Source organism: Capra hircus, chromosome 17, assembly GCF_001704415.2.
Source record: "Capra hircus breed San Clemente chromosome 17, ASM170441v1, whole genome shotgun sequence".
NCBI classification, from domain to species: domain Eukaryota; kingdom Metazoa; phylum Chordata; class Mammalia; order Artiodactyla; family Bovidae; genus Capra; species Capra hircus.
Genome location: NC_030824.1, coordinates 26837962 through 26898923, shown reverse-complemented (window position 1 = coordinate 26898923; position 60962 = coordinate 26837962). Strand labels below are relative to the sequence as shown.

Genomic DNA, 60962 nt, shown 5'->3' with positions numbered 1-60962 from the left:
GACCAGTGACTTAACCTTCTAATCGGTATCTTGTCATTTGGAAATGACGGCAAAATACCCACCTCACAGAGTCACATATGCTCAGTAAACAGTTCCTGGGCTCCAGGACCCTGTCCCCACCTCATCCCTGACCGAACACCAGCAGGAGACAAGGGTTGCAGTAGGTGAAGTGGGTCTTATTTGGGCACAGCACCACTGCCCAGCCACCTCTGAGCATGAAGCAAAAGCAAAAATCAGTAGTACTCATCTCATCTTTAAATTTTTTGTGTTCATTGTGAATTCTCTGGCCAAAAAAAAAAAAGTGTTTTTTAAATGCAAATCAAAACCACAATGAGGTACCATTTCACGCCAGTCAGAATGGCTGCTATCCAAAAGTCTACAAGCAATAAATGCTGGAGAGGGTGTGGAGAAAAGGGAACCCTCCTACACTGTTGGTGGGAATGCAAACTAGTATAGCCACTGTGGAGAACAGTGTGGAGATTCCTTAAAAAACTGGAAATAGAACTGCCATATGACCCAGCAATCCCACTGCTGGGCATACACACCGAGGAAACCAGAATTGAAAGAGACACGTGTACCCCAATGTTCATCGCAGCACTGTTTATAATAGCCAGGACATGGAAACAACCTAGATGTCCATCAGCAGACAAATGGAAAAGAAAGCAGTGGTACATATACACAATGGAGTATTACTCAGCCATTAAAAAGAATACATTTGAATCACTTCTAATGAGGTGGATAAAATGAGCCTATTATACAGAGTGAAGTAACCCAGAAAGAAAAACACCAGTACAGTATACTAACACATATATATGGAATTTAGAAAGCTGGTAACGATAACCCTGTATGCAAGACAGCAAAAGAGACACAGATGTATAGAACAGACTTTTGGACTCTGTGGGGGAGGGCGAGGGTGGGATGATTTGGGAGAATGGCATTGAAACATGTATAATATCATATGTGAAATGAATAGCCAGTCCAGGTTCAATGCATGATACAGGATACTCAGGGCTGGTGCACTGGGATGACCCAGAGGGATGGTACGGGGAGGGAGGTGGAAGGGAGGTTCAGGATGGGGAACACGTGTACACCCATGGTGGATTCATGTTGATGTATGGCAAAACCAATACAACATTGTAAAGTAATTAGCCTCTAATTAAAATAAATAAATTTATATTTTTAAAAAAATACTGTGTTAAAATACTATTTATCTTGATGACTGAGTTGTTTGGTTCCTCACTTGCCTCCCCCTGCTGCAGGCCTTATTTGGACAGTAAAGTTCTCCAGCCTGGGCCTTACAGATCCAGACTCCAGGGAGTGTCGGGCACCCGCATGCTGGTCATGACCCTGAGTGGTGATGCTGGCACCCAGGGTGATGAAGGAGATGTGCTACAGAGGACCTGCACAGGACCCAGAGGAGGGGGCTGTACAGCTTTTTTCCCTTGAAAGACCTGTAACTGGAATGCAACTCATCTGAGCTTGAAGGAGAACAGGATCTAATCCTCTAGCGGGGCTGGCAGCCTCAACTGCCTCTGGGTCAGTGTGTGCGGAGGGTTTTCCTGTTCCCTGCCCCCATCTACCACCTGCCTTCTTCCAAGAGAGGAAGGGCAGCTCAGTCACTCTTTGAAGCTCTTGCTTACACTTCCTTTGTCCTTCACAGCATTCTACCTGGGATGTAACGTATCCCCTCTTTTTCTGTCCAGCATTGCTTTCCCAAGGTGTTCCCCAGACGGCCTGCTCCCTGGAATTCTGTGAACCCAAGGAGGGGCCAAAGAACTGGTCTCCAACAGCTACAAGCACCCAATATGCAGACAGACATTCAACAAATCTGATACCTCCACCCCACCCCCCAGAGGTACTTACCCTGGGGGCTTCAAGAAGGCATCCTGGGGCAGTGAGGGTGGGGCAGGAACTCCCTCAGGGAGACCCTGGGGATGAAGGTAATTCCCTGGATGGAAGAGAGGGGTTTAGGGTGAAAAGGGGGTGCTTAAGAGGCCCTATCCAGATAAGCTTAAAGTCTTTTGTGCATCAGGGATTTTTTTAAATGTGTTCAGGTAATCATTATGGGGGAAAGTACATTAATGGCCAGAAAATTTCTGTACAGAAGTCATAAAGGAGAAGTTACCTTACCAAATTTTGAATGTGTTAAAAATGAAGAATGTAGGTAAGAAACAAAATGATGAAAAAGAAGATAGCACATGAAGAGTTATGATTCATTTAATGATCTCAGTCCAGTTGAGGTAGGAGATAGATGGGCTCCAGGTTAGACATTTACAACTGGCCTCCTGTTTGCCTGTCGTGGGGCAGGAAGAAGTGGGCTTCAGGTTGGATACTTATAACTGTTAGCATTTTCTGAGACAAGAGATGGGTGGGCTCCAGTTGAATTTACAATCAGCCTCCTGCTTGCCCTCCAAAATGGAAGTAACAAGAGAAACAGGGTAAATAGCCAGTCTTTGTCTCTTGTAAACACCTTAAGGTAATAGTCATGGCAACAGTCAAGGTAATAACCATGGCAAGGACAAAGAGGTGCAAAACCCTGTTTTGAGTAAAGGATTAAGGAATCTGCACACACACTCCCAACTCTTTTTTGGGACAAGGGAGACACTACACATAGGCAGAAAAGCTCCTTGGGGTCAAAAGTCAGGGGATAATTCCAGGCCATAATGAGTCTTGCTCCTCCCAGAAAATTTCACTTCGAGATCCATCTTGGCTGACAGGTGTGTGTGCACATGAGGGGGAGGGTCCTGAGACAAATTAACTGGAGCGAGGGGGGACAAAGCAAGATGACTGGCCTGAAGGAAGACAAAAACCAGGAAAAGTGCCCCCTTATGAGGGATTTGAGGTGAGGTGAAGGTGAGGTGAAGTCGCTTAGTCGTGTCTGACTTTTTGCGACCCCGTGGACTATAACCTACTAGGCTTCTCCATCCATGGGATTCTCCAGGCAAGAATACTGGAGTGGACTGCCATTTCCTTCTCCAGGGGATCTTCCCGACCCAGGGATCGAACCCGGGTCTCCCGTATTGGAGGCAGACGCTTTAACCTCTGAGCCACCAGGGAAGCCCAACTTCCCAAATTCAAGATTCTCTCTCTGAGCTCACCCGTGTACCTTTCCACATGTATTTTTCTTTTCAGTAAACTTTCTACTTTGCAATTTAACTTCTGCCTTCTTGTCTGAATTCATTCTTGACTAGTCAGGCAAGGACTAGGGACTCTGACCCTAACTGCTGTAGCCCAGTGGTTAGGACTCCTGGTCCAGAAAACTAAGATCTTGCTTCCAGCCACTGCTTGTTGCAAGCAGCTGCTTACTGCTGGATGCATCTGAAATCACAATGAGGAAAGGCCTGTTTTTACAAATAATAAACTTCACCAAAGAGAAGAGAAGGTACAGAGAGGGTCAAAGTCACAGAGCTATTAAACAGTTGAACTGGGAGTCCACACCAGGTACCCTGGGTCCAGAAGAGAACAGGAAACCTGGAAACAGCAGGTCAGTATGCTTTAGAATGCATTATGTGGTGATGACTGCATTTCAGACTAGAGAGCATGGAAGAAAGGAGACAGCATCTGTTTACAGTGGGTGTTGGATACTTAAATTTTGGCCTACCTTTTGTTGGAAGGTTAGACCTCGATCAAAAATGAAGTTTATGAAGAGTTTGCCCCGATTTAGAATACTTAAAATTATTATGTGCTTAAGTTAAGAATGTAAGCTTTTGAATCTGACAGGTACAGAAGCCACTTACTAGTGGAAAGTTTTAAAATTCACTAGATCTATTCCCTTATTAGTAACAAGGAAACATAACACTCACTCAGAGGAGGCTAGCTGCTGCTGCTAAGTCGCTTCAGTCGTGTCCGACTCTGTGCGACCCCACAGACAACAGCCTACTAGGCTCCCCCGTCCCTGGGATTCTCCAGGCAAGAACACTGGAGTGGGTTGCCATGTCCTTCTCCAATGCATGAAAGTGAAAAGCGAAAGTGAAGTCGCTCAGTTGTGCCCAACTCTTAGCGACCCCATGGACTGCAGCCTACCAGGCTCCTCCATCAATGGGATTTTCCAGGCAAGAGAACTGGAGTGGGGTGCCATTGCCTTCTCCCAGAGGAGGCTTGGGAGGCTCAAATAAGACGTTTGTAAACAGTAACTTTTTACCTGGCAGCCAGAAATAGTCATTGATTTTATAGCAACAAATTAGAATCATGGCATTTGTTAAATTAAATTTAATTTTATAATATGGGTACTTGGACATTTGGGGTTCCATTGAGGTTTTAACTTCACTGGTGCTTAATGGGTGAGAGCAACCAGAAAAGTTGTCACTGAACTCCCAGCTGGCCCTGGAGAAAGGGCCTGAGATAGCATTCCCACAGCGGCAGGGTTTCCCACAGCAAACCTCATTTCCTCTCTGTTCACCCACATCCCCTGTGTATACTGAGTCGGTGTGGGAGAGGGGGTGTGTGCTTCCTCCAACCCCATGGTCTATGGTTTGTTTTTTTCACTTCTTGAACCTTAAAACAAGAAAAACTGATTATCTTTTTATAAAAATTAGAAAACATGGATAAGCAAAAAAAAAAAAAAAGAAAATTTAAAAGCCAAATAAAAATGATAAATAAAAACAAAATAACAATGTGGTATATATCATTTTATGTCTTATCTTTTCAAATGGGCTCTGTACCACTCACCCTGTTTTTGTAACAGGCTGTTTTCATGGTACAATGTATTACAAGTTGAGTCAGGAAGCATCTTCCTGGGCACAACTACTAATTATCTTCCAGGAGCTCATCCTCTTTCTGCAGTGTGATCTACTTAGCAAATCTCCCACCAGATCTTTGGACTGTTTCCAGATTGTTCTGTAAACAGACAGTGAAATGTTTCTCTTTTGCCCAAAGTGTTGCATAAGCTTAGGCATGAGCTTTGACCTCAAGAGAATTTTTACCTAGACCATCATTTAAAAACCAATGTGGGGCATACACACTGAGGAAACCAGAATTGAAAGAGACACATGTACCCCAATGTTCATCGCAGCACTGTTTATAATAGCCAGGACATGGAAACAACCTAGATGTCCATCAGCAGATGAATGGATAAGAAAGCTGTGGTACATATACACAATGGAGTATTACTCAGCCGTTAAAAAGAATTCATTTGAATCAGTTCTGATGAGATGGATGAAACTGGAGCCAATTATACAGAGTGAAGTAAGCCAGAAAGAAAAACACCAATACAGTATACTAACACATATATATGGAATTTAGAAAGATGGCAATGATGACCCTGTATGCAAGACAGGAAAAAAGACACAGATGTGTATAATGGACTTTTGGACTCAGAGGGAGAGGGAGAGGGTGGGATGATTTGGGAGAATGGGAATTCTAACATGTATACTGTCATGTAAGAATTGAATCGCCAGTCCATGTCTGACGTAGGGTACAGCTTGCTTGGGGCTGGTGCATGGGGATGACCCAGAGAGATGTTGTGGGGAGGGAGGTGGGAGGGGGGTTCATGTTTGGGAATGCATGTAAGAATTAAAGATTTTAAAATTTAAAAAATAAAATAAAATTAAATAAAAATAATAAAAATAATAATAAAAAAAAAACCAATGTGAAGGGGCTTCTCTGGTGGCTCAGTGGTTAAGAATCCTCCTATCAGTGCAGGAAAGGTGGGTTCAATCCCTGATCAGGGAAGAGCCTACATGCCATGAAGCAGCTAAGCCCTTGTGCCTCAGCTGAGCACTGAGCCCACTCTCTGGAGTTCCCAGAGCCCTAACTACTGAAGCCCCTGCACCTAGAGCATGTGCTCTGCAGCAAGAGAAATCACTGCAATGAGAAGCCAGGGAACTGCACCTAGAGACTAGTGCCACACACACCTCCCCCCCCCCCCACCCCGCAGCCCCAGCCTTCCCCTCCTCTCCCACTAAAGAAAGGCCCCAGCATCAAGACAGACACAAACAGAGACAAAAATGAATGTATATATAGGGCTTTCCCAAGTGGCTCAGATGGTAAAGAATCCTTCTGCAATGCAGGAGACCTGGGTTTGATTCCTGATTGGGGAAGATCCCCTGCAGAAGGGAATGGCAACCCACTCCAGTATTCTTGCCTGGAGAATCCCATGAACAGAGGAGCCTGGCAGGCTACAGTCCATGGGATCACAAAGAGTCCCTGAGCAACTAACACTCCTCCTGGTTTCATCTCTAGGGCACCTTCCACTTGCTGTGCAAAACTCACAGGACTGTAACCTGCACAGGGGAGACCTCAGAATTGTCCAAGCAGGTGACGGCAGTTCTATGGTTTCCCCTGCATGTGAAGCAGGGGCTTGGAGAACTCAGGTCCCCAGGCCCACACCATCACAAAGGCTTCTCCACCCCGCGGAGCTGAGCACCCAGGATCACATGGGGGTGAGATCCACGGGGGCGTCTGCTGCGACTGGAGCTCCTTGAAGGCGCTCCCTCCCGCACAGTGCGGCGGGTGCGCATCTACCCAGGCACAAGAGAGATCAGAGTGTCTGCCCCACAGGCTGCCACCCCAGCAGGGCTTCAGCTCTACAGAGCTCCAGGGCAGTGTTGTGGGGTCAGTCCAGGATTACAGCTTCCTCCTGCTGCAGGGTGGGGATCATGGGACCCTCTTCTCCACCCCAGCCCATGACTCTCAGGCTCCCTTGCTTCTGAGGCCCAAGGATACGCAGACCCAGGCTGGATGGCACTGCCGACTCACCGCCAACCTCTCGGTTCTCGGTTCTTGGGCAGCCCTCCTGAATTCCACGCACGTTCCCTGGAGAACTTCTCGGCTCACCAAGAAACACCAGAACCCCCTGAACCCAAGTGGGCCCCCAAAGGCCCCGGATTTAGGGGTCACAGGCCAGCGTTGTCCAGCCGAGCTGACACACTGATTGACTGAGGCCTCGATACTTTGTAGTGACTGCACCTCCCCAACTCCTCTCCGGAGGTGCAACGGGAGCACGCGCAGAGCATGGAGGGGTGGGGGGAGCATAGCAAGTTCCAGGGCAGGTTCCTGACAGTGAAGGCCTTCCTCAGAGAAGAGGGTATTGCACTGCCCCACCCTCTGTGCCTGTCCTGGGACAAGGCCAGACTTCTCCTCCCAATAGATGTGAGTGAGGTGTGGGCAGCCTCTGGCCTTTCTGAGTCTGGGGCTTGCACAGAGGCACGTGAGCTGCAGAAGAGCCTCCTGGCTTCGGGGTGCCTTCCCCTGGATTGCAATTGATTGTGCTTGCCCAACAAATGTTCTGTTAAAGTTTAATGTTCTGAGCCATGCCGCCCCTCCATTTACTTAACTATCCTGGACACCTTCCCTTCTCAAACTGGGCCCACATTTCACTGCCCGAGGGCACTAATCCACACATCAGGACCCTGATGATCAACACTCAAATCCTTTCTAATGGCTCTGTTTTATCAGAAGCGTCCTGTGGGCATCTCTGCCCTCTGCTCCTCACTTGGTCGTTTTGCCCCAGAATTAAGGAATTTCCCTGGAGATGGAAGCAGCAGTGTCAAGCACACAGGCCCTGGGGCTGAGTGGGCTGCAGCTCCCAGCACCCCTAACCCCCTTTGGTGAGGACTTTGACACCCAGGACTGTCTCCTCTGGGAATGGGCCCTTGACCCTAGCCTCCCAATCGTGTTGGTCAACAGAGGTGATACAGCGGGAAACTAAGCCAGGTTTGCGCCCTCAGGGCTCACAGGATAGTGGGAGAGGCAGAGGAATAACGGGGCACTTCCAGGTAATTGCTGGAAGGTGAGGTGAAGTAGGGAGCTGCTGAGAACCTAAGACCCCTTTAGAGACCCTGGCAACTTTCCCCAGAGGGGTCATCTAAGCTAAGACCACCTTACTCTGCCCCCACAGCCCAAGGGTCCCCAGGCTCACTCCTTCCCCCTACCCCCCAACACCATCCCCCGGCAGCCCCATCCCATCCCATCTTCATCCCCAGAACCTCAAGGCCGAGCGTCAGGAGCGACAGACGTGCCACTCATGGCCACTCACCTTCTAGGGTCCCTAAAACTCAGACCTTTCAGTTTTAAAGTGTTTCTTTGTTTTGAAAAGATAGAAAATTTACACAAAGTTGAAAATGGAAAACAAAGATCTTTTTGTCTTTGAATCATTTGAGAATAAGTTAATGACCAGATACCACATCATCCCTTCACTCTGGGTGAGAGGAGGAGATACCACCTGAACCAGCAGGAGGGTGGAGACTTGGAGCTCAGCCAGGAGGCCCCGCCCCTAAGGGGCGTGGTCAGGAGGAGTGACAGGAGCACATGCACTGGAAAAGGTTGTGGCCTTTACAGGGACCATTTGGATTTGGTGGGGACAGAGAAGGGTGATACAATGACTGCAGTCTAGGCACCTTGTTATCTGAGGAACAACAGGCCTCCCTGCGTTAATAGCACTAAAACCGTTATCCCAATGAATTCTCAACAGCCCCACTGAGCTGAGAAAACAGAGGCTTGGTATGTCAGCTGGCTGCTCAGGGCCATGAGGTCAGAGCTGAGGACCCTCCGGAGTGTGGACTGCTTGCCTTGCCCTCTGAGCTTCCTGAGGCTTGATCTGCCCTGAAGTGGAGGGAGAGGGCTGGGTGAAGCTCCTCCCTTCCCAGTTAGGAGACAGTGAACAGGGCAGATGAAATCAGTGGGGATCCTGCTGATTTCAAATAAAGACTTGGGTTTTCTTTCATATTGTAGGGAATTTTGAGACTTCCCTTATATAGATCCCAGGTTCAGCAAAGGGACAAAAAAGCAAAGATACATATGGCACAGTGCTAAGTGAAAACAATATTTTTTTTCTCTACTAACCAACAAATTTGTGCAGAATGACTTTCTACCCTCTGACATTGCTAGTGAGGGAGGATTGGACGTCAATTCCCTTGGGAGTGGGGTTGAGAGGCACTCTAGTTGGAAAACCCTGGCAGGGCTCCGGGGGGCTTCAGATTCCAGATGGGGTTCCAGGCCCGCCCTGGTCATCTCAGGCCCTCCACAACCACTCTCAGATCAGGCTGGCCCCAGTGGTTGGTGGCCTGGGACACCTGCCCCATTACCAGGGCAATGGAGTAGCTGAAGCATCCACTGGCTCCTCCAGGATCTCCTGGGCTAGGTAGCCAGGCTGGGAGGCATCAGGAGTAAGCCTGGCTATCACTACAGGGCGCCTCCACCGCAGTTTTGTTCCCCAGGTCAGGCAGAGGACCATCTGCACAAAATCGAGCCAGAAAGGGAACAAGATGACACCTCAACGGTGCATGGATAATATGGGGGGCGAGGAACTTGGTTCCCAGCGCTGACCTTCCCAGCCTGCCAGCCTTGGCCTGGGATGCTAGTGACAGATGAACAGACTTCCAACACCTAACAACCTGCTCCTGCCCACTCATCTCCTACCTTCCCCACCTCTCTCAAACACACACAGGAACTGACCAGATATGTTGGGATGCCCATATGGAGTTACAGCTGTGGCCTGGGAGGCCTGGCCAGGGCTGCCCTGTGTTACCTTCGGGGGCCTCTTGTCAAATGACCAGAGGTGTCGGAAGAGAGGGCTGACCTTATGTCTGAAATGGCCCCCACTCTCAGCTTTCCAGAAGCTGGGGCCCCAGAATGTCTGGCCACAATATGAGAACAGGTCACTGCATTGAGCACCTCTGGTCACGTGAGTAGGATAGCCAGTTGGCTCTAGAATGTGGCTGCTGGGTTACCACATTTCAAGTTCTGTTTTGCTGTGTCACTGAGGAAGTGAGGTCACTTCTTCCTTCAAACCCACTCAGAGCCCCATCTTGACTACACAGCTCTCCCCACCACTTCTTGGAAATGGAACCAGGATCCTGCCTTGAGAAGGCAGTTCTCTATCCTGGAAAAGCCTCCCAGACTGGGTCCTCCCCAGTCTCCAGACCTGCACAGTGGGGACCAGACTGGTGTCTACTTCCTGGGGACACCATTGGTGAATGTGAAACAATGCCTTCAACATCTGTGTGCTGGTGTCACGTGTATCTGAGGCACAGATCATTATTACAAGAAGGGTTGGACACTGCAAGGAATACCTCTCGCAGCAGGTCTGGGTTCCAGCCAAGTGATCTTGGGAAAGTCACTGCCCACTGTTCTCATTTTCAGGTCTGCACCTTCAAAGGGTGCAGAAGAAATCAGAGGAGATTCAGATGTTGTCATCCACTGGCATAAATTTTCCAACCTTCCCTGCTTAGATTCAGGTCCTTGTGCCTCTTGGTCCATTTGCTGGGCAGGCTCCACAAGGACTCTCAGTGAGAGCTCCCTCCAGGTGTGTACATCCCTATGTGACACTGACATCCTCGTGTGAGCAACAGAATGCAGCCCAGGTGATAGGATGTCACATCCATTACAATAAAAACCACCACTACCCTCTTACTTGCTCTCTTGAGTTCTCCCTCTCTCCCTCTGTTCCTCAGTTAGCATCTCTCTCCTTCTCTGTCTCTCTCTGTGTCTCTCTCACTTGGTCTTTCTGGAACTGGGAGAACAACCACAGGTGCTTTGAGCTGCCCTGTGTGGAGGCCCCATTGGGGAAAATTGAGGGAAAGTTGCATCCAACAGACAGATAGGCTGTCAGTTCAAACAGAATCCTGACAACACCCGTGTGAGTGAACTTGGGAGCAAATCCCCCCAGAAGAGCCTCAGTTAACATGGCTGCCCCAGCCTGTGAGGCACTGCAGGTCAGTCAAAAGCACCCAGCTAAACTGCGTCAAGATTCCTGAGTCACAGAAACGATGAGGTGTTGAGCATGTGTCATCTGAAGATACAAGGTTTGGGAGCAATGTTGTTTATGCCTCAGTTTTTCTCTCCGATACTTGGCAATACTAACTCTACCTCCTGCAATATCAGGGAAAGTATTAAAGAGTGAATGTCTGAAAAATGCTTGAACACCTGGTACATCTCAAGCTCTGTGTCTATATGTTATAAATATGTGTTTATCATTATCTAACAGTTTGCATGCTCTGGAGGGTGGGGACTAATGCCTGGATGAACGTAGAAAGAACCGCGTAGCACATGATGGATACTTGAACGATCAATATGTTGAAGTTATGCCTCACTAGCCTCTCAACGCACATGTGATGAGCTGAGTCAGACTCCAGATCTGGAGGGAGAAGGGGCTTTTCATGGTTTGTAGCCATAAGTCAGTCTTCCTGGGATCTTCTGGGGTAGGGAGGGGACTCCCTGGGTGGAACTGGAGGTGGTTTTCTGGGTCATCTGAGCCTCTTCTAGGGGATGGACAGAATCAATGAGCCAAGGACAGACCCTTGCCACAGCCCAAGGCCTGGAAGTCAAAAGGAGGAAGGAGACATCAACTACTCGGACAGAACAGCAGGGTCTGGGAGGAGAATCTTAGGGTCTGTTCATGTCTATGTGTGGATTGGAAAAGAATTTCCAGACACGGAGTATTTTAGAAGGGAGTGAGTTTATTAAGAACAAAGGGCAGAGATAATGAGAGGCACAGCATATATGAGAAAGAATGAGAGGAGAATAGAATTTGTTAGAGCAGAAAATACTGTTAGAACAACAGACCAGCTCAAGGAGAGCTGAACCCTCTTGTGGGCTAATAGCCAATTTCTATAGCCTCAAGACAAAGAAAATTCCTGCTGGAAGTGTAGCATTAGGTGACTGGTCAGGATGCTATAGGGTGGATATTTTACCTAATATGAAGTTGAAGAAGGCCAGTTTAGGTTAGAGAAGCTCATGGAAACAGTTGCTATGGGACTCAGTCAGTTCTGGATAATTTTGTCCTGTGACCTTGGTACAGGGTTCAACACCTGTGACCTTGGTAGAGGACTCCACAGGGTCCTTTTCGCCAACTGCTTGGAAGGCTATAGACTCAGAACTTTGAATGATTCCTTTTGACTTTGGAAGTTCACCTTTCATCTTTTTCTGAATTATCTGTGTACATATGTCTTAAAAGAGTAAACCTTCTTGTGGAGTGTGAGCTGTAGGCCTCAACAGGACCAGGAGAAGGACCTCATCTCCCAGGTGCAGCTGGAGGGCTGTTCCTGGTTCCAAGACCACCACGGTCCTTGAATTCTGGGAATCAGCTGCCCCTAGGGGAGAGAGGCTCAGACTGAGGGAGGTGAGGAAAGGGAGGGAAGGAGCTGCCAGCCACTCTCCTATCAGCTACACCAACTACCTACTGCCAGAATATTTTTCAGCCTTAAAGAGGAAGGAATTTTTGACATACATTAAAATATGGATGAACTTGAAGACATTATGCTCAGTGAAATAAGTCAGACATGAAAGGATAAATACTGTATGATTCCACTTATATGAGGTCCCTCAGTCAGTCAGTCAGTTCAGTCACTCAGTCGCGTCCAACTCTTTGTGACCCCAGGAATCGCAGCACACCAGGCCTCCCTGTCCATCATCAACTCCTGGAGTTCACCCAAACTCATGTCCATCGAGTCAGTGATGCCATCCAGCCATCTCATCCTCTGTCGTCCCTTTCTGCTCTTGCCCCCAATCCCTCCCAGCACGAGAGTCTTTTCCAATGAGTCAACTTTTCACATGAGGTGGCCAAAGTATTGGAGTTTCGGCTTCAGCTAGAGGAGTGAAGTCAAGTGGGCCTTAGAAAGCATCACTACGAACAAAGCTAGTGGAGGTGATGGAATTCCAGTTGAGCTATTTCAACTCCTCAGAGATGATGCTGTGAAAGTGCTGCACTCAATATGCCAGAAAATTTGGAAAACTCAGCAGTGGTCACAGGACTGGAAAAGGTCAGTTTTCATTCCAATCCCAAACAAAGGCAATGCCAAGGAATGCTCAAACTACCGCACAATTGCACTCATCTCACACACTAACAAAGCAATGCTCAAAACTCTCCAAGCCAGGCTTCAGCAATACATGAACCATGAACTTCAGGATGTTCAAGCTGGTTTGAGAAAAGGCAGAGGAACCAGAGATCAAATTGCCAACATCCACTGGATCATCAAAAAAGCAAGAGAGTTCCAGAAAAAGATCTATTTCTGCTTTATTGACAATGCCAAAGCCTTTGACCATGTCGATCACAATAAACTGTGGAAAAGTCTGAAAGAGATGGGACTATCAGACCACATGACCTGCCTCTTGAGAAATTTATATGCAGAGCAGGAAGCAACAGTTTGAACTGGACATGGAACAACAGACTGGTTCCAAATAGGAACAGGAGTACATCAAGGCTGTATATTGTCACCCTGCTTATTTAACGCCTATGCAGAGTACATCATGAGAAACGCTGGGCTGTAAGAAACACAAGCTGGAATCAAGATTGCTGGGAGAAGTATCAATAACCTGATATACAGATGACACCACCCTTATGGCAGAAAGTGAAGAGGAACTAAAATGCCTCCTGATGAAAGTAAAAGAGGAGAGTGAAAAAGTTGGCTTAAAGCTCAACATTCAGAAAACGAAGATCATGGCATCTGGTCCCATCACTTTATGGGAAATAGATGGGGAAACAGTGGAAACAGCATCAGACTTTATTTTTAGGGCTCCAAAATCACTGCAGATGGTGATTGCAGCCATAAAATTAAAAGACGCTTACTCCTTGGAAGAAAAGTTATGATCAACCTAGATAGCATATTGAAAAGCAGAGACATTACTTTGCCAACAAAGGTCTGTCTAGGCTTTTTCCAGTGGTCATGTATGGATGTGAGAGTTGGACTGTGAAGAAAGTTGAGCACCAAAATTGATGCTTTTGAACTGTGGTGTTGGAGAAGACTCCTGAGAGTCCCTTGAACTGCAAGGAGATCCAACCAGTCCATTCTGAAGGAGATCAGTCTTGGGTGTTCATTGGAAGGAATGATGCTGAAGCTAAAACTCCAGTACTTTGGCCACCTCATGCGAAGAGCTAACTCATTGGAAAAGACTCTAATGCTGGGAGGGATTGGGGGCAGGAGGAAAAGGGACGACAGAGGATGAGATGGCTGGATGGCATCACCGACTTGATGGACATGAGTTTGGGTGAACTCCGGGAGTTGGTGATGGACAGGGAGGCCTGGCGTGCTGTGATTCCTGGGGTTGCAAACAGTCAGACACGACTGAGTGAATGAACTGAACTGAACTGAGAGGAGTGAAATTCCTAAAGAAATGGTATAATGGTGGGTGGCAGGGGTTGGGGGAGGGGGAACCGATGATGAATGTTTAATGAGGACACCATCTCAGTTCTGCAAGATGAAAAGAGTTCTGGAGATGGTGGTCATCAAGGTTGCGAAACAATCTGAGTATGCCGAATACCACTGAACAGTACACTTAAAAATTATTAAAGTAGGACTTTCCTGGTGGTGCAGTGAATAAGAATCCACCTGCCACTGCAGGGTTTGATCCCTGGTGCAGGAAGATTCTGCAGGCCTCGGAGCAACTAAGTCCATGTACCGCAACTTCTGAGCTCATGCTCTAGGGCTACATGCTACAGCTACTGAAGCTCTGGTGTCTAGAGACCATGCTTCTCAACAAGAGAAGCCACAATGAGAAGCCTGCACACTGCAACTAGAGAGTGGCCTCCTCTTCCCACAACTAGAGAAAAACCTGCACAGCAACGAAATCCAGCACAACCTAAATAAATAAAATTTTTAAATATTAAAAAAAAGAATCCCACCCACCGAAATATTGCTGCTCTGTCCTGCACCATCTTCTTCAAGTCTGTTCAGGACTCACTGGGGCTTCTTTGTCCCTGGGTACGTACCCAGCACATTAAAGATTTTCTCCTCTTCTGTGAGCATATCCCAGTCTTTGTCCTATTTCCTGCAGCTCACAGAGTCTGCATCCTGTCCTTTCTTTTACCTGAGGGACAACTGGGCAGACACAGAGAATGAACCATGGAGAAAATATTTCCCTGGCCTGTGGCAGGAAGGAGAGAGACGTGACAGAGTGTGACGCTGGGAAAATTCTCCAGGTGCTATCAGAGGGTGGAGCCAGGGGATTTGTCAGCAAGGATTAGTCTGGTTGTTGGGCTTGGTGGTTAACTAGGAGGAGGGCCAGCATAATACAATTGATGTGTTGGTCATCCAATCAGAATCAACCTAATGAGGCCCAAATTAACGCCATCTGTCCTCTGACTGATTCAGTAATAGTAATGTTTGTATCCTATCATCCTGATTTCATTTATTGGCTACAGTTATTATTCTTTACATATCTTGTATATTCTACATAGTAAAGATGAAGCAATTTTTTAAAATGACCCTCCTTGAAAAGTTTCTCAAGAGTATTGAATTAATAACAGAAGTCAATGAGCAGGAAATTCCCCCTAAAATTATCCTTAGTCTCTGGTTTTGACTCATCATAATTGATAAACTATCTTGACTTTTGACTTCTTAAGATTATTCTGGTTAAGACTGTAGGAGTGCAGCCTCAAGGCATTTGAGACATAGTGGTGGGAATAATATTTGGTTTAGAAAGTGTGTGTGTGGGTGTATGAGACAGTCTGCCACATCTTGGGGTGAGGTTGAGGTAGATAGACTCTTTCCCATGGAAACAGCTTTGCTGAGCTCTTTCTGTGGACTTCATTTTTTTCTCATGGCTTGAACCAGCACTGTACAACAATAGCTTTAAGCACGTTATATTTTTAGTAGCCACATCTTAAAAAGTAGAAACAAACAAGTGAAATTATTTTAATTGTATATTTTAACCCATTACAGCTAAAGATATTTTCATTTGTGAATGCAATCAATGTAAAAATTAATAATGACATAATTTACTTTTTCAGTATTGAGTTCCTGAAATTTATTTTGTGCTTTTCACTTGCAGCACAATTCCAATTTGTGAGACAATTTATCCAACATACCTATTCCATATTTAGATTGTAAGGTTCACAGCTATAAAATGAGATTCACGTGTTTAAATTGATCCAAAGATGCTTAAACATTTTACACTTAAGGACCATGTTGGATGAATAATGAAAAGCTCCATGCTTGTCCTAGTAACAAAGTGGTCATTGTGACCTGACCAAGGGAAGCCCCCATAGAATGGTGAAGTCAGACAGTAGTGTGAGGAGGTCTGAGGACTTGGTTGGAGGTGAGGCTGCAGAGACACGTGATATAGATCACCCTTCTCAATGGTTCACAACTAAGGGGCAGTAGTAGAAAGACTGTGGTTCAGGAAGTTCCGGGAAGACTAGGTGAAGGCTTCCTGTGTAGTTTAGAGAGATTTGTAGGTACTTAAATGCTGAAGGAAGGATTCGGTGGAAAAGGAGAGGCTGAAAGTAAAGAGGGATATATTGGGATGGCGAACTTACTGAGAAGGAAGAAGAAATGAGGATCAGCATTGGAAGATAAAAAGATGCTTCTTTAATTAAAGGAACTTTGAAAATAATGGAATCTTAGAGATATTTACAGATTTGGGGACTACTACGGTAAAATTTCATTGTAGTAGTTAACAGCTTCTCTGTGAAATATCAGGCAAGTTAAGGGACATGGGATGTGTGTGAAAGAGAGAGGAAAGTGGAGAAAACCTGAAACAGACTTTGGGGAAAATCCAAAAGTAAATATGCCAACACATAAAAAGAAAACAAAATTTCCAGGCATTATGGATGCTTTTCAATGGATGCAGATGATTTCGGACTTGCAGTGGTAGTAAAACATCACGTTGTGTGTTTTCTTAGCAGTTTCCATAAGACCAGCAGTAGCTATGGTATGTAAGGCAGTCAAGTGCCAGGTTTGAAGTTTTGTTTCTTTCTTTTTTTTTTTTTTTGCAAGACAGATGTGATAAGCAGGAAGGAATTTTGGATTATTCCAAGAGAATTACTGAGATCATAGTCCATGGAACCCAGGACTGATATGAGTAGAAGGCAAGAAATTAAGATGAAGATATGGTGATCTGGTATAACAGGATCTCGAGGAGCAAGTATCTGTTGCAGGAGTCTTGGAAAAAATCACAGATCAGAAATTAGTAGTGAGTTAGTAAGTTTTCTGAAATATTTATTTAGAAAATGACCAACTGGGTGGATGTAAACATCAGGGATATGGGTGAGTTGCTAAGGGTGGGACAATTGTTAATGTCACTATCTTCTTAAGCTCTAAAGCAGCTATGAAGAAGTCAGTGGGTTAACCAAATGAAGTCACATGACACTGAAGCATTTGGGATTTAGAAAAAGACTGAAGACCATGTGACATAAACTACCTGAACTTGTGCAGTTGAGAGTGATGAGGACAAAAAAGAATATAGTCATATTCATAAAGGAAGGGGTGTTACAAACTGGTGAAGGAGGAATGAGCTGGGGTAACCTTGAGTTTGACCTTGAGCTTTCTGTTCTTGACTCAGATCTGCTTGATGATGTTCGATCTAACCCTGGCGGGACAAAGAGAGGCTGAGAGTACAAAGGAGCCAAAATAATGGTCCGAGAAGGCAGATTTCGTTTATCATTTGGATCCAATTTCATGGTTTATTTTCATAGGGTACAAGGACAAGAAGTATGATGGTGAAGACTTCACAGAGGAAGCACTGTGACTGTGGAAAACTATCCAAACCAAAGCCTGGTTTAAACATCTCAATCCCTTTGAGGATGTCCAGTTATATATTCAAGAGACCAGTGACTAGAATCACATCCCATCCCAGCAATGAGGTCAGATGTTATCCCTGGGAGGAAACCTTGGACAATCCCCAACAGCTATACTGGCAGAAGAGACTGCAAGGACTCCAGGCTTGCAGCAGTGCAGGAGAACTGTTAAGTCCTCTGGATCTAGCCAAAGCCTTGCAAAAATTTGCACCACATTGCCCAGGTGAGTCCCTGCCAGGGGTACATACAGGTGGTCCAAACTCCACCCCCATGGCCACCCCTGTGTGGTCTTCAGATTTGTCACAGACCATCCCAGGAGCTGGTTCTGGCACCCCACAGCTCCTCTGCAAACAGTGTCTGGTAACTGAGGAGGATATCAGGAATCAGGAAAGGAGAGTGAAGACAGCAAGAGAGAGACTGGCAATAGCAATGGTCGCTGACAGACTGGCTGGCGAGGCAGAGAAAGTGTAGGGCCAAGAAGGATGCCCTGGGCCAATGCTGTGAAGAAGAGAAGATGATGCGCATGAAATTTCACACAACACTTTACTAACATCTCTTTGCAGTGTTCTTGCTTTGAGTTCTTGAAACTTAAGATCTACTAATACTTTCCTTTGTTGTAAATTCTGTGTGACAGAAAATATAGACAAGGATTTCCTTTTGAAGTGGGAAATTGAGTTCTCTCATTTTTAATTACTAAGTATGTTATTTGTATTTTAAAGATAACAGAGTCATCAAAGTCATAAGATTACTCAAAGTTTTGCTCTCACAGTTACAAACTCCCTAGTCTGGATTACATTTTTTGTGTGTATTTGTAATATTTCCCAATAGATTCCCAAACATCTCATTAAAAGAATTTTACATCTATATTCTCAAATAAGATATCTCTTTCCATTTTTCTGAGTTTTGTTGCATATGAATTCAGAAGCGCAAGTAATGAAATACCAGACTTTCCCTTGTTTTCTAGACCTACTTGTGTTTGAAATTTCATTCATGAAAATTGACATGTCATTTGGGAAAATGATGCTATCAAGAGGGACTGTTTTCAGCATCATTAATAAGAAGCCTGGACTTGTATATATATATATGTCTATTTGCCTGAACACGTGTGCTGTACTATTCAAATTCTTTTCATCATTACTTATTTTTTCCTGGTGGATTTATCAATTTCTGAGAGAGATTTTTTTTAAGAGTATCTCTATTTATATCGTCCCCCAAAAATGAGACATTTTAAAATTGAATCTTCTCTAGCATGTGGCAATCATCTGGGACTTTAGTTAGAATGCCTTATTTTAAAACCAGTAATTATTTAGATACACTAATTTTTTTCTCTTCCTCATGACTCCTTTTATGTTTTGGGGGGTTCACATTTCATCATCATGATGTACATTCTTTACTGGTTCTTTCACAGGTGGCCCTAGGGAGATCAACTTTGGGTCTGCCAGTATGTTGGAAAACACCTTTATTTTTTCTCTGACAGTTTGACTGAGTGTTTAATTCAGGTTCTAAGTAATATTTTTCCTTCCTCATCAAGTTACTTAATATCTGATCTTCCATATCTCTAGCTATAAACTGGAAATAAAACGCAACCAAATGATGCAGGCAGAGTTTGCCCATCATGCTGCTCAGCAGGTACGAGGCATCAGCAGACAGCTCTTATCATCATTGTTGCCATCTTCAGAGAATGACTGCTTAAGAATGAGCAGCAGAAGCTCATGCCTGAAAAGGCAGAATGGGTGACATCAGTGTAATTTTAATTGTTAGTCCTTGGGCATCTTCAGCTTTGGTTGTCTGCATAAGGTGTAAAGATAGTGCCGTCTCTTCAGTTAAACTCAAGGCAAAACAGTACAGCTTGCTTTATGTCTGGCATGTTTGTACTACTTGTAGAGGAGCCTCTGCTTTAACTGTCTAAATGGATTCTGTGTGGAAAAAATGAAAAAAGACTGCTTTGTTTTTCCCTCAAATTTTCCTCCCTGAGTTTATTCATCTTTACATCCAAAACAGACACTGTTTTTATAGCCTTGGTGTTACCCCAGGACTCGTGCTTCCCAGAGACCTAGCCATTCCAGTTTCAAGTCCCAGTAAGTAGGGCGATTGCCTCCATATTCATGACTCGCTCCTCCTGTCTTGGCCTGTTTCCCATCTTGAAGGACCCAGGAGGGGAGAGGAGGCATCAAGGCAGATGGATCTGGAATCTCTCTTAGGCAGCTTGAGACTGTCGGGGCTTTGGGGTGGAGGTGTGGAGGAACAGTGATGCAGGTCACGGCTGGCATAGAGTCCAGGGACACATATGCCCCAAGGTTTCCTGGGATAGGAGATGATCTTGCCTTGAGGTCACGTTTCAATTTCATTTGAGGCCATGTCTGTGCCTGTTTCTCCAATCCTGATATCCCTGAGGGATGACATGGCATGAATCCACAAGACCCAAGTCACAGTTTCCTTGAAGATTTAATGGAGAGAATAATGTTTATATGGATCCCTGTGAACTAGACAGGAGCCAGGTCAAGAAAGACCAAGAAACGGTGTCCAACTCTGCTTTATTCTGTTCCAGCCAAGCCCTGTGAACCCTGGATGGGAGGAAAGAGGACTCGGGGAGATCTCTTCTAGGTAACAGACCCAGGTGTTTTGGCTGAGCCTCCTACATGTGGCCCTTGCTCTTAAGGGTGTTTCCAGGAGGTGATGTTCAAAATGCTAGATGGGGTGGGTATTCAGGTAAGCTTGGAGCAGTGTTTACCACCCATATTGGAAGCGTTCTGTATTTCTAATCATCAATGCTCTGTCTATGCATGTCTGTGGATCATCAGTTTGGTGGCATTTCCCCCACTGGACCTTCACATGCTTCCCTCTCATGCTTCTACTTTCAAAGGTCCAATAAGAAAGGTCCACACTACACAGCACAAGACTGTGGAAAAGCACACAGTCATCCCAGGGATGGGGGGGAAGGGTGTGTTGGGGGCGGGGGGGTGGGGTTACTATAAGCTCATGGGCTTGGGCCTAGCTTCCCCATTAGGACCAGTTAGTAACAACATAACTAAGTATGTAAAGTAGCGATTGTCCAAGATCATAGGCCTCAGAACAACAGGGGCCCAGAAGTCCCACTGGACAGCAAGGAAAGTATGGGGTCATACACTGGCCAGGATTACAGTCAGTTATCCTTATGAAGCAGAGCTCAACAGGAGCCATCAAGACCAGCCAAGGAGACGTGACTGTGACATAGCTGATCGGCTGGCAAACCTTCAGGGAATTCCTGCCCTGAAGGGGATTGTAGAACAGAAGTGCAAGGATGCTGGAAATCCTTGGTCACAGGGAACAGTGATATTTATGTAACGAGATCCAGCTGTAGCATCAAAATCTGCATCACAAATCTTTACCCCAGAAGAGAAAATCATTGGGAAAAGGAAATCTGAGGTCATGGACAGGATCTCAGGAGGACTCGAATCTAGGCCTAGTGGGGCCTGAGGATGGAGCGTTCTATTGCCCTTAGTTTTTCTACAAATGGCCTTCCTCTGGCCTCATCCTATCTACCTGCACATCTTGATTTCTTTGCATGTTTACCTCACTTAGAGCTAATGCAATTCAAGATATTAAAACAGAAAACTATCAATTCTTCATATTTGATCAAAAGAAACCTCCACAAGAGAAGCAGGAAGTGTCTCCTCTTCCCACAGAGCTGTCGGATGGCAGCCACTGTCCAGGTGCAGGACCCGGTCCCAGGAGGTGTTATTTAAATACACAAACATTTCAGGGGTTCTTGTTCGATCTGTGAAAGTTTGAGGGGCAGCCTCTGCTCTTGGCCCAGCTGAATGACATGAAATGAACCAGCCTTCTGAGGAGGGAGACTTGGAGCTTCCTTCACCAGCCAGAGAGCTGGCCCTTCTCCCTTCACCCACAACAAGCTGATGAACCTGCAAGACTTCTTAATTAAAAGAAGAATGTCAAAGTCTGCATGTCATTTCAATGAGCGCAGAATGGTCAAAGAACCAAATCACAACTCTAGGCTGTGAAAGAAACAGGATGTTAATATAATATTCAAACCTAGTACATACTATTTACAACAAATAATATTATCCTTCCCCAGTCAGTAAGTAGGTGCAGGGGTAGAAACGTCAGGAAGGTGGGGTGCGAAGTTCTCCTCCCTCCTGGTCTTCAAGGATCCTCATCCGTGTGGGAGGTCTGGTCTGGTGCACCCCAAGTAACCAGCTCTGTCCCCACCACTGACAATGCTGCTCCACTTGAACTGGTTTTGGGAGTGTGATTTGCCAGTGGAACTGGGCTGTGTGCTGGGGACTGTTGCTGAGTAGACATATAACTTGTGGGGGCCTCCCCAGAACCACAGCTCCCCTGCCTACTCTGCACTCTGTGCTCCAAGCCCTTGCTGAATGCTCAGCCAGCATCACCCCAGTTGCTCCTGCCATCCAGCATCCAGCCACCATCACTTGTTTCAAAGGAGAAAACCAAGTCCCAGAAAGCTGAGCAAGTCTCCCCATGGCAGGACTGATCAGCAGTGGAGTTGGGACCAGAGTGCTGGCTGCTGAACTCCCCAGGCCCACACTCAGCCTGAAGCTTTACCAAGGCCCTGGATGCAGCTGCTGCCAGCCCAGATGCTCACTCCCCACTGAGATGTTCAGCTCAGTTCAGTTGCTTAGTCGCGTCCAGCTCTTTGCAACACCATGAACTGCAGCACACCAGGCTTCCCTGTCCATCACCAACTCTCAGAGCTTGCTCAAACTCAGGTCCATCAAGTTGGTGATGCCATTCAACCATCTCATCTGTTGTCCCCTTCTCTTCCTGCCTTCAATCTCTCCCAGCATAAGGGTCTTTTCAAATGAGTCAGTTCTTCACATCAGGTAGCCAAAGTATTGGCGTTTCAGCTTTAGCATCAGTCCTTTCAATGAATATTCACGACTGATTTCCTTTAGGATGGACTGGCTGAAGCTCCTTGCTGTCCAAGGGACTCTCAAAAGTGTTCTGCAACACCGCAGTTCAAAAGCATCAATTCTTTGGCACTCAGCTTTCTTTATAGTCTAACTCTCACATCCATATATGACTACTGGGAAAACCATAGCTTTGACTAGATGGACCTTTGTTGGCAAAGTAATGTGTCTGCTTTTTAATATGCTGTCTAGGTTGGTCATAACTTTTCTCCCAAGGAGCAAGCGTCTTTTAATTTCATGGCTGCAGTCACCATCTGCACTGATTTTGGAGCCCCCAAAATTAAAGTCTGTCACTGTTTCCACTGTTTTCCCATCTATTTCCCATGACGTGATGGGACCAGATGCCATGATCTTAGTTTTTTGAAAGCTGAGTTTTAAGTCAATTTTTTCACTCTCCTCTTTCACTTTCATCAAGAGGCTCTTTAGTTCTTCTCACTTTCTGCCATAAGGATGGTGTCATCTGCATATCTGAGGTTATTGATATTTCTCCCATAAATCTTGATTCCAGCTTGTGCTTCATTCAGCCCAGGATTTCTGCATATAAGTTTAAAAAGGGTGACAATACACAGCCTTGACATACTCCTTTCCCTATTTGGAACCAGTCTGTTGTTCCATGTCTGGTTCTAACTGTTGCTTCTTGACCTGCATACAGATTTCTCAGGAGGCAGGTCAGGTGGTCTGGTATTCCCATCTCTTGAAGAAGTTTCCACAGATTGTTGTGATCCACACAGTCAAAGGCTTTGGCATAGTCAATAAAGCAGAAGTAGATGTTTTTGTGGAACTCTCTTGCTTTTTCAGTGACCCAGTGGATGTTGGCAATTTGATCTCTGGTTCCTCTGCCTTTTCTAAATCCAGCTTGAACATCTGGAAGTTCATGGTTCACGTACTATTGAAGCCTGGCTTGGAGAATTTTGAGCATTGCTTTGTTAGTGTGTGAGATGAGTGCAACTGTGCGGTAGTTTGAACATTCTTTAGCATTGCCTTTCTTTGGGTTTGGAATGAAAATTGACCCTTTCCAGTCCTGTGGCTCCTTCTGAGTTTCTCAAATTTGCTGGCATATTGAGCGCAGCACTTTCACAGCATCATCTTTTAGAATTTGAAATAGCTCAGCTGGAATTCCATCACCTCCACTAGCTTTGTTCCACTGAGATGATGATGGCACTATTTTAAAATAGAAACACTTCAGGGGATGCTGTGCAGTCTGTGAAAGCTCTGAGTGGCTGCCTCTGCTCTTGTCCCAGCTGAAAGACATGAGATGAACCAGCAAGGGTCTGCAGCACACAGAGCAGTGGCGGGTAGAGAGCCAGAGGGGCCCCTGATTCTAGGGGAGGCCCCCAAGATAATCCATCTCTTCTATTCAGCCCCCCATTTCCCCACACGGAGCTCAGTACCAATGGCAGATCAGACACCTGGGGCCAGCTCAAGGTGTAACAGCAGGACCCTCTGGGGCCTACCCAGGACAGGCCTTCCCCCTTATCCTCTGCTTTAGCTATTCTCTGAAGTTCTCAGATAATAGTACTTGATGCAAATTTCCTGAGTTCTTTTGCAGATGTGAACCACCCCCCACCCCCCCCACCCCCCCCACCCCCCGCCACCACCAAATGGAAGAACTACTTGATGACCACGAGCACACAGCCCCAGGCCTCCTGGAGCCTAAAGACTCATAATCTGAACCACTGTGACACCATCCTGCTGCCTCACCATCAGCCAATCAGAAAATTTTGCACAAGCTGATCATATACCTTGCAACACCAACCCCCCCTTCACCTACCCTTTAAAAGTGCCTTGCTGACTCTGATGCTGGGAGGGATTGGGGGCAGGAGGAGAAGGGGACGACAGAGGATGAGATGGCTGGGTGACATCACCGACTCAATGGACATGAGTTTGAGTGAACTCCGGGAGTTGGTGATGGACAGGGAGGCCTTGCATGCTGCGATTCATGGGGTCGCAAAGAGTTGGACATGACTGAGCGACTAAACTGAACTGAACTGAACTGAATACATGGATGCATGAAGGAATAATAAGCTTTCCATACCCTGAATGATAATTCTTTCTGAAATTTGTCTCTCAGATGAACTTTGATCATAAGAGAACCAGCATCTATTAGTTACTTAAATGCATGATAGCTCTAAGATAGTAATAAAAACATTGACACTTACAAAAATAAAAAATAAAAATAAAATTGCCTTGCCAAAACCCTCAGGGAGCTGGGGGCTTTTCAGAGCATGAGCCACTTAGTCTCCTTGCATGGCCCTGCAATAAGGCTTTCACTGCTCCAAATGTTACCACCAAAATCTTGGCTTTCTCTGCCCACTTGGTCACTGCCTCTTGTATGATGTTATGAACCTCCATACATAGTTCTTCAGGTATTCTGCTTAGCAGACCTAATCCCCTGAATCTATTTATCACCTCCACTGTGTAAATTATATGGGATTTGAATGGCTTAGTGGTTTCCCTATTTTCTTTAATTTAAGCCTGAATTTTTCAATAAAGAGTTCATGATCTGAGCCATAGTCAGTACCAGATCTTGTTTTTGCTGACTGTATAGAGCTTTTCCATCTTTGACTACAAAGAACAGAATCAAATGGGTTGTAGTATTAACCATCTGGTGATGTCCATGCGTAGAGTTGTCTCTTGGGTTGTTGGAAACGGGTGATTGTATGACCAGCGTGTTCTCTTAACAAAATTCTGTTAGATTTTGCCCTGCTTCATTTTGTATTCCAAGGCCAAACTTTCCTGTTATCCCAGGTATCTCTTGAATTCCTTCTTTTGCAGTCCAATCCCCTATAGTGAAAAGGACATCTTTTTTGGTGTTAGTTCTAGAAGGTGTTGTAAGTCTTCATAGAACCTAGTCAACTGTAGATTCTTCAATATTAGTGGTTGGGGCATAAACTTGGATTACTGTGATGATGGGTGGTTTGCCTTTAAAAACAAACCAAGATCATTCTGTTGTTTTTGAGGTTACCTCCAAGTATTGCATTTTGGATTCTTTCATTGATTATGAAGACTACTCCATTTCTTATAAGGGATTCTGGCCCACAGTAGTAGATATAATAATGGTCATCTCAACTACATTCGTCCATTCCTGTCCATTTTAATTTATTGATTTTTAAGATGTTGATGTTCAATCTTGATGTGTCCTGCTTGACCACATCCTATTTACCTTGATTCATGGACCTAACAATCCTGGTTCCTCTTTAAGATTGTTCTTTACACCACTGGACTTTACTTTTACCACCAGACACACACACAACTAAGTGTCATTTCTGCTTTGGACCAGCCACTTCATTCTTTCTGGTTGTTGTTACTCAGTCTCTAAGCCATGTCAAACTCTTTGCAATGTCATAGACTACAACACTTCAGGATCCTCTGTCCTCCACTATCTCCTGGAGTTTGCTCTAATTCATGTCCATTGAGTTGGTGATGGTATCTAACCATCTCTTCCTCTGCCACTCCCTTCTCCTTTTGCCTTCAATCTTTCCCAGCATCAGGGTCTTTTCCAATGAGCTCTTCACATCAGATAGCCAAAGTATTGCAGTTCCAACTTCAGCAACAGTCTTTCTAATGAATATTCAGGGTTGATTTCCTTTATGATTGACTGGAGGAGGAAAAGGCAACACACTTCAATATTCTTGCCTGGAGAACTCCATGGACAGTAGAAAAGGCAAAAAGATTTTTTCTGGAGCTATTAGTAATTGTCTTCTTATCTTCTCCTGTAGCACACTGGACATCTTCTGGCCTGGGAGGCTGATCTTCCAGTGTCATAGCTTTTTGCTTTTCATACTGTCCATGGGGTTCTCAAAGCAAGAATACTGGAGTGGGTTGTCATTTCCTCCTCTGGTGTACCACGTTTTATCAGAACTCTTCACTATGACTCATCCATTTTGGGTGTCCCTGCACAGCGTGGCTCATAGCTTCATTGAGTTATGCAAGCCCCTTCAGCATAACAAGGCTGTAATCCATGAAGGGGACCAATCCTTTTACCACTCCCCAAACCTTTTCATGGGCTCCAAAATCACTGCAGATGGTGACTGCAGCCATGAAATTAAAGGATGCTTGCTCCTTGGAAGAAAAGCTATGACAAACCTAGACAGCATATTAAAAAGCAGAGACATTACTTTGCCAACAAAAGTCCACATAGTCAGAGCTATGGTTTTTCCAGTATGTACAGATGTGAGACCCAAACAATAAAAAAAAGGCTGAGTGCCAAAGAATTGATGCCTTAGAACTGTAGTGCTGGAGAAGACTCTTAAGACTCCCTTGGACAGCAAGGATATCATACCAGTCAATCCTAAAGGAAATCAATACTGAATATTCATTGGAAGTAGCCGTGCGTTCTGGGAAACAAACTCACTCAGAAGGACAATGCAGATAGTGGAGTGCAATTTATTACACCGGCAGGCCCAAGGCAGAGTCTCTTCTAAGCCAAGGTCCCTGACCAGTTTTTGTGAAAACCTTATATACCCTAAGTGTACGTGCTCAAACCCACCTCCCCAAATTCCTTGAAACTAGTCTGGACAAGGAAAAGAGAGATACCATCAAAGTTAACCCATGATTCATGTGTCATAAGCCCAGATAGTTAAACAGTGGACATTTATCAATAGGCCTGTGGTCATACCCCGATAAACATAATGGGATTTACAACTTCGTTCTGTTACAGAGATAATTAGCATATTATTTTAGGCATCGAAGAGTCTAGGTACAAGTCCTGAGGCTCCTTAATCCAGGGGGTCTGGTTTTCCATTGGTATGTCATTTCCATAGATACTAAGCATATAGCTCAAAGTCCACAGTCCAGCCCAAGATCAAGTACTGCTTTCAAGATGGAGCCTGTTCTGTTTGTTTCCTCCTTCAAAAGGACTGATGCTGAAGCTGAAGTTCCAATACTTTGGCCACCTGGTGGGAAGTGCCAACTCTTGGAAAAGACCCTGATGCTGGGAAAGATAGAAGGCAAGAGGAGAAGGGGATGACAGAGGATGAGATGGTTGGATGGCATCACCAACTCAATGGACATGAATTTGAGCAAACTCCAGGAAATGGTGAAGGACAGGGAAGCCTGGCATGCTGCAGTCCATGGTATCACAAAGAGCTGGACATGACTGAGCAACTGAACAGCAAACCTTCCCTATTTATCTTAAGAGGCTTGTAAATATTAAACAAAGGGGAAGCAAAGTCATCTTAGGGGGAACTTGCTTGTGCCTTTGAGATGCAAATGTCCCACCTGGCCTTCTCAGGAACTCTTACTTCTGTCATCTTTTTAAAATGCAAATTTTGAAAAGAGGGTGAAGTAATTTAGAAATTGACTCATCAAAGTTAAATAGAAATCTTAAGTATATATTTATCTATCTAGACAAGTGAGTTTTATTTGTTCTATCTGCCAGAAACCTAATTTTAATCCAACTTCTTTTGTAAACTGATGGGTTTTACATTGCTTTACCTGACTATAAGGCTGAAATTTTAAAACAAGAACTATGAGGTCTGTTTGTATGTTTATGTATGTCCTTGTCTTTGGATAACATTGCTGAAGTTAATTTGTAAATTAGCCATATTTAACTGACCTAAAGAAAAGTAAGCATTTATAAAGCAGACAATTCTAAATACAAGAGAAATTAAGCTAAATGAAGTTTCAGTTCAGTTCAGTTCAGTTCAGTCGCTCAGTCGTGTCCGACTCTTTGCGACCCCATGAATCGCAGCACGCAAGGCCTCCCTGTCCATCACCAACTCCCGGAGTTCACCCAGACTCACATCCATCGAGTCAGTGATGCCATCCAGCCATCTCATCCTCTGTCGTCCCCTTCTCCTCCTGCCCCCAATCCCTCCCAGCATCAGAGTCTTTTCCAATGAGTCAACTCTTCGCATGAGGTGGCCAAAGTATGTAAACTGGGAAATGTATATTATTAAATTAATACATGGTATTAATGTTCAAGTTTGTTGATCTAATTAATAAAGACATGTCTTCAGAGTTATCAACATTAAGTATAATACTTTTTTTTTCTACTTTTGCATCTAACTTTTATTTTTTATTTTTAGTTTTTTATTTTTTTAATTTTAAAATCTTTAATTCTTACATGCGTTCCCAAACATGAACCCCCCTCCCACCTCCCTCCCCAAGGTATAATACTTTTACTGCACCTAGGTTTAATAAAAATTAAATGAAATCTTATTATATCTTTTGCAAATTTGTCAGAGAGAAAAATAACCTGATATGGTAAAACTTTATTTTTTATTTTTTTTTTTCAATATTTTGAGACAAGATTCTTTTAGAATGTGCCATGATCACTCCCTTCCTAATATTAGGTTAGGGATTTTATTATTTTTTTTTAATTTTATTTATTTTTTTATTTTTTAAATTTTAAAATCTTTAATTCTTACATGCGTTCCCAAACATGAACCCCCCTCCCACCTCCCTCCCCATAACATCTCTCTGGGTCATCCCCATGCACCAGCTCCAAGCATGCTGTATCCTGCATCAGACATAGACTGGCGATTCAATTCTTACATGATAGTATACGTGTTAGAATGTCATTCTCCCAAATCATCCCACCCTCTCCCTCCCTCTGAGTCCAAAAGTCCATTATACACATCTGTGTCTCTTTCCCTGTCTTGCATACAGGGTCGTCATTGCCATCTTCCTAAATTCCATATATATGTGTTAGTATACTGTATTGGTGTTTTTCTTTCTGGCTTACTTCACTCTGTATAATCGGCTCCAGTTTCATCCATCTCATCAGAACTGATTCAAATGAATTCTTTTTTACGGCTGAGTAATACTCCATTGTGTATATGTACCACAGCTTTCTTATCCATTCATCTGCTGATGGACATCTAGGTTGTTTCCATGTCCTAGCTATTATAAACAGTGCTGCGATGAACATTGGGGTACATGTGTCTCTTTCAATTCTGGTTTCCTCGGTGTGTATGCCCAGAAGTGGGATTGCTGGGTCATAAGGTAGTTCTATTTGCAATTTTTTAAGGAATCTCCACACTGTTCTCCATAGTGGCTGTACTAGTTTGCATTCCCACCAACAGTGTAGGAGGGTTCCCTTTTCTCCACACCCTCTCCAGCATTTATTGCTTGCAGATTTTTGGATTGCAGACATTCTGACTGGTGTGAAGTGGTACCTCATTGTGGTTTTGATTTGCATTTCTCTAATAATGAGTGATGTTGAGCATCTTTTCATGTGTTTGTTAGCCATCCGTATGTCTTCTTTGGAGAAATGTCTATTTAGTTCTTTGGCCCATTTTTTGATTGGGTCGTTTATTTTTCTGGAATTGAGCTGCAGAAGTTGTTTGTATATTTTTGAGATTAGTTGTTTGTCAGTTGCTTCATTTGCTATTATTTTCTCCCATTCAGAAGGCTGTCTTTTCACCTTGCTTATATTTTCCTTTGTTGTGCAGAAGCTTTTAATTTTAATTAGATCCCATTTGTTTATTTTTGCTTTTATTTCCAGAATTCTGGGAGGTGGATCATAGAGGATCCTGCTGTGATTTATGTCGGAGAGTGTTTTGCCTATGTTCTCCTCTAGGAGTTTTATAGTTTCTGGTCTTACATTTAGATCTTTAATCCATTTTGAGTTTATTTTTGTGTGGGGTGTTAGAAAGTGATCTAGTTTCATTCTTTTACAAGTGGTTGACCAGTTTTCCCAGCACCACTTGTTAAAGAGATTGTCTTTACTCCATTGTATATTCTCGCCTCCTTTGTCAAAGATAAGGTGTCCATATGTGTGTGGATTTATCTCTGGGCTTTCTATTTTGTTCCATTGATCTATATGTCTGTCTTTGTGCCAGTACCATACTGTCTTGATGACTGTGGCTTTGTAGTAGAGCCTGAAGTCAGGCAAGTTGATTCCTCCAGTTCCATTCTTCTTTCTCAAGATTGCTTTGGCTATTCGAGGTTTTTTGTATTTCCATACAAATCTTGAAATTATTTGTTCTAATGGTAAAACTTTAAAAGTGAACAAGATAAGAGCTTTTAGGTAAATTCCATAGGAATAATTGTGTTCTCAAAAAATCTAAAACAGTCTCTCCAGATTTTGTTAACTATTACTTGCCTCTTGGTTTTCACTAGAAATTAAAGTTTTTAAGAGTTGGGGATTCTAGTTTAAATATGTAACTAAAGCTACTAATAATAAAGCATTTCACTATACAGTAGGAAAATGGGATATGTTTTGGGTAAAAAAGGAATTTTATACATAGGCTAAGATTAGATTACACTCAACTTGGTAAATAGATTTTGTTATTAATAGTAGACTGATGCAGGACCAGACTTGGTCCCTCTTTGCTAAGAGAACAAGTAATGCTGTGTCTGATAACAGATTGTTTGAACTATATTGCCTTTAACTGATTTATATTTGTTCTTAAATACTCTATATGACCAAATTTTTTAAAAAACATTTTTTTTAATATTTCTTACAAACTGCTATCAAATTCTAATTAAAGACATGTTGGGGGAGAGTATAATTTCCTCAGTTCTGTCTCGCCACAGCAAAGATTTGAAACAGTGGGCCAGTGTCACAGCTTGGTTACAGCTCAGAGTTTTATTTGGCAAGCAAAATTTCACCCCCGAGGCGTGAAAGCGGACTGACCCCATAGGAGTGGCCCCAATCCATCTTGGCTTCCTCCTTTTAGATGTTTGTCTCCTCCCCCTTGAGCCTGCCCTATGAAAATTGGGCTAGCCAAGAAGGGGGTGTGTTTGTTTCACCTGAGGTTCTCACGCCAGTCTGCAGATTTTCTTTTGTTCCACTTTCACAGGTTTTTCAGTCTGTCTTTTAGTCACCGCTATTTTGAACTCATTTTTCCTATACTAACTACCTGACAGTTCTTTTGACTTCAGCTAGCTTTGGGATGCTTCAGAGAGCTCCTGAGGCATCTCAGGGGGAAAAAAAAATTATATATATAGATATAGATATGAAATTGACTATAATTTCTTGGTATGTTAAGTTGCACAGAAAGCATTGTCAAATGAATGATAAGCCTCTTCAGATTATGCAATATGAATAAATGTTATTAATATGTACACTAGAAATTATTTAAAGTTCCTGAAATTTGTATATGTCCTGGTATAATGTTATAATTTTAGTTGTTATCTTAAAATGTTGCATTTCACAACTTGGATAAGCTTCTTTGCCAAGAAGAATTGTAATCAGATCTTAACCTTTGCCTTTTAAAGACTTTTATCATCCACAGGCAGCTAAGCTGATGCTTTGCAAAACTGCCATATCTTCAAAAAGAGTCACAGAGGACTTCATTGCCTGTCCAGTAAATAAGAATCCACTTACTAATGTAGGGCCATAGGTTTGATTCCTGGTTCAAGAAGATTCCACATAAGGTAGACCAACTAAGCCCTTGTGCCCCAGCTTCTCAGCCCACACACCTAGAACCTGTGCTCTGCAACAAGAGAAGTCACCAGAACCAGAGAAAGCACAGCAATTAAAACCCAGAGCAATAAACAAGCAAATAAATTTTTAAAAAAGAAGGGTCATTGAAAGGATGTTTCTGATAACTTTTAAATCATACTGCTAAACTAGGCAAGGTATTTTAAAAGTCTAATGGAATCTCTGATTTCATAAAACTGTCCAAAAAAAAAAAAAAAAAACTATATAGGACTAAGTAAGCTGATAAATATAGTTGAAAAACAATTTTTTTTTTCCTAAAATATTACTGGTTTTTAATCTGTGCTTATCAAGACTTGTTGACAAACTCGGCCTCTGTCACTGGTGCCGAATAGAAACAAGAGAGAGTTTTGGGTGAAGTAGAAAAAGTAGCTTTTATTGCTTTAAGCCAGGCAAAGGTTCACAACAGGCTAATGACCTCAAGACTGTGTGATCGACCTGGAGGAGGGGCTAGTGAGGAGTTTTATAGTGTTCACAGAGCAGGGCATAAGCAACCCATGTTCAACCCTCGATTGGTTGGCATCAAGGTAAAGTTTGAAGGATCATCAACCTTCCGATTTCAACCTGTCTAGGTTTACAGTGTTGCAGTCAGGAGAGAGTCTGCTTCCTGTAAAAACAACTTGGGCCTTTGTGTCAGGCCTTTATCTGTATCTTTTAGGGAACTTGGAGTTGGGTAATTCTTCTATGTTTCGGAATTATAGTCTAAATTGTTACCAGTTCCACAGCTCAACAGTTATTCTTTGTTTCCACATCTTCACATTTCCTACTTGTTAACTCTTGAATCAGCCTTAACTCCAAAAAACAAGAAAATGGGGCTTACACACGGTTTCACTCCTCCTGGATAGGGAAGACTGCTGCGCTGTCCTGCTTGCCTTCTACCGCACATGGTGGGGTGTCGCTCAAGGGCTTCACTTCACACATGTAAGATCCCCCATCCATTAAACCACTGATGTCTCTGCGGCCATCTCTGACTCCAGGCTTTTTCTCTTGTCTTGAGGCTGGGCAAGCACAGGGCAGGTGCAGCCCAACAATTTGTTTACCAAACATTTGCTTTTCCATCTGCATGTGAATTGCCTTCCTCCCCTTTGAGGTCCCAAACCACTATCCCCTACACCTCCTCTTTTGTCTTTAGCTGAAGGTGATGTTTAACGGGAAGGTCTGAGCCACCACGGTCACTGCCACTGCTGCACCTGCTGCTGGCGATCAGGAGAGTTGTGTTTGTGCATGTTTCATCAAGCACGTTTCCAACACATAGGGTGCAGAGAGTGCACCTTGGGCTACTTCCCTGTGCGTGTGGACAGGTGCCCCTCCAGTGAGGTTGCGACTGTGTACGCCTGGTGACAGTTGTGGCACCTGAGGGGTTTATCTTTGTTGTGCTGCAGCCTGCGGGCCTACAGGTTGGAGTTATGTGAGGCTTTCTCACAGCCTGGGTATGCACATTTGTACAGCTTGTCCGTGGTGTGGATTTGGGTGTGCTGCTGGAGGTAAGAGAGCTGGCAGAAGGATTTCCCACTGAAATTACAACTGAGATGGCTTGGCCCCTCAGTGGACACAGATGTGCTGGGCTGGGTGGGAGCTATTGGCAAAGGTCTTGAAACAGGGTGGGCACTTGTGGGGCTTGGCCCCAGTGTGTGACTTGGAGTGGGTCTGCATCTCTGACCTGAGTAGAAAGTCAGGGAGCACATCCATCACCTGAAGGTCTTGCTGTCTTTCTGATGACCATCCTCATCCTTAGAGGAAAGAACATACGGGTCATTCATCTTAGGCAGCCCTGATTCCAGCACCTGGTTCTTCTTTGAGCCCCAGAGGCAGCCATGGTGCCAGCTCCACCACCACCTCCTTCCTCTGCGGGGGTCAATGCTACCTCCTTAGAGAGGTCAGGGACTACCTGCAGGGCTTGTGAGCTGGGGGAAGAGATAAGACAGTCATGAGAGCTAAAATGGGGAAGGTCTGAGCCAACGAGGCTGTGGCCACAAGGGAGCCTGAGAGGGACGTGATAACCAAATCAGGACACTTGATTGACTCACTTCTCTTCTCCACCTCTGAGAACAGGAGACTCCAGCAGTCATCAGATCTGTTGATGGCACAGTGACCACCGTAATGTTCTGTGTAATGGACACTTGGCTGGTCTGTCTTGGATTCTGTGGCATCAGCTGGTCTGACTTTGATTCTGTGTCCATGCTGATGCCCAAGAGCAGGGACACCAAGGCAGGCACTGTCAGCAAGGTGGGGTTAGGGGGCAGAGCCAGCCCACAAGCCTTCTCTGGCAACAGCTGATCCTGCATCTTGTTAATGAAGATCATGTTCTCAGTCTGTCCTGAGGCCCATGCCAGGCCCGCCAGGCTTCACAGCTGCCACAGCAGCAGTAGCCACAGTCACTAAACTAACAGTCCCCTGGGGCAGTCTTGCAAGGTGGGGATGTGAGGACAGCAACCCCAACCCTCCATTCCAGTGTTCCTTTGACCTAAACCCCTATAAGATAGTGGAGCATCATAAGGACATCTGCCTCACTGTCACCTGCAGCCCCACCCAGGTGGCGCACCTGGCGAGCTTATAGAGACCTGTGCTGCTGTCCACTGGGAAGAAGGGAAGGAAGTCCTGGTCCCTTCTTTCCCCAACTCCTCCTGGTGGGAAAAATCCTCTTCTTGACAGACGGTGGCTCCATCTCCCTGGGCCGCAGGCACAGGCTTGGTTCACAGGATACCATCCTTCTTCCAACTCCTCTTTGGAAGAAACGTCAGCCCTCCTGATGGGCAGAGTTCTGAGCTGGTGTTGTAATCCAGGAGCCTCCCCACCTAAACAAAGGTTTTAAAATTGGGGGCTGGTGCTCAGGGAAGGGGTTCACTAATGACCTCACAGAGACATTTCCAGCATGGGCACTAACTCTCTCCTTACCCTTATAAAGCTCCAAACGGGCTGAGAAAGGGCTAGAGGCTGGTCCTCCCAGATGTCAGATAAGAGGGAGCCCTAAATGCAAACAGCCTCCCGTTCTATTCTTGCTGGCAAAAGAACAGAGGTTCCTCCAGGACCCCCATCCTGGGAGCCGTTGTCCTCCCCTCATGATCTCACTTCACTTCCTACCTAATGCTGGAAAGAGATGGGGAGTCAGATGCCCTTTATCTGTAAAGGCGCAAGGGCTTAGACGTGATTGCAGATCCCCAAAGCGGTCGAGGGGGCTTAGAAGTGTGGGTTATGGTTTTCCTTGGAGCTTCTCCCCTTCTCTGCCAGCTGAGGCCCTGTACTCTATCTCCCCATTCCCAATCCAAGGAGCTGTGGGTTCTTTGTGAAACCGCACAAGAGGAGCTGAAGAAAAGGGGCAGTTTAGGGGAAATGCGATGACTGGACATACCTTCCTAAGCCCCACAGTCAGTCGCCAGACAGATTTATATATAAAAATTCATATATGTATATGCCGGGGTCCAGCCCCGGTGGATCCAGGGAATTCGAAGGGTGGACGGCGTTGGCGTGGAAAGACTTGTTTATTGATTGATATAAGATTAGATTAAGAAACTATAGTGTAGTAGGAAGATTAAGTGGAGGAAGAGGGCTGAATAGCTTGGTTTACACGGAAGACCAATAAAATTCCAGACAAGGCATTTGCACCATCTACGTTGGGCCACCGGCGTTCGCTTGAATATCTAAGGGTGCCTCACCTTAGGCTCCCTTTCGCGCGGGTCTTAACAGCCAGGGCAAGTAAGTAGACCTGGCGAGCCTCCGCGCCCCAGATGGAAATTCAGCCTGAAATTAAAGTAAAGAGCAGAGAGAGGGAAAGGGAGAGAAGAAGAGAGAGAGAGACACGGGGGGGAGCCAGATTCTCAAGAAACCAGGCCGAGAGACTAGTCCGAGAAACTGGTCCGAGAAACTGGTCCAATCCTTTATTGTTCAGAAGGCCTTTCATACTTTTGATAAAACATGGAGATCAGTGGGTAACACAAAATTATGTAGCGTTCGCAACCCAGACTCTTTCTGTATATCATTTTGTATACAAAAGGTCTCAGGTGATTTACATTATCTTCTGGCCAAGAGGCTTGTTAACTTTTTGGCTCTCTTCCTTAATGAATGTTAATTTTGTTTCCTCTGAAGTGTTTTTCTTTAATCTACATCTCCTTAAAGCGCTAAAGTTACATCTCTATAGAACAAAGGTGCACTGGGTTATAACAAAGAAGGTACTTAACTCAAAGATCTAATGTTGCTAATACCAGGTCTACTACTTGTTTTTCTATATACCAACTATATCTACAAATAAAGGATATGAAAACTTAGCAGCAAGCATTGGCTCAACAAATGAAACCTTTAATCAGTCCTATTCTTAAGATTTTGACTCCTCGGAAGCCCCTACATTCCTAGGATGTTTTAAGCTTCCTGTGCCTCCTGCGGTCAGGAGGCCTCAAACAATCACACGCGCAGCTGTACGAGTCCTGCAGGCAGGCTAGAAAGCCATCAGAGGGGTTTTTGGATTGAAACACTCTTTCAAATGCAGAAGACTAAAGCCCTGAATTGACTTTTTCCAGAGAATATCAGAAAAGTGGAAAAGCAGAGCACAAAAACCGGCAGATTTTTGTTGGGGTACATGCTTAGGAATTTCCAGAGGGGCCCCTGAAGTCTGAGCACGCCTTGCCTATGTCAGCTTCCTTCCTCATGATCTTGTCACGGGCGGGATTCCTCACACTGGCTCCCGGCATGTATATATACCCATTCATATGGCCACCTTTGTTGTAACCATTTCTGTGTTTATAAATGCATTATCTCTGAAAAAAACAGAAAAGGTGAGGTTTTAGAGCATTTTGGAGAGTTACACAGTTTTCTTGGGTCTCTCCCAAGTATATCTGTTATTAAACCTTTATGTGACCTTCTCCTGTTCATCTGTTTTCATATCAACTTAAATCTAAGACCAGCCAGAAGAGGCAGAGGGAAATTCCTTCCTCCACATCAGCCAGACTTCCAAACTCTTCCTTAGATCTCTGATCTACAAGTTCTTCTCCCACCACCAGAATCCGTGTCTCCCTCGCCTGTGCTGCAGTCCCCCTTTAATCTCTGTTCTCAGAAGCAACCTTCCATGAAACCATGTCCCCTAAAACTGAGCTCCCAGGCCAAGTTCATGACTAACCTCTCTATCCAAAACTTCACCCACTTTCTTGTGCCCTCTGACCTCAACCCTGTGCCCACTGAACTCTCATCCCAGGGTCAGATGACTAGCAGTGCTGTTGCAGGTCTCATCATTAACACACAAAGTCAGGTTGTTTCTCCAGAGCAAGGTGAGCTCACCTACACCCGAGCCATGGACCACTTGGCCAGAGGGTTGCAAACCCAGAGACATTCTGACCTTCAAAACTACGATTAAGAAACATCACAAGATGACAATTAACTCCAACCTCTTCATCTCCTCTCTGCTAGCTGTTTTGCCTCTGAGGACACGAAAACTGGTAAAACACACAAACATTAAAAATGGCAATTATGAGGGCTGTGTCCTCTAAGACCATCTGGGTCTGCTTTTCCTTCCTGCCTGCATTCTCTCTTTCCTAACTAGGAACTACACGTTTCTGCTCTTTGGTACTTAGGAAAGGCCAAGGAGAATAAACGTTTCTCTACAAACAAGAAATGGGGCACAGAGAGGGTCTTTTGTACCTGGGAGGGCCCTGCAGAGTCCTGTTTGGTTTCAACCTCCCCTCCCATTTTCTTTGATCCTTCTCAGTCCTAAGGGGAGCACAGATGGGACAAGAAAAGGAAGAAGAAAGGATAGAAAGGGGGGTCATAAACTCAGCAGAGGAACTCAGTTTGGGGGGACTCGATTCCGAAGCTTGATTTAATCACATCGCCTTCCTACCATGAGTCCAGGGCTGAGCCAGGGGCAGGAGGGACAGCAGAATATTGCCTTCTCCCTGAAACTATCAACTTTCTGGAGACTCTCAGACTCGTGATTCCCAGAGAACAGATACTACAGGAAGGAGGCAGATGACTACACTGTGATTTGAATATCAGAGCTACAGAAACTCAGAAAAGGGAGCAGTCAGGAGTGACGGGAGCAGCCAGGAAAGGCTTCAACACACAGTGGGAAACCTGACAAAGGACCTCACCTAGGTGCCTGAAGTTAACATCAACAGTGGTAAGTGTCTTGAGAGCCTGCTCTGCTCCCTTGACACAAAGTGGTGAGGAAGCCCTTGACCTCTGTGATCTGTTTCCACAAAACCCATGACCTGTCTAATCGTGAGAGAAACTCCAAGTAAATCCCAGTATGGGATAGCTTCAAAGGACCTGCCCAGTCCTCCTCCACAGGGTCATGGGCATCAAAACAAAGGGAGTCTCGAAAACTGTACAAGCCCAGAAAAGCCTGAACAGACATGATGACCGCATGTCATGTGGTGCCCTGGATGGGATCCTGGAACATAAAAAGGTAGAAGGAAGGGAACTTGAATAAAATATGGATTGCAGTTCAAAATAATGTATCAGTATGTGCTCATCAATTGCAACAATTCTGTAGAAAACCAGAAAGAGAAGAAAAATTAAAGTCAAATAAGAGAAATCCACTGCTTCAAGTTGGAAACCTAGACGATAATGATGATTTACTCATAAAAACAATGGTTTCCTGGTAAAAACACACATTAACAAAGCAAACCTAAAAATAAGGACAATGTAAACAGACCACAGGAGTGAAGCTACTGGGCACACACACACAAACAGATCAATTAGTACAGAAAAGCTTGGGATGGTGCTTAGAAATCTTCCACTGGAAAAGACCCCGGACCACTTGGGTTCACAGTTAATAGCTGAGTGTTAAAGGACCTTTAACAAATTCTGATTATAATAACAAAGCTTGATATGATTACATATTTCATTTAGTGTAGGATGTCCATGTTTACAAAACAGACTCACTTTCTGTAGTATTACAAATATACTGCTTATTAAACTGTGACTTTCACAACAAAAAGGAAAAGTTGTTAATGAGTTTACTTCCATTAAAACCAGAAAAAAATTAACATATTCTCATTTTGGTGTAAAAACCACATTTAAACTTAAATAATATTGTGAGTTTTAACACACACTTTTCAATGTGTCAACTTTTTCCAACAGCATCAACATGAGAATACTCTTTCAAGCAAGAGCACAGGGGCACTGGCCCTCGGGTGGCTGTGGGACTGGCCTGTCCCTGTGTGCATGTACAGCTCTGTAGGAGGACCTCTGTGACGGCTTCTGTAAGAAGCGCCACTCTGCACCCTGAGGAAGAACACCTTAACCAGGGATGCTTTTGTAAAATACTGTTGACCCTTGAAAACATAGGTTTGAACTGCTCGGATCTACTCCCATGTGGATTTTTTCCAATAGGAAATAGTGCAGAACTACACAACGCTGGGAAAGATTGAGGGCAGGAGGAGAAGGGGATGACAGAAGATGAGATGGTTGGATGACATCACCGACTCAAGGGACATAGGTTTGGGCGGACTCCGGGAGTTGGTGATGGACAAGGAAGCCTGGTGTGCTGGGGTTCGTGGGGTAGCATAGAGTCAGACACGACTGAGCAAGTGAACTGATACTGATACACAATGCAAGTTGGTTGGATCTGCCAAGGCGAAACCAGGAGCAGGAGGGCGACCATAAGACTTTACTCCCTTACGACCACTGAGGGTGGTTGCCCAATCCCCTGACTCAAGGGTTGCCTGTGGTCCTGCTGAAATTCTAGTGAGAAGGTAAAGAGAAGCCTGGGGCAAAACACAAGGACGAAGGTCCCATGCCCACATCCGATACCACGTGTCCCACAGGAGTCACACCTGCAATCTGCCCTCCCACCCATGTCCCTGAGCTTGGGTTGGGACAGCACGGCTGTCGGAGGGTAGCATCCTGCTCAGGTGATGACACGGAGGTGCCTTGGGGCCCACGTGTCAGGGGCGTGGCTCACCACAACCACAACCACGAAGCTTTGGGTGACTTCTCACTTGGGCACCACCAAGGTCCAAGCAAGCTTCCCTCGTGGCTCAGATGGTAAAAGCATCTGCTTGCAATGCCAGAGACCTGGGTTCAATCCCTGGGTGGGGAAGATTCTCTGGAGAAGGAAATGGCAACCCACTCCAGTACGCGTGCCTGGAAAACTCCATGGGTGGAGGAGCCTTCTAGGCTACAGTCCATAGAGTCACAAAGAGTTGGATGTGACGGAGACACTTCGCTTTCACTTTCCAAGGTCCAAGCATCTGAGTCCAATGAACACAGTCGCTGGCCACACAGGACAGGCTTCCCAGTGGTCTAACCTTGCAGGGGCCCAGATTCAGTTGAAGCCCCGCCTATATACACACTGACCTGGGACTCCTCAGGGGTGGCTCCAAGGGGTGGTGGCTCCATGCTAGTGTTTTTATACTGGGTTAGAGTTGATGGTGTCTGCACCTCACTTCCGTCCACACCCTCCACTCTCTGGATATGAAGGACGCAGTCTGGGCCCTCTGGCCACACCAACATGGATGCAGCTCTGCTGACACTCCCACTACACCCCAGAGCCCCACAGGCTTACAGGGGAGGGGCTGCCTGTCTCAGATAGAAGGAGGGGCTTTCCCCTCCTTTCCCCTTGCAGGGCTAGAGCTGCAACTGCTTTCTGTCCAGGTCATAGGGGACCCTGAAGCCCCCGGGGAGGTGCCCTCTGGCTCAGCACCTTTAATACTTCAGCACATCCAACTCCAGAACAGTCTCCTCCCAGCCCTCACTGGGCAGAGGATTCCAGCTCCAGACCCAAGTCCTGCAGCCAGGAGGGGTGGGGTCTTCTGCATGGAGCCCCCAGTAAGCCTGACGGGGTTGCTCCAGGAAGGGCCATGGCATCTGGGGCCAGCAGGGAGAAGGTCGTCGCTGGCAGAGACAAGAACACTGCTATAGGTTGAATGATGAACCCCAGAAATTCATGTGTTGAAATTCTAACCCCCAGTACCTATGACTATGACATTATATTAAAATGAATCAAGATGAAGTCATTCAAGTTGGCCCTAACCCTAGGGGTACTGGTATAAAAAGGGGGAATTTGGACATACACATACACAGGGAAAATGCCTTGTGAGGGCTGGAGCTATGCTGTCCTAAGACAAGAACTCTAAGAAGCTGAGAGCCCTGAATCAGATCCTCCCCTGGTGCTCTCAGGCCTTTCCAACACCTAGATTGACATCCAGCCTCCAGGACCATGAGACCAAAAATTCCTGTTGTTCTAAGTCACCCAAATTGTGGAACCTTGGGCGGTTTTGTTTGTTTGGGCTGCATCACATGGCTTGTGGGATCTTAGTTCGCCACCCAGGGACTGAACTTGTATCCTAGGCAGTGAGAGCTCAGAGTCCTACCCGCTGCACCACCAGGGAACTAATTCCTTGCGGTACTTTGTTACAGCCGCCCTAAGGGATGGACACCAGCACCCTCTGCTCTGTTCCTTTCTCTCCAGACCAAGGTGTGTGGTGGGAGAGGCTGACCCACTGCTGAGTGGGCCCTCTGGCCCTGACTCGCTGGGACTTCTGGACACAGCTCTCTGCTTCCGGGGGCCATGGGAGGATGAGGACAAGGAGGAACAGGGGTGGCACCCTGGAGCTTGACACTGTACCCTGCACCCAGTCCCCACACTCCTGGAGCTCTGAATGTCCAGGAGTAGCCAGCTCCACTCTTCACCTCCCTCCAGTCCTCTCCACCTGCCATCAGCAGTTTGGAGCAGCCGCTGTGTCTTGATCTCAGTAGGGGAGACAGAGAGAGAAGACATGGGCATGGCATCTCACTGGTGTCCATGGCCTTTTATAGACAGGCTGGCAGGACAGACTGTGGGGCCAACATTCCTCTTCTCAGAGGGGCCTGGGGTCAAGCCAGGAAGTAGGGAGGGAAGTGGTTGAGCAGGCAGCCTGATTGACAGGACTCTGAGGGCAGAGCCCCAACCCCCCAGGGGCTGAGTGGAGGAGGGTAGGGGGAGGAGCCAAGGATCTGAATGTCCATCCCCAGGGTCCTGATGCATGGATTAGTGCCCTCACACTGTGAAATGTGGGCCCGGCCTGAAAGAGGCAGGTGTCCAGGACAGCTAAGTGAATGAAGGGCAGGGAGTCAGAACATTAAACTTTTAATTGAACAGAACATTTGCTGGGCAAACACACTGAATCACAACCCTGGGCAAGGCACCACCCCCCCAGCCTGGCAGGCTCTCCCCCAGTGCACGTGCCTCTCTGCAAACCCCAGACTCAGAAATGCCAGAGGTTGCCTACACCTCACTCACCACATCTACTGGGAGGAGAACTCTGGCCTTGTCACAGGACAGGTGGGAGGCCCAAAGGGCAACATCCCCTCTCTGAGAAAGGCCTTCACTGCCCGGAACCCACCCTGGAACCTGACTGCACTCTGCTTCTGCCTGCATAGAACAGACCCACCTTTGACTTCTGACTTCAGGAATTTTTCTCAGATGCTTCTTCCAATACAAAAAGTTGACAACCAAACTATTCAAACAGGGCATGGGGAGCTCAGCAGAACCCCCAGGAAACTCTGGGGACCTCCTTCTTCAGTAGGGATAAAGCTCTGTTACTCGAGTTGCTGGATGTCCACAGCTGCTCCCCTGGAGCACTGGCCAGGCTCCCAAGGGGCAGCTCAGCCCAGGCTACCCGCTGAAAGCTCCAGGAGCATCCTGGCTCCCCAGAAGGCGTCGCTGGAGGTCTGCCCATCAGACCACTGCACCTGGGAAGCCAACACAGTGTCACACACGGAGATGCCCTCTGCCAGTTCTGCCCTCCCACTTGGCACTCCCGACCCTGGGACTCACCCCTCTGGACTCAATAGGAAACCCTGCCCCAGGACCCTTGCCTCCCAGCTCCCCTTCTCTTTAAGTCTGGCCTCCAGATGTCCCTGGCTCATGTTCAGCTCTGCCCATTTTAGTCATTCTGAAGACCCAAGCTGGGGACCCAGGAGTTAGGAAGGAAGCTTGTAGGAGGGTCTCACCTGGCTGGAGGGAGGGGGCTGGCCCAGCTCCAAGGCAGACATGGGGCCAGGGAAGCCTGGTGGGGCCGGAGTCAGGTCTGAGGGACTGGAAAAGGGACGGTGTCAGGACAGGCCCTCTGCCAGGCCCTATTTGAGGGTCACGCTGTCCCCTGTGAGCCCCATACTCAGAGAGCTTTCTACCTGTTTGAAGCCCTTCCAGGTGACAGGGTCTCTGGGAACAGCCTCCTCCTGCAAGGCACTCAGGTGTGCAGGATGCTGGAGGGGCCTCAGGACACCTCAAGCAGGTGGCTCAGGTAGTCAGGGAGCAAGCACATCAGGGCAAGCTCACAGAAGAGGGGGTGGTGAGCAGAAATGTAAAGGAAGAGAAGGTCACAAAGGGACAGGCCTGATGCATGAAGAGGTCAAAAGGTCCTTAGAACCAAATCAAGGAGAGCAGCAGGGGGAGCAGGGCTGGAGATAGGTGCAGCCACTCAGGACAACAGTCATGCAGATCCTTGAAGTCAAATCACATCTACCCTGTGACCTAGTCACCCCACTGCTGGGTGTATACACCGCAGAGACATGAAGGCAAATGTGCAGGCCACCATGTGTGCAGCAAGGCACACACCAAACCCAAACCAGGAGCTCCCAAATGCCTCTAGCACATGACGTCAATCCATACCAAGACTAGGACTCAGCAAGAAAGAAGAAGGGGTGCTGATACACACAGGAGGAGGGATGCTGATACACGTAGGAGGAGGGGTGATAATACACACAGGAGGAGGGGTGTTGATACACGCAAGAGGAAGGGTGTTGATACACAGAGGAGGAAGGGTGTTGATACACACGGGAGAAAGGGGTGCTGATACACACAGGAGGGATGCTGATACACACAGGAGGAAGGGTGCTGATACACGTAGGAGGAAGGGTGCTGATACACGTAGGAGGAAGAGTATTGATATACACAGGAGGAAGGGGTGATGATACACATAGGAGAAAGGGTGTTGATACACACAGGAGGAGGGGTGTTGGTACACATAGGAGGAAGGGGAGCTGATACACACAGAAGAAAGGGTGTTGATACACACAAGAGGTGGGGTGTTGATACACACAGCAGTAGGGACAAGTCTCAAGCAGTCAGGCTGAGTGAAGGAGGCCATATAATTAAAAAAAGGGCAGATGTTGTACGATTTCATATCAAATTCTTAGAAAATGCAGCTAAAGAAAGCAGATCCTTGGTCCTAGGGAGGTGGGGGTGAGAGGTGGAGGCAGATGGAAACAGCTCTGTGGCCCATGACCTAAAGAATAGTTATGGTTTGTGATGAATACATAAGTCACATTCAGAAAACTATCATTTGTACCATCTAAACATGTTGGTTTACTTTACGCCCCAGTGAAGCTGTTTTTAAATAAGGAATCAAGGTTATCAGATCAGAACAAAGATGAGCTGGAGCACTGGAGTCCAAGAGTGAGAAAACCAGTGGAGAGTCCAAGCAGCCCCGAGGGGGCCCTGTGGCTACTCCACTCCATACGGCTTCTGCTCATAAAGCCACATCATCTGGCTGTTTACACAAGCAGAGCCTGTTTCCTCGGGAGGCTGCTCCCCTCCTCTCGCACGTCCCCCAGTAATTCTGCCCTCACTGGGCACCTGATCTTCAGCTCCTAGATTTGGGAGACCCCAAACCCTGGGGACCCTGTCCTGTGACCCTCTATCACAGGTTCCCCCTTCACCAGAGGCCCAACACTCTCCTCCTATGAAATCTGAACCACTGTCACGCCCCCACGCCACAGTCTGCAGCACATCCCCTATTCACAGCCCTCTAAAGCTCCTTTAAAATTATAATTTGGAATATAAAGGCAGCTCTTGATGCTGTCCAGAAACTGAAACAATCTTTGGGGAAAAGAAAATGCCTGAAAGAGGCTGCTAGAGCCCAGGGAGACCTCTGGGGAAGCACCATCCACATGCCTATATCTGCTCCTGTGCTTCCAAGTGTTCTTTTGTCTGTGGGAAAAGACTATGATCATGTAGGATGGGGGAACTGTTGAAGTTTCCAGAAACCCATGAGGAAAAGACTTCATCTGCCCTGTGGCAGATGGTGAGTCTCCCGACCAGGCATCACCCCATGCGTGGCCCATAGGAAGTGTCACCTGAGCCCGGTGGCTCTGCACTTACCTCTGGGTGAGGATGAAATTGGGAGCCTGTGCCGGGGGCTGGGTCACCCGAAGGTTGCCCGCCTGTTGTTCTGCTTGGCTACCGCAGGAACCCGGATCCTCCTCCAGGTATGTGCCCTGGGGGTTGATGCTAGGAGGGTCAGCGAATCCTGCAGGGGAGGAAACCCCACAACTCAGAGCTGGGACCCGGAAGCACAGTTCATGTGCAGCCCAACACAGAGGTCCGCGGAGAGGCAGCGTCATCTGCCAGCCCCCGGTCTCAGCTCCGCGTTGAGGAAAGAGAAGCCACTTCTGTCCATCTCAGTGGCTTTTTCAGGCTTCCAGAGACCAAAACAATGTCAAATTTCACTGGCTTCAAGTTTTTGTCATTCTAGACCTCACACTAGCCCAACAAAGACTCAGTATCCAAATCTGCCCACGTTCACCGCTGCCGCGTGAGGACAGACTCCTCTCTGCCTGCCTGCTTCATCACAGGCTGAGCCCAGCCACCTGCCGCTTCCCTCCCTTTTTTCATTGGGTTTCACCTTGACTTCATGGCAGTGCGAGGTGTTACTCCCTTGCCCCACCCTTTTTCTTTACTTAAAATGTTGTAGAAAATCTCTCAGGGTGCCTTTCACTCTAAAAAGGAAATCCACATGGACTCGATCAGTTCCAGGTTGACATTCAGGAGCAAAGTAAGCTAAGAAGTCAGGTCCATTTGTGCCCTAAGTCCATCTGGCCAATAAAACTAGCAAGCGTCCTGATCTCAGACCCCAAACAATGGTCTTCCCTCCTGTCTGCCAGAGCAACCATCTCATCTGTCAGCTGCTCAGACCGGCCAAACCGTTTGCTGTGTGACTGCCTCCACCTCCACTGTATCTTCTTTCCACAGAACTTCAAAGATACTCTGAGGTCCATGAAATATGGGTAAGTGCAAATTTGAACATTTCAATTCACACAGAATAGATCAACGGATTATAGCTTCTTCCTCGAAGAGTAAGGGAAATAAAAAGCCCCGAGCCTAGAACAAAGGGAGTGTCATGAGAAGGGCAATTAGCAAGTGGGAGGTGTCCGTGTTCGGCAGATGCAGGGCACACGTCCAGTGCCATGGCGGTGGGTGGGGTGTCTGAAGGGAAGCCAGGGCGTAAGTAGGGGTCAAGGACCCTGAGGAGTTTGCAGAGAGGGAAGGAAAATGAGGCGCTCAGGTGGTCAGCAGGGAGCTCACCAATTCCCAGAGAACATCACCCCTCACATATGCTCGACATGGTGTGAAGACCAGCTCCCCACTTCCCAGTATGAGGCTGCCCACTGCCTGTCCTGACTCCAGCCTTGTTAGTACACATGGACAGGAAAGGGGCTCTGGAATGAAAGACCAATCTGTTCAGAAGGAAAAACTGCCTCAGAAAAGTAAGTCTCCAAGCTCTTCCACTTTCAGGCCCTACCTCTTCCTGTTTCCAAGGAAGGTCCTGAATCCACCATCCTAACATTTCCTCCTTCAGGCAACAAAGCATATTTACTGAAGCTTGTAAGCAGGATACTCAGAGAGGTATAGATATTGCATCTATAAAAAAGTAATACAATCTATGAAGAAAGGAAAATCAGAATTAAGAAAAGAGAGCTTGGAGTTCTCTTAAAATACATAACTGTCACAATATCAGAAGATAGGACTTCCCTGGTGGTCTGGTAGTTAAGAATCCGCCTACCAATGCAGGAGATATGGGTTTGATTCCTGGTCCGGGAATTTTCCACATGCCAACTAAACCCCTAAGTCACAACTACTGAATCCCACGTGCGCCTATGGCCCGTGCTCTGCAACAAGAGAAGCCACTGCAATGAGAAGCCTGTGCACTGCAACTAGAGAGTAGCCCCTGCTCACTGCAGCAAGAGAAAGCCTGCACACAGCAACCAAGACCCAGTGCAGCAAAAATAAGTAAATAAATGTTTTTAAAGAAAATCAGAAGATAGAGTTTAAGACAAAAGCATATACAATAAAAAGCAACTTTTTTAAAGGTAAGCATTTTGGGAGACTGGCTCAGGATTTCCAACATCCAAATAACATCTGTGCTGTAAAGAGAGAATTGGAAGGAGGAAATTATCAGGAAACTATCAAAGAATATTACAGAAAGTGCCGGGAGCTTAAAGAAGACCTTGCTCTCTCTTTAAGTTGAAAAGCTTAACAACAAAGTGATTTTAAAAGACTCACACCTAGAACCATCACTGTGAAATTTCAGAACACCAAGACTTAAAAACTAAAAAGCTTCAAGAAAGGAAACATATGTAAAAAACATGTAAAAATCAGAATGACATCTGACTTAAAATGACAACACTGGATGCTGTAATGATATGCTGCTTTCAAATTTCTAAGAAAAAAAAGTGTTTTGAACTCAGAATTCTGGCCCTGACAAATCATTAATCAAGCATGAGGGAAAATTAGAGACAACTTCAGAAGATGCAAGGAATCAGAAAATTTACCTGTAGTCACCCTTTCTTGTAAAGTTAAAGACATTCTCTAACATAACAAGAGTCAACAAAGAAAGAACGAGACTTGCAATTAAGGAAACACTGAAGTGGAATTCCCCTGGCAGTTCAATGGTTAAGAGTTCACCTTCCAACGAAGGGGACGTGGATTTGATCCCTGGTGGGGGAACTAAGATTCAACACTGAAGCAAACCCAGGTGCTCTCAGGATAATGGCTTCATCCCAGGCCTAGGGAGACTGCACTTGGATGGGGACAGGGAAAAGGAGGTTCCCAGCAACAAGTCTTCAGAGGTGATGCTTGAAATATTGGGAGAAGCTAAGGACGTGACAAAAGCAGACAATGTAGGAAAAAAGAAAGGCAACGAGAAACTATAATGAGACATACTTATATATAACCACAGAAGAAGACCTCCCAAGTGGCGCTAGTGGTAAAGACTGCCGATGCAGGTAGGCATAAAAGATGTGTTTGACCCCTGGGTCAGGAAGATTCCTTGGAGGAGGGCACGGCAACCCACTCCAGTATTGCCTGGGAAATTTCAAGGACGGGGGAGCCTGGCGGGTTACAGTCCATAGGGTCACAAAGAATCAGACACGACTGAAGCGACTTAGCATGCATACATAACCACAGAAGACTAAGAAATTTAGGTGACAGGCTGAATTCAGTGCCAATATCCTCCTTATGGAGGTCACAAGCTGCTGTCATGGTTGGTGCACAAAATATATACCTGAATACATCTTCGTTAAGGGTACGTATAGCTACAGTTACAACTAAGAAAGAAACCAGGACAAGAGGGTAAAGTTCGAGCAGCTCAGCCCTCCTCTGTGCTGGCAGATGTGGACAGGCTAGTCACGGGGACTGGATCAGGGCTGGCAGCCATTCCATTTCATTTCAACTCTTTCCTCACTATCCTACTTTTTAGTCATGTTAGCACATTTTATTTTGAAAACCAAAATAAATGAAATAAACATCCAGCTATTCGTGGGAAGAGACTGTTCCAACTGCACTGGTTTGTGGGTCTAATAAACTACATGGGATTCAAGCAGAAAGTCCTTGCCCCTCAAAATCCTGCCCCTTCAAATGAGATACAAGTTGTCAAAGCATCTGATGTAGAAACACGTGGTCTGTCTAGAGTGGACCCACCTGTGGAGCTGGGCTCCCTGAGGGTGGCAAAGGACACAGCCAGAGCAGCTTCGGTAGGGCGCATGGTGACGTCCAGCCCACGACTGTGGATCAGCTGCCCAGTCTGGAAGGAAACTTCCTTGGAGGATGCCAGTGCGAGAGACATCAGCCACGACTCAGGAGCAGCCAGAGAGGGGTCCAGCATATCATTGGCAGCAGCCAGAGGACAGAGACCAGGGCCAGAGCAGACAGGGGGCAGAGTGGCAGGATCATGGTTAGGTCCCTCCTGGTGTATCTCACCACCCTGCAGAGACCTGGGGGACATAGGGAACACCACCCCTTGGTGGGCAGAGGCTCCCTCAGACTGGGATAGGGGGGCCTGGGAGGACATTCCAGCTCAGCCTGGGAATCTGGGCTCGGATGGCTGTGGGGCCCACCACATTCCCAGTCATGCTGCCTTTACCAATCTCCCTGGGGCTGCAAGAGTAAAAAATATTACTGCTAGAAACCTAAGATATATTAGCAGTTTATTTACAAGTGCTTTCAATGAAGCATTGTTCTGCAATACTGAAAGCTGAAAATGATTAGGAACAACCTAACAGTTGAGTGACTATATGAAGGTGGATCTTAAAGGACTGTTACACAGAAGTTAATAATTCAAAGAAGTAATATTCCACAAATGCTCACTGTATCTCAGATGGCGCTCCTGGGCTTTTGTTAACAACTCCCCACCTCTATAATCTGTGTGAAGACCTGCATGGCAGGGCTTATCATTGTCCCCATTTCACAGATGAGAAAAGTGAGACACCAAGAGGTCATGGGAACTTGCCTAAGGCCACACGGCTGGGTAGTGCTGGCCTGAATATGAGGTGTCAGCCCAGGTAATGTCATGAGAGATGCTAATAACACAAGGGTAACAGGGAAAAGTGGGCACAGCTTGTCTTGCTCAGACTCAGTCCCCCTGCTGGCCAGCACTCTTCTCAGAGCAGTCTGTGCATCGTCACAGGAGCGGCAGGTAAGGTGAGACGCTGCCTGGGCTGTGGGAGGAACTGATTAACTTAGTGGTTACTGACTTAGAGATATACCAACCACACCAAATGCTAGAGATAAACAAACCACGAGGAAGGCTATTTGCCTTTAGGCGATAGGTCTGCATGTTTTTCTAAGTCTGTTTCTCCATTCTCCAAAATTTACATGAAGTTAGGCTGTGAGTCAGGCTCTAGGAAGCAAGTGTGCTGTACGTGATGTGGGTTCCTTGCCAGTGGCTCCCCCTCCTACCTGGAGTCACAGCTATCTCTGCCCTCAGCCATCACAGACCTGGTCCCAGGGTCTGGCTGGTGTTCCTATGCCCACTCCATTCCTGGTCTCCCACTGAGAGTGGAAAACTGAACTGCCCTGGCCTATGTGCGGTGGCAGTACCTGGGAGCCAGTGACTTGGGCATAGTCTCGTCTCCAGAGAAGTCTGGGGTCAGAGCCAGCGGCTCCCACGGCCCTTGGGTGGTCTCCAGGGTCTGTAGAGGCCCACTTTTCTCAGGTCCTGCTAAAAGCCGATCAGACAGGAAGGGAGGCTGGGAGATGCTTGGAGTCCCAGCCTCCTTCCCAGCAGATTGAGAGCAGTCATGCTGGCTGCCTGCTGCTCTTTGTTTAACCCTTGATCTGTCTTTGGTCTGAACTGAAACCCACAATTATGAACCCAGGCCACCCCAATTCTGGTGCTTGGCTCAACTCCCCGACTCTTGGGCCTGACCTCACAGTAATCTCTCAATGCAAAATGCTGCTGCAGCCCACCTGGACCACCCTGAGCGCAACCTGACCCTTAGCGTCAGTGATCTCACTTCCCACAGGGTGAGGTGCTGAACGTGCAGACTGGGGCTGGAGGAAGGGGCCTGGCTGGGCCTGGATACAGGTTTTGTCAGAGGGGCCACTCACTTGACCACTGAGGCCTGTCCACAAGCCCAGAGCCAAGGTGGGGGTGGTCTGTTGGCTGCGGGGGGAGGTGCCGACTCGCCTCCCCTGACGTGAGGTCTTCTGCTGAGTCTGGGGCTGGCGCCGCACGCTGCATCAAGGCCCTCTGGCGCCGCCGGTAATTGGCAAACCAGTTGTAGACTTGCTCCGTGGTCAGGTGCGTCTCAGAGGCCAGGTCCTCCTGCCCCAAAACAACCCGCCACTACCCCAGCCCACTCCCAAGCCAAGAGGCCGGGGCACAAAGGAGGCAAGCCACCACCCACCCGACAGTCACTCACAGCCGGGAGGGCTCCGAGCAGCTGGCAAACCAGATTCTCCCGAGGTGCCACCCAACCACTGACCCTCCACCCACCCGTGCCAGAGTGTATCGGCCATGACCAACCCTGCAACCAGGCACGTCTCAGATGTGAACTGGCACCACTGGCCACAGCGCCCTGCTCTGGCAGAGCCCAGCTGACTGGACGCGGGGAGGAGAGAGCAAGCCAGCTTTCTGAGCAGCAGGATCTGAGGGGGCAGACTCTTGCCCCCTCCACCTGCTCCTGGAGGGTGCCCCCCTCCACCCCTCCTGCTGGAGCCCCGGCCTCAGTGAGTGCTCAGTGTCTCCTGAAGTCACACCGGCTGACGGGGTATTAAGATGCCTGTGACAAAACTCACTCCCCAGCCTATGGAGGGTAGACATGCAGGGGCTGCCAGCCAAAGGGTGTCATCCCCAAGGGAGTTCAGGGTGGTCAGGGACCACCATCGCCCTCACAGATAGGCCACTAGGGAGGGTGTGGATCTACCCCCTAAGGTGGTGATGTCACCTAACGGTGGCAGTCCCCCAAGGGTGTTAGTCCCCCACCTGACAGTGGGGGTGAACCAACCAAGGGTGGGCCTCCCCTAAGGACAGGGAGTGTTGGCGAAGGGAGGGTGCCTGGCCATGCTTATATCTGCTCTTACCCGCTCGGCCTTGCTGGGGTTGGTGCTCACGCCCGAGGCAAAGTCCTCCAGCTTCTGGCGAACTTCTCTGGGGAAGTTCCGGCTCTTGAGGCCGTTAGGGCAGAGGGAGGCAGGTGGTGGATTCCTAGAGGAGGACACTGAGGAGGTGGTAACAGACCCCTGCTCCTCTGGCTGCACCTGTTGTGCCCCTCTGGACTCTTCTCCTTTCACCGGCCACCCTCCTCCCCACCGTGTGCTGCAGGCCCTGGATCCAAGCCCTGAGCAGGGAGGGGCCTGGTGGTGCCTGGGCCCACACTCCACACTCTCATCAGGGTTCCCAGCACCCCTCACTGACCAGTGGCCCTGACTGCTGAAGCTGGATGATGAAGATATTGAGGTGGGTTATGCTACCTGCTTTACTGACTGTATAATGGGATTTTTTGCAAAAGGAAAAATGACAGGGGGCTTCCCTGGTGGCTCAGTGGTAAAGAATCTGCCTGCCAGTTCAGGAGACGCATTTGATCCCTGGTCTGGGAAGAACGCACATGCCAAGGAGCAACCTAGCTCATGCACCACAACTACTGAGCCTGTGCTCTAGAGGCTGGGAGCCACAACTACTGAGGCCCAAGCACCCTAAAGTCCGTGCTCTGCAACAAGAGAAGCCACAATGAGAAGCCTGCAGAATACAACCAGAGAGTAGTCTCCACTCACTACAACTAAGGATTCCCTGATGGTTCAGTTGGTAAGGAATCTGCCTGCAATGCAGGAGATCCTGGTTCGATTCCTGGGTAGGGAAGTTCCCCCGGAGGAGGGGTAGGCTACCCACTCCAGTATTCACAGGCTTCCCTTGTGGCTCAGCTGGTAAAGAATCCGCCTGCAATGCGGGAGACCTGGGTTAGATCCCTGGGTTTGGAAGATCCCCTGGAGAAGGGAATGGCTACCCGCTGCAGTATTCTGGCCCAGAGAACTCATGGACTGTGTAGCCCGTGGGGTCACAAAGAGTTGGGGACGACTGAGCGACTTTCACTGCAACTAAAGAAAAGCCTGCACAGCAACGAAGATCCAGCAGAGGCAAAAATAAATAATTTTCTTTAAATGACATATAAGTGAACACCACCGGTTTTCTACAAGATTTGATATCCAAATACCAATTGAAAAATCCCCATGAAGGTCAAGAACACACCCCATACATCCCAGTGAAGCTCAGTTTCCCACTTCTCACATCTGCCCCCAGCCTGTCCTGCCCGTCCCAGTGAGAGAACACCACGTCCCGGCCAATCAGGCCACGAGCCTGGGTTTATTATCTTACCTTCTCCAATACATTCAACCTATCAGCAAATCCTCCTGAATCCATACTGACACAACCCGTTCCCCAGCCACGGCCTCTGCCAGAACCTCCAAGCACCTCCTGTCTCTGCTCCTGCACTGACCACCACCTGTAATGTGTATCACCCCTCCTTGTGCCCAGAGAGTGCCATCCCTGTGCCCAGGCCTCGCTCAGGTTCTGTGGCCCTGTGCTACAGCCCCGACCACAACAAAGGACCACCGAGCCACAGCCCTCTGCTGGGCTTGTCCTGTCTGGCATTCCTTGCTCTGAATTAGGGGATCTGCTTTGTTTCCCAGTCTCCGGTCCGTTATCTACATCCAAGTGCAGCTCCAGGAGAGCCCCAAGGGCCTCTTCACAAACACGGCACACTGCTCCCCAAGTCACTTTGCTGAACCACCCTCAGGCAGGCCCTAAAAACCTATAGGGAGGGGACTGACTGCAACCCTTGACAGCCTCAAGGCTGATTAACTTCTGGGCTTTGAGGATATATTTGGTGGGCACTGTGAGAAAAATTCTGTCTGATCCAAAAGGAATCCATCCATCTCTTCCTCCATCAACCAGGCCCTTGGCTCCGCACTCCTGTCACTTGGGCTTTCAGGAGCTCAGAGAGAGACCTGCAGCCCCTTCTGGCTGGTGGAGAACACCCAAATAAAGAACAAAGGCTCTGCAGCCTCAACGTCTAAGCTGGAATCCTGCCTTTGCGTCTCTCTAGTGTGTAACCAGGTGAGTCACTAATTTGTCTGTGTCTCGGTGTCCTCATTCATGAATGGTGATGGTTATAACTGGTAGTCGTAATGTTTACTTAGTGCTGATTATGGTCATGGTGGTGATTGTTAATTAACATCTGTTCAGTAGCTATCATGTGTCAGACTTCAACCTATCTGTCTTCAAAAGGTCCTGCAGCCCTGAGGCGGAGAAGGCAATGGCACCCCACTCCAGTACTCTTGCCTGGAAAATCCCATGGACGGAGGAGCCTGGTAGGCTGCAGTCCGTGGGGTCGCGAAGAGTTGGACACAACTGAGCGACTTCCCTTTCACTTTTCACTTTCATGCATTGGAGAAGGAAATGGCAGCCCACTCCAGTGTTCTTGCCTGGATAATCCCAAGGACGGGGGAGCCTGGTGGGCTGCCGTCTATGGGGTCACACAGAGTCAGGCACGACTGAAGCAACTTAGCAGCAGCAGTAGCAGCAACAGCCCTGAGGAGCTGTGCTGAAATCTCAGCCAGGCCACTGGCAGAGCCTAACCATGGGGACTAGCTGACATGAGGGGCATCCCTCCTCCCACAAGGGGAAAGTGAGGTCGGGGGTGCCCACCTGCTGACTCCCTCCCTGCAAGGTCCTCACTGACCGGCAGCGGCTCCTGGTCTGGGTCTTGGGAACGGCTCTCTGTCCTGCCCTATGGGCAGAGGTGGGACAGTGTTCCCACAGCCGAGCAGGCGGAGAGGTGGCTCAGTGTTGGGCACTGACATCACTGTTTCATCTCACCTCCCTCCCTCTACTTCACCTCAGCCCTTCTATGGTTCTGGAAGGCAAATCCCTCATGAGCCCCTGGGAATAAGCGCCAAGACCAGCGCATACCTCTTCCTGCACCGGAACTTCTGCACCGGTGTCAGCGTGGACACACCGAGCCTCTTCATGGCCAGACGGTAGTGGATGTCATTCCAGAGCTGCACCAGCTTGGGGCTGCCGCCTGGCACCTGGCACCCCTGTGGACAAGAGCCTTCTGAGATCTGCACCCTCCCCTGCCCTGGAGCCCCATCGTCCACTTGCCTGAGCCCTAAGACCAGCCACTGTCTGGCGCCCAATGGTGAGGGCATGAGCTCCATGGCTGGGCTCCAGTCCCCACCAGGGAGCCCCCGGAGGGGGTCACAGTTCTCCTCTACCCCCTACAGGTGAGGGGCAGGCAAGGGGAAACCCACCTCTGGGCTATGACTTCACACAGGAGGCAGAGCTGCGCTAAGGACCACATGAAAGATCAGATTAAAGGGCCTGAGGCGTGACCCCTGCCTTGTATAAGAGGCCTTTCCCACCAGCTGGGTGGGTCCCTGGGTCTCAGAGAGCACATTCTGAGCTGAAGGGGATGAAGGGGTCCTGGTCACACCACTGATGGCTCCCAGACCCAGTGGGACGTGGTCACGTGACCTGACTTTTGAGATGGCCAAGGATGCGGAGGACAGGCCTCGCCTAGACACAGCCCCTGAGCTTTAACCCCAGTGTTCTCAGGACCATTTTGGTGAGGGAGGTGCTGAGAATCGTTTAGCTTTCTCTCCACAGCAAGAAAAAGCCTATTTTGCTGGGTCGAAGCCTGCAGTCTCCTCCCAGGATAAAGCAGCAGACCCAGGGCACAACCTACGGGCAGGGAAACCACCTGGGACCTTCCCACCTGCATGAGTGGCCCTGGGCAGGAAATGCCCTTTTCTGAGGTGGTGGCCCCACGGCTTCTCTCAGGTCTCAGAACACATCACTTTCTCAGAGGCATTTCTAGACAATCCCGAGTGAGTTATAGTCCCTCTCCTGGGAGTTTTGCATCACATTTCATCCTTGACTGCCTACACAGCAGCTATGACAACTCTGTGTATTCATCCATTTGGTCTGACATCGCTGGAAATCTGAGTTCTCTTATGTTGCAGGTGTTGGGGATCCTTTAATGAGCAGAACTGATGCGCCCCCTACTCCTGGGGCCTGCAGTGCAGGAGGGGAGGCAGACAAAGCACAGGTTGAAAAATAAACAGATTTCTACTTATGAGCTGAGGAAGGAGCCACAGAGGGGGATGAGGGCTCCTTTATATCCTTGACAATAAAGGAGGCACTAGCTGTACAGGGTGACATTTAAAGCAGAAACCAGACACGGAGGAAAGCTCCAGCCACACAGAATGGGGCTCCAGCCTCTGGCAGAGGAAATGACACCTGCAAAATTCAAAAGAAGAGGATCTCAGGAGTTCCAGAAACAGCAAGAAAGCCAGCATGACAAAGGCGGGGAGGAGGGGTCCAAAGGCTGGAGAGCAAGCCAGCACTGATGGCAGGCTCTGGGGCCACCGCCTCAGCACACACCATGGTCCCATCTGCAGTTTTAAAACTCCCTCTGGCTGCTAGGTGAGGAACAGATGGAGGGAGCAAGAGAGAACATGGCAGGGTGCTGGGAGGGAAGGGAGAAAGGTGGATGCCACAGGGCTTGGGGGAGAGGGAGCAGAAATAGAAAGAACTGAAAGAACTGAGTATCTTGAAAGTAAACTCAGCGTAACTTATGCATAGATGTACATGCATACATGCATATGGAGTGAAAAAGGGAAACACTGGCCCCCAGATCTCTTATTAAAACCTTTCGAGCCACACATAGTTGGGAATTCAGAACGTCACACATTTTAAGAAGTAACAGGTATACACTACAGAATTTGCCGCACTCCAGTATGATCTGGGCAGGCAGCATCGTGCAACCAAACATACCAATATTTGGGTAGTAAAATGTACCACAGTAACATAAAAGTGGATAAAGACATCACTGGCTTCATGTAGACATAGCTCAGGTTTTCATGCCAAATGACTTAAGGTTCAAAGTGCCACCAGAGGACTGACAAACATACTTGTGATTTCAGAGCTCCCGAATGCAGACCCACAGCCAGAGGACTGAGAGACTGGGTCTGTTTGCTTGTCTCACTAACTGGGATGCCAACTTTCCAAGCCAGGACCACGAAGATTCCAAAACTGGACAGTCTTATCTTCAGTTACCAGGCAAGTTAAAACTTAGTAGAGAGAGAGTGGCTCAGAGGTTAAAGCATCTGCCTGGAATGGGAGACCCGGGTTTGATCCCTGGGTTGGGAAGATCCCCTGGAGGAGGAAATGGCGACCCACTCCAGTACTCTTGCCTGGAGAATCCCATGGAGGGAGGAGCCTGGTAGGCTACAGTCCATGGGGTCGCAAAGAGTCGGACACAATTGAGTGACTTTACTTTACTTTACTTAGAGAGAGAGTGGACCATCCCAGCTTGGTTTATGGCACCTCTTCACAAGCTCCTGCTGACTCTGGGCATTTGTGTCATGTTTAGGACAGTGGTGGCCGCTTCCCCTCTCTTCACACCCCCATCCCCCAACCCCATCTCACAGACCAGCTCTACCTCCAGCAGCCGGCAAGCGGCCTGGTGCTGCTCTTGCTGGGCCAGCACGCTGGCACACACCAGGGCCACATCTGCATTGTCCAAGAGGTACAGGCGGAACTGGCTGTCCAGCACGGCTGTGACCAAGGGCTGCACCTGGGTGGGGTCATCCTGGAGGTCCCGGCACAGCCTGCCTGCGAGGGTCACCAGCTCCGGCAAGGGCAGGCTGGGGCCCCCGTTTCCCCTCAGCAGTTGCAGGAAGCTCTGCATCGCCAGGCGGGTTGGGCCCCTCTGCAAACAAGATGACAAGTCAGGACCACGGTCTGCCCATGCTGACCCCACATCTATCTTCAGCCAAGTCTGCCAGGCCTCTCCTGCCACAGGTACTTATAATGCGGCAACAGCAAGCGAAGGCAGGGGCATCAGGGACCCGCAGAGTTTCCCATGAGTCCCCACAACAGTCCAGATCCTGGATGTGTGTTGTGGCTGCAAGAGTCCTCCTCGCTCCTCACTCCCAGAACCTCTGTTCCCTTCGTGCCCCTTGCCCACATCACCAGCTCTCTGTTTTTCACATTTTTAAACTACAATCTGACTGTGTGCATATACACCAAACTGAGAGGGCTTCCTTATGGCAATACTTAGTCTGGCAGCACTGCAGGAAGGACCCCTAGTCTCCACTGGGTTCTGAAAAAGACCAGGTGTAAGGAGGAACTGTAACCACCTCCCCAGCCCCACACTAGTGAGCACTTTCTCAAACCTAAGGTCCAGACCTGTGTTCCAACTACCTGAGGGCTATGGCAGCCAAAATAAAGGGTGTGTACTTAGCAGATGCTACCAAACCACTTTCCACACATGCTGTGAGAATCTGAACAGACTTGCCACGCTCCCTGGCAAAAGGTCTGGCCTGTTTCCAGCTCTTGCCGCCCTGCACCACCTACAGGAACACGCACTTGTCGCGGCTCCCTGACCTCAGCGCCTTGTCACCGGCTCCTGTCCCAGGGCCCCACCTTTCTTGCCGGCATGATGGGCAGGAGGTCCGAGCCCTCGCATCCTTCGAGGGACCCAGGTTTCCTCTGGGGCCGACTGCCCCATCCCACCCCCCACCGGGCTCCAGGAAGGGCAGGGAGGAGGCTAAGGGCCAAACTCACACGAAGAGGATCCTGGGGTTGAGGAGGGGTACCCGGAACACAGAGGGGACCCGGCTCCGCGGGGATAGACGGCTCTATCGCACCATTCTGCCTGGACACCCTCTGCCTGGCTGTGGCCCTGCGCCGCCCCACCTCTCCAGGTGCCCTGCTGCCCGTGGGGGCCAAGAGGCCTCCCCGGGCCCCCACCCAGGACCGCGAATTCAGTCACCGAACCCCATAAACTCCCTCCTGAAAGCCCCCTTCACCCACCTTCATCCAGACGCCCCCAACTCACCCCCTAGCCAGGGCCGGGTTCCCAGCTTCCAGGCTCAGCACGCAGATACCCGGAGGCGGTTCCGAGGTGCTGTTGCTACAGAGTATCGAGGACTTGGCCAATCCCTGAGTACCTGGCCCGAGGACCCTGGCCTCGCCCTCTCCTCCTAAATCCTGGGTGCCGGGGGGTTCTAGTGGTTCTGGCAGGTCTTAGCCTAGAAGTTCTCGAGGGTCCATGGGATTAGGGGGCGGGGGGCTGCACGGAAGCCAAGATCTTGGGGGGAGCCGGCATCGGAGGCCCCAGAGCAGCAGGGGCGAGTTGGAGGAGAGCGTGTCACGACCCCCAACCCCTGCAGCAGGAGGAAGCTGTGACCTTGGGCTGACCCCAAGCAACCCCTGAAGCTCTGCGGAGCCAAAGCCCCTGGGACAGACACTCCCCGCCTCCCTCACGTGCCCGGAGGGATTCGCACCCCAGCCTGGGTCGCGCGGGAAGGGGGATCAAGGAGCCGGGATCATAGGGGAGGCCCCTGTAGGGCCCACCTCCTGTGATCCTGGGAGCCTCAGGACCCGAGTTCTCCACGCCCCTGGTCCACACGCAGGGGAAATCACTGAACTGCCGCCATCCCTGCCCTGGCGTCTGCCCGGTACAGGTTACAGTCTTGTGAATTTTGCCCAGCAAGCTGGAAGGCGCCCTAGAGATGAGACGAGGAAGACTTCAAGTTGATTTTTCTTTTTCCAGTTTTAAAGTCTTTAGTGCATTTGTTATAATATTGCTTCTGTTGGTTTTTTGGCCTCCCAAGGCAGGTGAGATCTTATCTCCCCTACCAGGGATTGGACTGCACCCCCTGCATTAGAAGGCAAGGTCTTAACCACTGAACTGACTGACAGGGAAGTCCCGTGAGGTTTTTTTTTTTTTAATATTAATTTTTATTTATTGGCACAACAATTCTCTCATTGTGACGCCAGGGCTTCAGAGTGTGCTGCAGGCTCTAGAGCAGGTGGGCTGAGTAGTTGCTGAGGGCAGGCTTAGTTGCTTTGCGTCATGTGGGATATAAGTTCTCCAACCAGGAATAGAACCTGTGTCCCCTGCATTGCAAACCGGATCCTTAACCAATGGACCAACAGAGAAGTCCTGTAAGTTGGTTTTTAAATGGTGGTGGAGGCAAAAATTCTCTGAGGCCAGAGCTTATGGGCAAGACTTTGGCAGAAAGAGAAACATTTCAGTGTTTGTTCACAATCTGGAAACAATCCAAGATCTGGTGGAAGTTTTTGGTAAATACATCAAACTTCAGAAAGAAGGTAAGCTCAGGAAGGTTAATTAGTAGTTGTGCAGAGAAAGAGTGCCTCCTGACCCCTACTAGTGATACATTGTTTCTCAAAAACTGCCTGTTAGAAAACAAGGTGAGTGCTATGAGCCCATCTGAAAAGTACAGACATGAAATGATACACGCTACACTGTTAAACATTCGTTCCCACCTGGTGACAAATCATTTATCATTTCTATTTGGCTTTTAAATTTTCTTCTTTTTGCTTATTCATGTTTCCTACTTTTTATAAAAAGATAATGGGTTTTTCTCCTTTTAAGGTTCTTTTCAAGAAATGAAAGAAAAAACACATAACAGGGTTGGAGGAAGCAGCCTCCACCCATGCAGTATACTAGAGCAGACACAGGTGAACAGAGGCAATGAGAGGCTTGCCGCAGGAAACTCTGCCGCTGTGGGAATGCGTTCCCAGGTCCTTTCTCCAGGGCCAGCTGAGAGCTCAATGACAACATTCCTGGTTGTTGTTCACCCATTAAGCACCAGTGAGTTAAAATGTCAGTGGAATCCAAAATATCCACCTAACTACATTATAAAATTAAACTTAAATGTAATTCAACAAATGTTATGATTCTAATTCGTTTCTATAAAGTCAGTTGTTTTTGTTGTTGGCTGCCAGATAAGAAGTAACTATTTATAAACATTGTCTTATTTGAGCCTCCCAACCCGGCTCTGAGTGAGAGTTATGTTCTCTTATGTTCTCTTAGTATGGGACCAGTGAATTTTAAAATAGTTTCCACCTATAAGTGACTTCCTTTAAATGTAAGACTCAAAAGCTTACATTCTTAACTTAAGCACATAATTTTAAGTATTCTAAATCAGGGCAAACTCTTCATAAGTTTCATTTTTAATAGAGGTCTGACCTTCCAACAAAAGGTGGGCCAAAATGTGTGAAGTATCCAACATCCACTGTAAACAGATGCTGCCTCCCTTCTTCCATGCTCTCTAGTCTGAAATGCAATCGTCACCACATAATGCATTCTAAAGCATGATGACCAGCTGTTTCCTGATTTTCTGTTCTCTTCTGGACCCAGGCTACCTGGGTTGGACTGCCAGTTCAGTAGCTTAAAGTTGTGTGACTTTAACCCTATCTATACTTTCTCTTCTCTTCTTTTTGGTGAAGTTTATTATTTGAAATAATAACAGGCCTTCTTTGCTCATTGGATTGAAAAACTTAAATGAGCCAATACTCTCATGTGCTATTTTCTTCATCATTTTGTTTCTTACCTACACTGTTGATTTTTAACAGGTTCAAAATCTGGTTAGGTAACCTCCCTCTTATGACTTTTGTTCAGAAATGTTGTGGTCATCCATGTACTTTCCCCGTAATGATTACCTGAGTAATTTTTTTAAATTCCTGATCCAGGGACTCCCTTGGTGGTCCACGGGTAAAGAATCCACCTGCCAATACAGGGGACATGGGTTCAGTCCCTAGTCTGGGAAGATCTCACAGGCCATGGAGTAACTAAGCCTGCAAGCCACAGCTCCTGAACCCATACGCCTTGAGCCCGTGCTCTG

General features: G+C 47.4%; 2 protein-coding genes and 1 pseudogene across 2 annotated transcripts; 1 reads left to right on the top strand and 2 right to left on the bottom strand.

The window, feature by feature from the left end:
- MBD3L1 (methyl-CpG binding domain protein 3 like 1) lies at nucleotides 17372–17923 on the top strand. Its single transcript, XM_013970573.1, has one exon. The coding sequence runs from the start codon at nucleotides 17372–17374 to the stop codon at nucleotides 17921–17923; it is 552 nt and encodes a 183-aa protein (XP_013826027.1).
- On the bottom strand, nucleotides 33007–40216 carry LOC102169987 (annotated as a pseudogene).
- Nucleotides 42350–58177, bottom strand: ANHX (anomalous homeobox). Its single transcript, XM_005691328.1, has 9 exons — nucleotides 58148–58177; nucleotides 56747–57016; nucleotides 54214–54341; nucleotides 51330–51453; nucleotides 50355–50571; nucleotides 49845–49965; nucleotides 44850–44978; nucleotides 42698–42782; nucleotides 42350–42436 (listed from the first exon to the last, which is right to left on the bottom strand). Exons 2-9 carry the CDS (start codon nucleotides 56993–56995, stop codon nucleotides 42350–42352), a joined length of 1140 nt encoding a protein of 379 aa, XP_005691385.1. The 5' UTR covers nucleotides 56996–57016; nucleotides 58148–58177.

Coding starts and splice junctions, on each gene's coding strand:
- MBD3L1 (XM_013970573.1), top strand. CDS start 17,372: ATGGTGAAGACTTCACAGAGGAAGCACTGTGACTGTGGAAAACTATCC.
- ANHX (XM_005691328.1), bottom strand. CDS start 56,995: ATGCAGAGCTTCCTGCAACTGCTGAGGGGAAACGGGGGCCCCAGCCTG. Junction 51,454..54,213: donor AAGTTCCGGTGCAGGAAGAG/GTATGCGCTGGT, acceptor GTCCTCCTCTAG/GAATCCACCACCTGCCTCCC. Junction 42,437..42,697: donor AGCCCCCTCCCTCCAGCCAG/GTGAGACCCTCC, acceptor TTGGCTTCCCAG/GTGCAGTGGTCTGATGGGCA.